Below are 72,089 nucleotides of genomic sequence, written 5' to 3'. Positions count from 1 at the left end.
TTTAGCTGAAAATATGACTTTACTCCATTTCCATGTTAATTTTCTGCCTGTATGATTTATCCATTGCTGAAAGTGGGGTATTGAATCCCCCCCTACTATTTTTGTGTTACTATTTCTACTTTCATATCAGTCAGTATTTAGGTGCTTTTTTTGTATAGTGCTTATATAATTATGTTTCCTTGATGAATCCACTCTTTTATCATTATATAATGAACTTCTTTGTTTTCCATGAAAATTTCTGTCTTAAAGTCTATTTTATCTGATCTAAGTATATATACACCCATTGTCTTTTGCACTGTATTTGCATGGAGTATATTTTGCCATCCCCTCGCTTTCAGTTCATGTGTGTCTTTAAAACTGAAGTTTTAAGGCAAAATATTGTTGGGTCTTATTTTTTTGTTTGTTTTTATTTTTAATTGGAGGATAATTGCTTTACAATATTGTATTGATTTCTGTTATACAACATGAATCAGCTCTAAGTATGCATATAACAACTTCCTCTTGAGCTGAAATGAGGTGGATTGTTGGGAGCCGCCGGGACGAGAAAGGAACCTGCAAGGCAGCTCTTTCCCTCGAGGTTGTCCCAGGGGCCCGGTATGTCCCTTTCTTCCTTCTGTCTTACTGTTGTTGGGCTTTCTATTAATTTTTGGAAATTATAATATATAGTAATAAGGCCTCGCTGGAAAAGTCCAAGTCTTTTTGGAAATGCTTAAGATTGCTCTGTCTCAGGACACGACCATAAACATCAAGTCATAAAAGAAAAGGCCACAGGTATAGTTTGGCTGCTTGCTTAAAAGATTATAATGTTCTAGAATAGAAAAGAGTAGAGGTGTTTAGATTTAGAAGTAGATATACTGCTTTAGTTTACTTTCTCCTTGGTTGAAAGGGTTTTCACTATTGCTATTTCCTTGCTGCTACTTGTTCATTGTTTCCCTTTCTTTAAACAATATGGGATATTATGGGTATTTTTGTAAAGTTAGAAAATGGGGTCTATAAGATTTTAATAGAGGATTTATATTAACCAGCTTTACTGCAATTATTTTACTATTAATAGAGGTGTTTTGCTGCTTTAGAGGTATTTTTGCTGTTTAATATTTAATTGTAAATTGAGATTTTGTGGTTTCAGGTAAAGAAAAATATCAGGTTTTTCTCATGGTACTATTTTCAGAAATGTCAAACATGTTACTGTAACCCTTGCCATGTATTGTTTTATTGTCCAAAGAATTTACACTATACCTGAGATTTATGAAACATTGTTTTTGTTAGAGTGAGAATGTTAGGCCATTGAGGCAAGAAGATTATGTATGGGATATTTAAGTATAAACCCTGTAATCGGAAACGTTCTAGATGAATGCTTAGGGGAAAAACATGGGGAAAAAATATTGACGGAAGCACAAACCAATATCTGATGTAATATGTGGTGACTTAAGGGGGAGGTAACATTCATTCTATAAAAACTGAGCTATCCTAAAAATAGAAAAAAGCTACCTCTTCTACTCAACGTCTGTGTGTGTCTGTCTGTCTGTCTTCTCTTGCCGACGCTGTTCATCCTGAGGGTTCCCCTGGATCCTGCTGGGGCTGGACCCCGGCAGTGGATGACCCTAGATCCTGTTATGCATAGTGAAATAAGCCAAAAAGAGAAAAAATATATAATATATTAATACATATATATAGAGTCTAGAAAAATGTTACTAATGAACCTATTTGCAGGGCAGAAATAGAGTTGTAGATGTAGAAAATGGACTTGTGTACATAGTGGAGGAAGGAGAATGTGGGAAGAATTGAGAGAGTAGCATTGATATGTACACTACCATGGTTAAAAAAGATAGCTAAAAGGAAAAAGCTATATAGCATAGGGTACTCTGCTCAGTGCTCAGTGATGACCTAGAGGGCTGGGATGGAGGCAGAGGCTTGAGGGTCCTTTTTTCTTTTCTAAATTCATCTAGCCACTTGGATCTTTTGATTGAAGATTTCAATCCATTTACATTTAGAATAATTTTTGATATGTAGTGACTTGCTAATACCATCTTATTAATTACATTATGGCTTTTACATATTTCCATTGTTCCTTTTTCCCTCTTGCTGCCTACTTTTATGGATGCTGATTTTCCCTGTGATATGCTGATTCTCTTCTCTTTATCTTTTGTGAATTTATGATGGTTTAAATTTATAGTTACCATATAGCTTACATAAAACATACAATAGTCTATTTTATGCTGAAAGAAACTTAATTTCAGTTTCAGACAAAAACTCTGCCCTTTGAATCCTCCATTTTATGTTTTTAACAGGACATTTTGCCTATTTTTGTAGTCTATATTTAAAACAGTAATTTTTAATGCCCCTTTCCTTTAGTCTTTATACTATATTTAAATGGCTAATATAACATACTATTATGGAATTAGAATTTTATTAAACTGACTGTATCAATGTGCTGAATATTTTTACATGTTTTCATGTTACTAATTCAGTTCAGTTGAGTTGCTCAGTCATGTCCAATTCTGCAGCCCCATAGACTGCAGCACACCATGCTTCCCTGTCCATCACCAACTCCGGGATCTTACTCAAACTCATGTCCATCAAGTCGGTGATGCCATCCAACCATCTCATCCTCTGTTGTCCCTCTCCTCCTGCCTTCAGTCTTTCCTAGCATCAGGGTCTTTTCCAATGAGTTGGTTCTTTGCTTAAGTTCGCCAAAGTATTGGAGCTTCAGCTTCAGCCTCAGTCATTCCATGAATATTCAGGACTGATTTTCCTTAGGATGGACTGGTTGTGTCTCCTTGCTGTCCAAGGGATTCCTGAACCATAGTTCAAAAGCATCAATTATTTGGCACTCAGCTTTCTTTATGGTCCAACTCTCACATCCATACATGATTACTGGAAATACCGTAGCTTAGATTATATGGACCTTTGTCGGCAAAATAATGTCTCTGCTTTTTAATATGCTGTCTAGGTTTATCATAGCTTTCCTTCCAAGGAGCAAGTGTCTTTTAATTTCATGGATTCAGTCACCATCTTTAGTGATTTTGGAGTTGAAGAAAATAAAGTCTCTCACTATTTCCATTGTTTCCCCATCTGTTTGCCCAGAAATGATGGGACCAGATGCCATGATCTTAGTTTTTTGGATGTTGAGTCTTAAGCTAACCTTTTCACTCTCCTCTTTCACTTTCATCAAGAGGCTCTTTAGTTCTTCACTTTTTGACATAAGTGTGGTGTCATCTGAATATCTGAGCTTATTGATATTTCTCCGGGCAGTCTTGATTCCAGCTTGTGCTTCATCCAATCCAGCATTTCTCATAATGTACTCTGCATATAAGTTAAATAATCAGGGTGACGATATACAGCCTTGATGTACTCCTTTCCCAATTTGGAATCAATCTGTTGTTCCATGTCTGGTTCTAACTGTTGCTTCTTGACCTGCATTCAGTAACTCAGGAGGCAGGTCAGGTGGTCTGGTATTCCCATCTCTTGAAGAATTTTCCAGCTTGTTGTGATCCATATAGTCAAAGACTTTATGCATAGTCAGTGAAGCAGAAGTATATGATTTTTCTGGAATTCTCTTACTTTTTCAATGATCCAATGGATGTTTGCAATTTGATCTCTGGTTCCTCTGCCTTTTCTAAATCCAACTTGAACATCTGGAAGTTCTCGGTTCACATACTGTTGAAGCCTCGCTTGGAGAATTTTGAGCATTACTTTCCTAGCGTGTGAGATGAGTGCAATTGTGTGGTAGTTTGAACATTCTTTGACCTTTCTTTGGGCTTGGAATGAAAACTGACCTTTTCCAGTCCTGTGGCCAGTGCTGAGTTTTCCAAATATTCCAGCATGTGAGTGCCACACTTTCACAGCATCATCTTTAAGGATTTTAAATAGCTCAGCTGAAATTCCATCACCTCCACTACTTTTGTTCATAGTGATGCTTCCTAATTAGTGTTCTGTCATTTCCTCTTGAAGAACTCCTTTTAGCATTTTTGGTAAAGTGAGTCATGGTGCTAAATTCCTTCAGCTTTGTTTGTGTGGGAAAGTCGTTATGTCTTCTTTATTTCTGAAGAGTAACTTTGCCAAAGGTTGGTATTATCTACAGTGTAATTCAATAAACTTTCCTAAAACATTTAATTCAGTAATAAATTGTTTATCTACCTGAATTCATACCTTTAACTGCCCATTCTGTACTTCTTCCCCTCTTCCTCCTCTCTCTCCTGCTTTTCCTCTTCCTCCTACTCTTTTTCTTCTTTACTTTTGTGGCCTTAAACATATGGATTCCCTTTTGTGCTGGGAATTTATTTTATTGCTTTTCAGTATCTTTTTTCATTACCAAAATTGTGATGCCATCCTGCACAAAATCGACCTATCTAAAACAATGAATATAAAAAAGCAAAAACATTAAATTTGTCATTGAATTCACAGTGAATTGAATTGATCAATTGAATTGATTACTTTTCAATTCAAACATTTCATTTTGATAATTTTCATTTGAATTAATAAGTTCTTACTTTGAATTAACATTATTTTGGTAATAATTTGAACTAAAAAGCTCTCATTTCATGAAATTACTTTGGTGAACATTTGCTCCTGTTTTCAAATGTTACATGGGTAGGAGAATGTCATTTCAGTTTGGAGTTTTAGTTCAGACACAGTTTGTTCCCAACACCACTCTTAACTGTGTCTGTGGGACAATGTCCCTAATGCACCAAAAGTTTCCCATTCCACTGATCTCTCATTCCAACTTTATTTTTTTTTTTTTTATTTTTTTTAAATTTTTTTATTAGTTGGAGGCTAATTACTTCACAACATTTCAGTGGGTTTTGTCATACATTGATATGAATCAGCCATAGATTTACACTTATTCCCCATCCCGATCCCCCCTCCCACCTCCCTCTTCACCCGACTCCTCTGGGTCTTCCCAGTGCACCAGGCCCGAGCACTTGTCTCATGCATCCCACCTGGGCTGGTGATCTGTTTCACCATAGATAGTATACATGCTGTTCTTTTGAAACATCCCACCCTCACATTCTCCCACAGAGTTCAACTTTAAATTGCTTTGGGAACAGGGGAACAATTACAACTGTTGCATAACAAATACTTATTCTTCCACATCTGAGGAATCAAGCATTGTTTGTTGAACCTGATCTTAATTCAGAATGCTGACAGTAAGTACTGACAAGAAAAGTAACAAGTTCTTTTAGGAGGTAGAAATAATTTATCAATAATAATGGTAAATCTTGATTATCATGGCACTGTATCTTTTCAGTCTATAGTTTAAGCTATCGTTTAGTAGTAATTTGTAATGTGAATAGCCTGATGAAACACAGGTATCAGTTTATCACTAAAATACAGCTGTGAATCATTATGACTATCACTATTTCATTATTATTTGTATACTCTGTTAATCCTTAATTTCCATATGCTATCTCATTATTTCCTAAAAACATTCCTCTAAGGAAAGTAAGGCAAATATTTTTATCATTTTACAAGTGAGAAGACAGCTAATAATTAGAGTCAGAGAACCTCAAATCAAAGACTTTGATTCTAATCTGAGATGCTTTTCCACTGTAAAAACCCATGTCATATGTATTTTTTTAAATATTAAATGATCCTCTGTACTTACAATGGGTAAATGGTAATAGTTTATGTAAGATGGCTGTTTGTTAGTATTGAGTGAAAAATAGTTTAAAAAGCTAAAACCTGATGTTGATGAACAAATGTGACATGTTAAAGTTTTCCTGATCATTAATTCACAAATACTGCACGGGAAAATTGCTTGAGTCTAGAAAATAAGCCATTACCAATTCAGTCAGAACCCATCTATTGTGTGCTGCCACTGTATTAGACTTAGGTGTAGAAGGATGAACAAGACAAATAAGCTCCTTCCCCCATGTCTCTCGTTACCTCACAATATAACAACATAAACAGTTTAAAGTGCTGGGAGCAGAAGTAAACCAAAGGTAGCATAACAAGCCTAGTTCAAGGTGTATTTGACTTAGTGAGAGATTTCTGCCTAGGATGGAAAGGTTTGCAACAGTTGGCTGGAAGAAGCAGTTTAGATAGCCTCAGATGCATTGTCATCGCAATTGTCTGGAAGAGGAAGACAACAGTCGCTGCAGTCCTGGATTCAAAGAGCCTGGTTAAAACATCTTCATGTATCCTGATAAATCTTGCTGTCATTTCTATAGTGATTGGTCTGATCAGGGTGCTTATGTCCCTTATCCAGTGCATCCTCTCACCAATTTCTGAGCCTCATTGGGGAGAATTTTGACTTGTCATGTGAAGTAGTATAGGATAAGTGTTGGATCTTTGCCTCCTTGTTCTTGGCACTATTGAATGAAGGTCAATTTGACTTTGTGACCTTGACTATTCTAAGGTTCTCACTAACAATAGCCTGCTGTTGACACATGATTTTATACAAATTTTAATGCTACCAGTTAGGCAAAATTGTAATGTAAAGATAATGAACTATGAATATTGCTTGTTCCTGATTTTAGTCATGTGACATTAGCCAAGTGAACTAATTTCAAGCCTAAAATATGACACACAAGATCCTGAAGTAAAAAATTGTTGCATAAATGAAATGAAGGTTTTTCCCTCCTCTTTCTCTTCTTTAAGGAAAATTCTTTCCTTAAGCTTCACAATGTCATTTGGGCTAAAGTTTTCATCTCCAAAATTGAGATTTTTATATTCCCTTATTGTCTTTCTCTTCAAAGTTGTGATATTTCTGTTGTGTATTCTTAATTAAATTGTTCCTTAGTATGACTCCCTCTGTTGAGTTGGATTTCTGATTCTAAGTAAGATCTGCTATTTAGTGATTTCCCCAGCTCCCCTCACATGGCAAACTGTGACAGACTGGGCGACAGCGGCCACGCTGAAATCCTCGCATCTGTCACCATGTGAGGACTAAGCTGGAGATTCTGACCAATGTCAAATATGGTGGTGGTTATGGAAAGATCAGTTTTCACATCCAGTCAGTATTGTGACAAACACACTAATCTAAGTGTCTTAATGCCTTTTATTATGTTTCTGCTAAAAGTCTCATAAAACCCTACCGTGTGATGACCCATGTGTATACTAAAAGTAGTGGTGCTGTGAACTACACTCGATCTGAGCTTTGAGCTCCACTTTACTATTTACTATGTGGTCAACCTTGGAAAAATTCCATTTTTTAATATTTGAAAAATGGGGATAGTATAAACAATGATTATATTCTGTTAAACATAAAATAGTACATATGCCCATGTATACCTATTTATAAAAAATATTTAAACCTTTTTGCTGTGTTTTCTTAGGTTGACTTAAGTGAGTAAATTATGAAGATACACTCTGAAGCCACAGAGTAAAAATAAGTGAAGAGACTACGTAATGTTCTCCAAAGGTTGTCTGTAACATTCGTGTGGAGTTGGTGTATGCAGTGGTCTTGTCATAGGAACAGTCATACAAGAAACTAAGAGGAGCTGGAATATGAAATCAACAGATATCTGTGTTTAAACAGATGTTAAATTTCAGTTTATGCTATTCAATTTATTATTACTAATTATCTATAAAACAATTAAGGTGACTAATATATACTATGCAGTGTCAGGCATAGAAAGATGTATGCCCCCCCAAATCAGAGTCTCTGTGAATTTTGACCATTGTGAATTGCAATTTAAAATTTCCAGTCCTATTGAGTGCTTTTTTGCCATTTCCACTCTTTACTTTCTAGGACAGATGAAGTCAGGCTTATAATTATTAATTAGTCGGGAATTTTAGAAACCTCAACCCAGGAACATGTCCTCAACAGGAAAAGTTACTTCTATATGTTTCTTTGATCATAGGTAGATCTTCCCATAGTGGCAATGGCATAGATACTTTAATCATTTCCAGTTTTATTGTATTTTGTTGATAAACATTGTTGAAGATAACTGGATGTCAGGGCTTCAAGCAAACACTCCTTGTAACACATTCTTTAAAAATTAATTGTTCAGGTAATGTGTAACATGTAACAGTTGTTTCCTGGCAGTGAATATATCTTATATGAGATCTTCTTTTGACATCCTGAAAGCAGAGGACATGGAGAAAATTAACCAGACATTTGTGCTAGGATTTATTCTTCTGGGTCTTTCTGAATACCCAAAGATTGAGATTGTTTACTTTGTTGTAATTCTAAGTATGTACCTAGTCATTCTAATTGGCAATGGTGTTCTGATCACAGCAAGCATTTTTGATTCCCATCTTCACTCCCCCATGTACTTCTTCCTGGGAAACCTCTCTTTTCTGGATATCTGCTATACATCTTCCTCTGTTCCTTCAACTTTGGTGAGCTTAATCTCAAAGAAAAGGAGCATTTCCTTCTCTGGATGTGCAGTGCAGATGTTCTTAGGATTTGCAATGGGGTCAACAGAGTGTTTGCTCCTTGGCATGATGGCTTTTGACCGCTATGTGGCCATCTGTAACCCTCTGAGATACCCTGTCATCATGAGCAGGGTGGTGTGTGTCCTGATGGCTTCTGTGTCATGGCTCTCTGGCGGAATCAACTCAATTGTGCAAACATCTCTTGCCATGCGATTGCCTTTCTGTGAGAAAAATGTAATCAATCATTTCACATGTGAAATATTAGCTGTTCTCAAGCTAGCTTGTACTGATATATCTCTCAATATTGTCACCATGATGGTATCAAATATAGCATTTCTAGTTCTTCCACTGCTGGTCATTTTCTTCTCCTACATGTTCATCCTCTATACCATCTTGAGAATGAACTCAGCTACAGGGAGACATAAGGCCGTTTCTACCTGCTCAGCACATCTGACTGTGGTAATTATATTTTATGGTACCATCTTCTTTATGTATGCCAAACCCAAGTCTCAAGAACTGCATGGAGAAAACAAGTTGCAAGCTTCTGACAAGCTCATTTCTCTGTTTTATGGTGTAGTGACTCCCATGCTAAATCCTATAATCTACAGCTTGAGGAATAAGGATGTAAAAGCTGCTGTAATATATTTGTTAAACAAAAAACCTATCCAATAAGTATTTCAAAAAATGTAGATCTTTGTGTAATAGACACAAAGATGGACTTTTAGGTAAATAAATATGAACTTTTTGGGGGAAACCATGGTTTAAGAGATATTTTTGTTCTTCCTTTCACTGATCTTGCTGCTAAGTCTGCTAAGTCACTTCAGTCGTGTCCGACTCTGTGCTACCCCATAGATGGCAGCACACTAGGCTCCCCAGGCCCTGGGATACTCCAGACAAGAACACTGGAATGGGTTGCCATTTCCTTCTTCAGCGCATGAAAGGGAAAAGTGAAAGTGAAGTACAGTTCTTCTGTGTATTCTTGCCACCTTTTCTTAATGTCTTCTTGCTTCAGTTAGGTCCATACCATTTGTGTCGTTTATTGAGCCCATCTTTGCATGAAATGTTTCCATGGTATCTCTTATTTTCTTGAAAAAAATCTCTAGTCTTTCTCTTTCTATTGATTTCTTCTATTTCTTTGCATTGATTGCTGAGGAAGGCTTTCTTATCTCTCCTTGCTATTCTTTGAAACTCTGCATTCAGATGCTTACATCTTTCCTTTTCTCCTTTGCTTTTCACTTCTCTTCTTTTCACAGCTATTTGTAAGGCCTTCTCAGACAGCCATTTTGTCCTTTTGCATTTCTTTTCCATGGGGATGGTCTTGATCCCTGTGTCCTGTACAATGTCACGAACCTCCGTCCATAGTTCATCAGGCACTCTGTCTATCAGATCTAGTTCCTTAAATCTATCTCTCACTTCCACTGTATAATCATAAGGGATTTGATTTAGGTTGTACCTGAATGCTCTAGTGGTTTTCCCCACTTTCTTCAATTTGTCTGAATTTGGCAAGAAGACACAGAAGAACTGTACAGAAAAGATCTTCACGACCCGGATAATCATGATGGTGTGATCACTCACCTAGAGCCAGGCATCCTGGAATGTGAAGTCAAGTGGGCCTTAGGAAGCATCACTACGAACAAAGCTTGTGGAGGTGATGGAATTCCAGTTGAGCTATTTCAATTCCTGAAAGATGATGCTGTGAAAGTGATGCACTCAATATGCCAGCAAATTTGGAAAACTCAGCAGTGGCCACAGGGCTGGAAAAGGTCAGTTTTCATTCCATTCCCAAAGAAAGTCAATGCCAAGAAAGCTCAAACTACCACACAGTTGCACTCATCTTACATGCTAGTAAAGAAATGCTCAAAATTCTCCAAGCCAGTCTTCAGCAATACATGAACTGTGTACTTTCAGATGTTCAAGCTGGTTTAGAAAAGGCAGAGGAACCAGAGATGAAATTGCCAACATCTGCTGGATCATGGAAAAAGCAAGAGAGTTCCAGAAAAACATCTATTTCTGCTTTATTGACTATTCCAAAGCCTTTGACTATGTGGATCACAATAAACTGTGGGAAATTCTGAAAGAGATGGGCATACCAGACCACATGACGTGCCTCTTGAGAAACCTGTATGCAGGTCAGGAAGCAACAATTAGAACTGGACATGGAACAACAGACTGGTTCCAAATAGGAAAAGGAGTATGTCAAGGCTGTATATTGTCACGCTGCTTATTTAACCTCTATGCAGAGTACATCATGAGAAATGCTGGGCTGGAGGAAGCACAAGCTGGAGTCAAGACTGGCGGGAGAAACATCAATAACCTCAGATATGCAGACGACACCACCCTTATGGCAGAAAGTGAAGAGGAACTAAAAAGCCTCTTGATGAAAGTGAAAGAGGAGAGTGAAAAACTTGGCTTAAAGTCCAGCATTCAGAAAACTTAAGATCATTACATCCGGTCCCATCATTTCTGGCAGATAGATGGGGAAACAGTGGAAACAGTGGCTGACTATTTTTCTGGGCTCTGAAATCACTGCAGATGGTGACTGCAGCCATGAAATTAAAAGATGCTTGCTCCTTGGAAAGAAAGTTATGACCAACGTCGACAGCATATTAAAAAGCAGGGACATTACTTTGCCACCAAAGATCCGTCTAGTCAAGGCTATGGTTTTTCCAGTCGTCATGTATGGGTGTGAGAGTTGGACTGTGAAGAAAGCTGAGCACCAAAGAATTGATGCTTTTGGACTGTGGTGTTGGAGAGGACTCTTGAGAGTCCCTTGGACTGCAAGGAGATCCAACCAGTCCATCCTAAAGGAGATCAGTCCTGGATGTTCATTGAAAGGAGTGCTGTTGATGCTGAAACTCCAATACTTTGGCCACCTGATTGGAAGAGTGACTCAATGGAAAAGACCCTGATGCTGGGAAGGATTGAGGGCAGGAGAAGGGGATGACAGAGAATGGGATGGTTGGATGGCATCATTGACTTGATGGACATGGGTTTGGGTGGACTCCGGGCGTTGGTGATGGACAGGGAGTCCTGGCACGCTGTGGTTCATGGGGTCGCCAAGTTTGGACATGACTGAGCCACTGAAATGAACTGAACTGAGCAGATATATTTATAATTGTTACATTTTCCTGACAAATTGACCCTTTTATCATTATACAATGACTTTCTTTGTCTTTTATGATAATTTTTGACTTTAAGTCTATTTTTCTATGGGAGGGGGGATCGGGAAGGGGAATACATGTAAATCCATGGCTGATTCATGTCAATGTATGACAAAAACCACTACAATATTGTAAAGAAATTAGCCTCCAACTAATAAAAGTAAATGAAAAAAAAAGTCTATTTTTCTAGTATAAATATAGCCACCTCTCTCTTTGGTTTTCATTTACTTGGAATGCCTTTCTTCACCCCTTCACTTTCAGCCTTTGTGTGTCCTTAAATCTAAAGTGAATCTCTTGTAGGTGACACATAGTTGAGTCTTATTTTTTTAATTCATTCAGCTACTCTGATTTTTGAATATGAAGTTTAGTCCATTTACCTTCAAAGTAATTATTGATAGCATGGTGAGGAGTTACCATTGTCGTTTTTTTAAAAAAATTATTTTCTGTCTGTTTTGTAGCTCTCTTATTTATCTCTTGGCGGTTTTTTTTTTTTTTTTTTTTTTTTGGTTTTATGAAATTTTTTTGGTGATATTCTTTGATTCTTTTATGGTTCTCTTTTGTGTATCTACTATATGTTTTATCTTTTCCATAGGATTTGTATCAACATTTAAAAATTATAGCAGTCCCTTTTAAATTGTAAGAACTTAATACAATTGTGTGCAGAAATTTTACATGTTACTTCCCACTTATAATTGATGTCAGATTTTACTTATATTTATATTGTGCTTTAATTTAAAAAAAAATATATATATATATACTGTATATATTTATTCTTAGCAGTAAGATTCTTGTAACCATTCTTCTTGAATGTTTTCTCTTTCTGTACTGAATTTCTCATTTTGTTCATGTGTCGTTTTCCTGATTTCGCTTGGTTGTCTACAGCTCACTGAGCTCTTTTAAGATATTTTTTGGACTTCATTGTCAAATAGTTCTTGGATCTCTGTTATTTTTTAGGATTGGTTTCTGAAGCTTTATTGCTTCCCTTGGATGTATCATTTTTGCCTGATTCTTCATTATTCTTGTAGACTTGCATTTGTCTTTGTGCAGTTGAAGGAGCATGTCCCCTCTTCCAGTCTTTACAGATGGTTTTGGCAGGTGGTGACTCTCTCCTGTTGGATTCTTAGTCAACCAGTACTACCTCCAGGGTTGCAGTCAGGTGAGCCTGGAGCTGGGTCATAGGGCTGCATCTCTGTCTGTAGTAGGGTTTATGGTTGATATCAGGTCCGATACCCTTGTTAATAGGGGTATCAGTGGGCGTAGTTCATCCTGGATAGATGTTACTGTTTCCAGGACCATGATCAAGTTGAGCTGGTGCTTGATCGTGGCACTGCTTCGAAGTTTTCAGTCAGGACTATGGCTTGGGAACCTATTACTGGGGTTGGTTTAAGTGTGGCTCCTGCTAAATTCATATAAGTTCAGAGCTGGTAGCAAAACCAAGGATAAGCAGGACTACAGCCAGGTCTGCAGGAGGATAGTGCAGCGTCTGTGTCTGCAATTAGGTCGACAGTAGGTGGGCCTGCTACTGAGGTGTTGGCCTGCTTTCTCAAACTTTGTTCCTTAGTCTTTGTCTCCACTGGTGTGTAGTACCGTTACAATTAGATCCTGCAGCTCCCACACAGGCACTTTTATCTATAGACGATTGTCAAATCTGTGATTGTCTTGCAGAACTAGGGCTGGGTGTTTATAATTATGCCATCTTACTGGCATAATGTCACGTTCTCGTTTTAAGAATTTTGGAAATTATTTCAGTATCTAGGAAAAACTCCTGAAGAGGGAACATGGAAAAACAGGACGGAGACAGTATGATATAAATTAACATGCTAAGTCAAAGACATGTGTTTCACTTATTCGATTTCAGTAAGATACTGATGTAAAACACACAGAAGAGAAATCTGGGATGTGACTATAGATTTGGATTCATTGGTTTATGGGTGATTCATTGAAACAATGAGAAAGGATAAATTTGCCAAATGAGATAATACTGGAATTTCAGGTGGTGATGATTTTGTGGAGGGATATTCATGTCAGGTCAATATGTTTTCATTTTAGATGGAAGTCCAAAGTAATTTTTGAATTGTTGTTCAGTTCGTCAGCTGTGTCTAACTCTTTTTGAAACCATGGACTGCAGCATGCCAACCTTTCCTGTCCTTCACCAATTCCCAGAGTTTGTTCAAACTCATGTCCACTGAGTCAGTGATGGCATCCAACCATCTCATCATATTACCCACTTCTCCTGCCTTCAATCTTTCCAAGCATCAGGTTCTTTCCCTGATGAAAGAGTCAGTCGACTCTTTACACAAAGTGGCCAAAGCATTGGAGCTTCAGCTTTGGCATCAGTCCTTCCAATGAATATTCAAGACTGATTTCCTTTAGGATTGACTGATTTCATCTACTTGCAGTCCGAGGGACTCTTAAGTGTCTTCTCAAACACCACAGCTCAAAAGCATCAGTTCTTCGGTACTCAGCTTTCTTTTCTTCCAACTCTCAAATCCATACATGACCACTGAAAAATGGTAGCTTTGACTAGATGGACTTTTGTCAGCAAAGTGATGTCTCTGCTTTTTAATACTCTGTGTAGGTTTGTCATAGCTTTTCTTCCAAGGAGCAATAGTCTTTCAGTTTCATTGCTGCCGTTACCATCTACAGTGATTTTGGACCCCCCATCCCCACCCCCGCCAAGAGTATTTAATTGTTTCCATATTTTCCCCATCTATTTGCCATGAAGTAATGGGACCGAATGCCATTTTCTTCATTTTTTGAATGTTGAGTTTTAAGCCAGATTTTTCACTCTCCTCTTTCACTTTCATCAAGAGGCTCTTTAGAACCTTTTTATTTTCTGCCATTAGAGTGGTATCTTCTGCATATCTCAGTTTATTGATATTTCTCCCACCAATCTTGATTCCAGCTTATGATTCATCCAGCCTGGCATTTCACATGATTTACTCTGCGTGTAAGTTAAATAAGCAGGATGACAATATATAGTCTTGTTGTACTCCTTTCCCAATTTTGAACCAGTCAGTTGTTTCATGTCTAACTGTTGCTTCTTGACTCATATACAGGTTTCTCAGGAGACAGGTAAGGTGGTCTTTTACTCCCATATCTTTAAGAATTTTCCATAGTTTGGTGTGAACTATGCAATCAAAGGCTTCAGTATAGTCAATGAAGTGGAGGTAGATGTTTTTCTGGAACTCCCTTTCTTAGTCTATGATGCAAAAAAAAAAAAAAAAAAATGTTGGCAGTTTGATCTCTGGTTCTTCTGCTTTTTCTCAATTCAGCTTGTACATCTAGAAGTTCTCAGTCCATGTACCACTGTGAAGTCTAGCTTGAAGGATTTTGAGCATTACCTTAACATATGAAATGAGGATGATTGTGCGGTAGTTTGAACGTTCTTTGGCATTGCCCTTATTTGGGATTGGGATGAAAACTGACCTTTTCCTGTCTTGTGACCACTGATGAGATTTCCAAATTTGCTGGCATATTTGAAACCCATTAATTAGACAGTAGATACACTGTATAGAATTAGGAACAATGCAGAGACTGTGAAACCACTTAGAATGTTTTTGTACCATCCAAGCTAAAAGGTTGTAAGAGCTACTAAGATCAGGACAGTAGCAGAGAACAAATGGTATTATATGGCCTTTAGGATAAAACACATCTGTGTTCAAACCCCATATCAGACACTAACGTTCATGATTGCTATTATTTGGAAGGCACTCATACATATGTTGAAATAACTGAACTATTTCTATAAATTCTAAGAACTAATAACCTACTCTAAAATATAAACTCCAATTCTAATTCTAGTTCTAAAAATAAACTCAAGTTATACTATTCCAAGAAATACAATAAGAATGAAAAGTAGAAACTATAGAAGAACATTTTTTGGCTTCAGATAAAAAAAAGTGTTTCTAACAGTTAACAACTAGATTCCCTGAGGAGCTGATGAACTCCCCATAACTAGAAGTGTGTAAGGAAGAATGGATAAAAGCCCATTATGTATCTTTGAGAGGATATTTAAGCATAAAATGTAGAGATAGATGCTTTTAATTCTGTGAGATCTGATTGTTGTGCTGACTGCCTTTGAACATTATTTGGTAGGTTAAAAACACCTTTCCTTTGAGGAAGATAGGATAAATTGCATATGATATTGGTATCAAGAAACTACATGTGAAATCATACAAATAATTTGAGCCAAGTTCTTTTTGTGATAACGGGAAAATAACATGATTTGGTTGATAATATGTCTTAGAGGTTTGCCTGAAGAGATCTTGTACCTTAAAATTCTTCGTTTCTTTGGATAGGTGAAGATGATGTAGATATATTTTTATTATTTCATGCTTGTTATTCTTGAAGTTAATGATATATATGTGTGATAAGGTTCTGCTCTCCAGTATTTCTAAATCTCTGGTGTGATATTGAGGTCTCATAATTTTGAAAAATTGCCTGAATTTCTTTTCTGTAGTGATAAGAGTAGAAACTGTCATCTGTTTTGAGAGTAGACTCATTCTTTCTTTGGGGAAGGACCACAATAAGAAGTGGTCCTTATTGCGCTGAATGAAGCACAAGCTGGAATCAAGATTTCCGGGAGAAATATCAATAAGCTCAGATATACAGATGGTACCACCCTTAAGGCAGAAAGTGAAGAGAAACTAAAGAGCCTCTTGATCAAAGTGAAAGGAGAGAGTGAAGAAGCTGGCTTAAAACTCAGCATTCAAGAAACGAAGATCATGGCATCTGGACCCATCACTTCATGGCAAATAGATGGGGAAACAATGGAAGCAGTGACAGACTTTATTTTGTGGGGCTCCAAAATCGCTGTAGATGGTGACATGAAATTAAAAGATGCTTGCTCCTTGGACGAAGAGGTATAACCAACCTAGACAGCATATTAAAAAGCAGAGACATTACTTTGCTGACAAAGGTCTGTCTTGTTAAAGCTATGATTTTTCCAGTAGCCATGTATAGATGTGAGATTTGGACTATAAAGCAAGCTGAGTGCCGCAGAATTGATGCTTTTGATCTATGGTGTTGGAGAAGACTCTTTGAATCCTTTGGACTGCAAGGAGATGAAACAAGTCAATCCTAAAGGAAATCAGTCCTGAATATTCATTGGAAGGACTGGTGCTGAAACTGAAACTCCAATACTTTGGCCACCTGATGGGAAGAACTGACTCATTGGAAAACACCCTGATGCTGGGAAAGATTGAAGGCGAGAAGAGATGGGGACGACAGAGGATAAGATGGTTGGATGGCATCACCGACTCGATGGACATGAGTTTGAGCAAGCTCTGAAGTTCGTGATGGAATTGGAAGACTGGCGTGCTCCAGTCCATGGGGTCACAAAGAGTTGGACACGACTGAGTGACTGAATTGAACTGAACAATAAGAAGTGCTTTTAGTCATACTACTACTGCTGCTAAGTCATATACCCCGATTTTTTTGAGTTAAGCCTAATGCTTGTAGAAAAAGGAAGTGAACAGATCTCAGAACAAGGAATTAAAGAGAAAAATGGTTTAAAGATTCTACTTTGAGGAAGAATGTCTAGTAGCATGTCTGTTACTTCCACTATAAGCTCTTTTGCCATAGATATCTCTGCTAAAAGAATTTCAACCCAAATATATTTTGCTGCCTAACTGATTGGCCATAAGGCAGTGTTACTATGAAAGACAAAGTGACTTATTCCCACTTTTTTATTTGAAAGTTTGATTTCAATTAGTTGAAATGGATTAACATTTCTTTCCAGTTAGTGATGTTATTGAGGGCTTTATTGAGCTGACAAATGATGATTATTTGCTTTTGCTTCAAGAATTGGTTCCTTAGTTTGAAAAATGTTACACTAGGTAGAAAGAGGCTGAGGGTCTCAATGACACAGGTTTGAACCCATATTTCCCATAGAACTTTGGAACATCTATCAACAGCTGTGAAAATGTTAAAAAAAAAAAACCAAGCAGTGTAGAGGTTTTCACAAAACAATACAAAGTACAGTTACAAATATGCATACTAGTATTTGGAAACTGATACCTCTGTCAATGAAGTTAAAAAGGGGGGGGTGGGGAATGCAATGCTGAATAAGGAAATATATCAGGCAAAAAAGTGCATAAAATACTATGAATGAATGATTCAGAAGACAAATACTCAGGTACATGTCACAGAATAAAATATTTTATTTCCATAGTATTGCCATGACCATGCACACATTTTAAATTTATTAAAATATTGCAAAATACTTGCAGTAAAGTCCTTTAAACTTGTCATTCATCTTTATGTGGTATGTTTGTGTACTTTTTTGATGTTCCTCTTTTTTTGTTCTTTTACCTTTTATGGCAAAGCTGCCTTATGGCCAATTAGCCTTGCAGCAAAAATGCTTGTGGCAAAAATGTCTATGACAAAGATGGTTATAACGAAAGTATCTAGAACCATCTAGAAGATTTGAGAAGCAGTTATATTCTATATTAAATACTTTTTTTTTTTATCTGCGTCACTTTCTTTTGTTCTCAAGTTCAGTTGTTTATAAAACATGACAGCTTCTTGAACATGTATGTGTTTTATTCACTCTTTGGGGGCAAAATGGACTGTGGAGAGCTTAAATACAATGGAGAAATAGTTATAAGATTATCATAGAAAATGTTAGAGAAGTACAATAGAACATTCTGGGGAAAAATAATCAAGAAGTAGCAGAATGTGTGCATTTATGCAATATAAAGATTATATTATTGAAATTCGGTAACTAAAAACAGAGGTGACTTCTGAATGCTAGAGAAACTGGGACTCCCAGTGAGTCCTAAAAATGAAAAATTTCTGTGGCAAAGAAGGAATGAGAGAGCAAGACTGAGAAAGAGATGGAAACAGAGAATCAAAAATAACAGAAGGAGGGAGGAGCACATGTGGATCGTATTAGAAAAAAAATTAGGGACAATTAGAGCTGGGGACTAGTGAGGGAGAGAGAGTGGATGAGTTAAGGTAAAAGAATGTATTAATCAGAATACACATGATTTTAAGGAATTAAAAAATCTATTGAAACTATTTATTAAAGGAGGTATATTAGATCAAGCAACTGAGTAGTCTACATGTGTAAATTGTAGACCCAACTTTCCAGGAGTTAATGATGCCATCAAGCACAGTCTATTTCCTTCCCTCAGCTTACTTTCCTCTTGGGTGATTTGATTCTCAGTCTGAATCTCACATACTGACAAAAATGCATAGGAGAAAATCCAGACTTACCTTGAGAAAAGAGTGACTCTTTTATGATACTCAGACAACATTCAGCAATGAAGACTGATGAGCATGGCTTTGGTCACATGTTACCCTGGATAAATCACGGTGGCTAGGGAGGATGTTCATTTTTCATTGACCCAAACTGTGTTTCATGATTATCATTCAATCCAGATAGTGTGGTCTGGCCTACCCAGCAAAATATGCACTGAGATTGGGAGACAGTTGATTCCTTAACATGAAAAGAAGCATTCTTTGACAAGATGATGGGATGCTTGACAGACAAAAAGAGCAACTACTTCCAGGAACTAAGAAAGATGATAAGGAAGAGAGAGACGAAAGAGAAGGGTAAGAAAAGGAAGAAGGAGGTGGGAAGGGGACAGAGAGAGAGAGTGTTAGAGAGAGTGAAATATAGAGTGAGATAAGAGAGAGATAGGTTTCCCAGGTGTCAAAGTGGTAAAGAATCCAGCTGCCAATGTAGGAGATGCATGAGATGTGGGTTTGATCCCTGGGCCGGGAAGATCTCCTGGAATAGGAAATGGCAACCCAATCCAGTATTCTTGCCTGTTAAGTTCCATGGGCAGTGAAACCTGGTGGGCTACAGTTCATAGAGTTGGACACAACTGAGTCCCTCCTCCAACACACAGAAAGAGAGAGGGAGACAAACAGAGAGAATGATATTCATCATTCTGTCATGGCCTGTGTGGAACCAAGAGCTATTGATGCCTATAACTAGAAAGACTGCCGAAAAGATATTATATGGAAAGGTTTACAGGGATATATCAGTCAGTTCAGTTGCTCAGTTGTGTCCCACTCTTTGTGACCCCTTGAAATGCTGCATGCTAGACTTCCCTGTCTGTCACCAATTCCCAGAATTTGGTCAAAGTTACGTCCAAACTTACAGTAATGCCATCCAACCATCTCATTCTCTGTCGTTCCCTTCTCCTCCTGCCTTCAATCTTTCCCAGCATCAGGGTGTTTTCCAAGGAGTCAGTTCTTCCCATCAGGTGGCCATAGTATTGGAGCTTCACCTTCGGCACCAGTCCTTCCAATGAACACTCAGGACCTATTTCCTTTAGGATGGACTGGTTTGATCTCCTTACAGTCCAGGGGACTCTCAAGACCCTTCTCCAACACCACAGTTCAAAAGCATCAATTCTTCAGCACCTTATGGATCAACTCTCACATCCATACATGACTACTGGAAAACCATAGCTTTGACTAGATGGACCTTTGTTGGCAAAGTACTGTCTCTACATTTTAATGTGATGTCTAGGATGGTCATAGCTTTTCTTCCAAGGAGCAAGCGTCTTTTAATTTCATGGAGTCAGTCACCATCTGCAGTGATTTTGGAGCCCAAGAAAATAAAGTCTCTCACTGTTTCCATTGTTACCCCATCTATTTGCCATGAAGTGATGGGATTGGATGCCTGAAATGCAGTAGTTGGGTGCAGTGTCAAAAATGACAGAGTGATTTCTGTTCGTTTCTAAAGCAAATCTTTCAGTATCACAGTAATCCAAATCTATGCCCCAACCACTAATACCAAAGAATGTGGAGTTGAATGGTCCTCTGAAGGCAAGGATGTATACTGTTATGAAAACGAGAACTCCACATTTAGCTTTATATTAACAGTACTCTTATTTTACTAAGTTCTGTAGGTTCATCTCTGAATACCAAAGTATATCTTTTCTGCAAACAATTCTTAAGCTCTTTAATATTTTCCATGAGTGCAAGTCAAGTGTCTACTCAAGATTTTATGCACAGCTTCTTTCACATCCTTATTTCCGGATGTGGATGATGGGGTTCATCATTGGGGTTACCACCCTGTAAGACAGCCCAATGATCTCATCAGAGGTCTTTGTGTCCTTTGACTTGGATTTCATGTACATAAAAAAAGCCCAACAATAGAATCAAATGACCACAGTTAGGTGGGCTGAACAGGTAGAAAAGGCCTTTTATCTCCCTTCTGCAGATTTAATTATCAGGATGGAAGAGAGGAAGAAAACATAGGAGATAAAAATTAACACCAGGAAGACGATGGTGAAGGAATAGGTGGACATGGAATACATCTCTCTCCATGGATACATCAGGAATAGAGAGAAGTGAATGCAAAACACCAGCTAAGAGCAGACAAAGAGTACCTGACCAGCGGAAAATAATGTATAGGCCCACAGAAAACTCGGTAGGATAAAGGAACTAGGGGGGATAATGGGAGTGTTATTAGGATCGGACCTGCCTTCAGTGGGTGGGGAAACTGAAGCAGGGGTCCGATCCCCACACCGGGGCAATTGTCTGAGTCAGAGGAGAAACATTTAAGGCTAAGAGAGAAACAGCTGATCTGTGGCAGCCTAAATGGAATGAGAATCAGACAGTCCTTGCTGCAGCCATACGTACCCTGGATGGTGCAGTGGCTGGGAGCTGGAGTTTAGGGATTGTGGAGCAGTCCCAGGTCGAGGGTTGCTGTTGACTGCAGAGAGGCAGATAGAGGGGATGTGAGGGAGAAGATTGTGGTGGGGAATGCCTGTGGAGGAAAGTCAAGCAGCCATGGAATCAAGGCGATTATGCTGAGTCATGCGTGGGGGTGGAGCCATCACCATAGCCTCTCTCTCCTGACACGCCAGCATTGGCAGCTGACAAATAGAGAGGCTGGCCCATATAATAGAGAGTTTGCACTGAACTACTGAGTAGGACCCCATCCAGGGTGCTCTTTTAAGTGACTGATGCACTGATCTACAGTGTAGGACCCCAGGCAGGGGGTCCCTCTATGTGCCTGACATGTCAAACAACAAAGAAGGACCTCAGGCAAGGAAGTCCTCTAAGTGCCTGAACAGGTGGAGCCACAAAGAAAGACTGGCCAAAGAGGCCTTCTGATCACCAGCTACAAGAGGCTTGAAAAAAGACCCTGATGCAATCTCAAAAATGGCAGAATGGTCTCTGATTGTTTCCAAGGAAAACCATTCACTATCACAGTAATCCAAGTCTATGCCCCAACCAGTAATGCTCAAGAAGTTGAAGTTGAATGGTTCTAAGACTGACAAGACCTTTTAGAATTCACTCCCCAAAAGATGTCCTTTTCATTATAGGGGACTGGAATGCAAAAGTAGAAAGTCAAGAAATACCTGGAGTAACAGGCAAATTTGGCCTTGGAGTACAGAATGAAGCAGGGCAAAGGCTAATAGAGTTCTGCCAAGAGAATGCACTGGTCATAGAAAACACCCTCTTCCAACAACACAAGAGAAGACTCTACACACATGGACATCACCAGATGGTCAATACCAAATTCAGATTGATTATATTCTTTGAAGCCAAAAATGGAGAAGCTCTATACAGTCAGCAAAAACAAGACCAGGAGCTGACTGTGTGGCTCAGATCACGAACACTTTATTGCCAAATTCAAACTTAAATTGAAGAAAGTAGGGAAAACCACTAGACCATTCAGGTATGACCTAAATAAAATCCTTTATGATTAGACCGTAGAAGTGAGAAATAGATTCAGGGAATTAGATATGATAGAGAGAATGCCTGAAGAACTGTGGACCGAGCTTCCTGACACTGTATAGGAGGCAGGGATCAAGACCATTTCCAAGAAAAAGAAATGCAAAAAGGCAAAGTGGTTGTCTGAAGAGGCCTTACAAATAGCTGTGAAAAGAAGGCAAGTGAAAAACAAAGGAGAAAGGAAAGTTATAAGGTACTGAATGCAGAGTTTCAAAGAATAGCAAGGAGAGATAAGAAAGCCTTCCTCAGCAATCAATGCAAAGAAATAGAGGAAAACAATAAAATGGGAAGGACTAGAGATCTCTTGGAGAAAATCAGAGATACCAAGGGAACATTTCATGCAAAGATGGACTCAACAAAGGACAGAAATGGTAGGGACCTAACAGAAGCAGAACATTAAGAAGAAGTGGAAAGAATACACAAAAGAACTATACAAAAAAGATCTTCACAACCCAGATAATCACAATGGTGAGATCACTCACCTAGAGCCAGACATCCGGAATGTGAAGTCAAGTGGACCTTAGGAAGCATCACTACGAACAAAGCTTGTGGAGGTGATGGAATCCCAGTTGAGCTATTTCACCTTAAAAGATGATGCTGTGAAAGTGCTGCACTCAATATGCTAGAAAATTTGGAAAACTCAGTAATGGCCACATGACTGGAAAAGGTCAGTTTTCATTCCAATCCCAAAGAAAGTCAATGCCAAAGAATGCTCAAACTACCGCACAGTTGCACCCATCTCACATTCTAGTAAAGTAATGCTCAAAATTCTCTAAGTCAAGCTTCAGCAATACGTGAACTGTGAACTTCCAGATGTTCAAGCTTGTTTCAGAAAAGGCAGAGGAACCAGAGATGAAATTGCCAATATGCGCTGGATCATGGAAAAAGCAAGATAGTTCCAGAAGAACATCTATTTCTGCTTTATTGACTACGCCAAAGCCTTTGACTGTGTGGGTCAGAATAAACTGTGGGAAATTCTGAAAGAGCTGGGCATACCAGACCACCTGACCTGCCTCTTGAGAAATCTGTATGCAGGTCAGGAAACAAGAGTTAGAACTGGACATGGAACAACAGACCGGTTCCGCATAGGGAAAGGAATACATCAAGGCTATATATTGTCACCCTGCTTATTTAACTTCTATGCAGAGTACATCATGAGAAATGCTGGGCTGGAGGAAGCACAAGCTGGAATCAAGATTGGCGGGAGAAATATCAATAACCTCAGATAAGAGATGACACCACCCTATGGCAGAAAGTGAAGAAGAATTAAAGAGCCTCTTGATGAAGGTGGAAGAGGAGAGTGAAAAACTTAGCTTAAAGCTCAACATTCAGGAAAGTAAGATCATGGCACCGGTCCCATCACTTCATGGCAAATATGTGGGGAAACAATGGAAACAGTGACAGACTTTATTTTTCTGGGCTCCAAAATCACTGCATATGGTGACTGATTCCATGAAATTAAAAAACGCTTTTCCTTGGAAGGAAAGTTCTGACAAACCTAGACAGCATATTAAAAAGCAGAGACATTACTTTGTCAACAAAGGTCTGTCTAGTGAAGGCTATGGTTTTTCCAGTGGTCATGCATGGATGTGAGAGTGCTACTATAAAGAAAGCTTAAGCACCGAAGAATTCATGCTTTTGAATTGTAGTGTTGGAGAAGACTCTTGAGAATCCCTTGGACTGTTAGGAGATACAATCAGTCCATCCTAAAGGAGATCAGTCCTGGGTGTTAATTGGAAGGACTTTGTTGTAGCTGAAACTCCAACTCTTTGGTCACCTGTTGTGAGAAGCTGACTCATTTGAAAAAACCCTGATGCTTAGAAAGATTGAGGGCAAGAGGAGAAGTGGACAACAGAGGTTGAGATGGTTGGATGGCATCACCGAGTCAATGGACATGGGTTTGGGTAGACTTCGGCTGTTGGTGATGTACAGAGTAGCCTGGCGTGCTGCGGTTCATGGGGTTGCTGAGTCGGACGCAACTGACCAACTGATCTGAACTGAACTTCACAGACCAATATCACTGATGAACATAGATGCAAAAATCCTCAACAAAATTCTAGCAAACATAATGCAGCAACATATTAAAAAAATCATGCATCCTGACCAAGTAACTTTATCCCAGAGATGCAAGGATTCTTAAATATTCAGAAATCAACCAATGTGATACACCACATTAACAAATTGAAAGATAAAAACCATGTGGTTATCACAATAGATGTAGAGAAAGCCTGTGACAGAATTCAGCAAGCATTTATGATGAAAACTTTTGTTAATGCGGGCATGGAAGGAACATACCTCAACATAATAAAAGGCATATACAATAGACCCACAGCAAACATTAACCTCAATGGCGAGAAATTGAAAGCAGTTCTCCTAAAGTTAGGAACAAGACAAGGGTGCCCACTGTCACCACTACTTTTCAACATAGTTTTGGGAGTTTTAGCCATAGCAATCAGAGAAGAAAAAGAAATAAAAGGAATCCAGATTGGAAAAGAAGTAAAGCTGTCACTGTTTGCAAATGACATGATCCTCTACATAGAAAACCCTAAAGACACCACCAGAAAATTACTCGAGCTAATCAAAGAATAGAGCAAAGTTGTAGGATATAAAATTAATACACAGAAATCCCTTGCATTCCTATACACTAACAATGAGAAGACAGAATAATTAAGGAAACAATCCCATTCATCACTGAGATGAAAAGAATAAAATATTTAGGAAACAATCTACCTAAAGAAACAAAAGACCTATATACAGAAAACTATAAAACACTGATGAAAGAAATCAAGTTGACAGAAATACATGGAAGGAGAAATATAATATGTTCATGGATCAGAAAAATCAATACAAAGAAAATGAGTATTCTACTCAAAGCAATCTATAGATTTGATACAAGCCCTTCCAAGCTACCAATGGTATTCTTCACAGAACTAGAACAAATAATTTCACAGTTTCTATGGAAAAACAAAAAACCTCTTATAGCCAAAGCAATCTTGAGAAAGAAGAATGGAACTGGAGGAATCAACCTGCCTGACTTCAGACTATACTACAAAGCTACAGTCATCAAGACAGTATGGTACTGGCACAGAGACAGAAATATAAATGAGTGGAACAAAATAGGAAGCCCAGAGATAAATCCACGAACCTATGGACACCTTATCTTTGACAAAGGAGGCAAGGATATACAATGGAAAAAAGACAACCTCTTTAACAAGTGGTGCTGGGAAAACTGGTCAACCACTTGTAAAAGAATGAAACTAGAACACTTTCTAACACCATACACAAAAATAAACTCAAAATGGATTAAAGATCTAAATGTAAGACCAGAAACTATAAAACTCCTAGAGGAGAACATAGGCAAAACACTCTCCGACATAAATCACAGCAGGATCCTCTATGACCCACCTCCCAGAATATTGGAAATAAAAGCAAAAATAAACAAATAGGACCTAATTAAACTTCAAAGCTTTTGCACAACAAAGGAAACTATAAGCAAGGTGAAAAGACAGCCCTCAGATTGGGAGAAAAGAATAGCAAAGGAAGCAACAGACAAAGGATTAATCTCAAAAATATACAAGCAACTCCTGAAGCTCAATTCCAGAAAAATAAATGACCCAATCAAAAAATGGGCCAAAGAACTAAACAGACATTTCTCCAAAGAAGACATACAGATGGCTAACAAACACATGAAAAGATGCTCAACATCACTCATCATCAGAGAAATGCAAATCAAAACCACAATGAGGTACCATTACACGCCAGTCAGGGTGGCTGCTATCCAAAGGTCTACAAGCAATAAATGCTGGAGAGGGTGTGGAGAAAAGGGAACCCTCTTACACTGTTGGTGGGAATGCAAACTAGTACAGCCACTATGGAGAACAGTGTGGAGATTCCTTGAAAAAATGGAAATAGAACTTCCATATGACCCAGCAATCACACTCCTGGGCATACACACCGAGGAAAACAGATCTGAAAGAGACACATGCACCCCAATGTTCATTGCAGCACTGTTTCTAATTGCCAGGACATGGAAGCAACCTAGATGCCCATCAGGAGACAAATGGATCAGAAAGCTGTGGTACATATACACAATGGAATATTACTTAGCCTTTAAAAAGAATTCATTTGAATCAGTTCTAATGAGATGGATGAAACTGGAGCCCACTATACAGAGTGAAGTAAGCCAGAAAGATCAAGACCAAATCAGTATACTAATGCATATATATGGAATTTAGAAAGATGGTATTGATAACCCTATATGCAAAACAGAAAAAGAGACACAGATGTACAGAACAGACTTTTGGACTCTGTGGGAGAAGGCGAGGGTGGTATGTTCTGAGAGAATAGCATCGAAACAAGTATACTATCAAGGGTGAAACAGATCACCAGCCCAGGTTGGATGCATGAGACAAGTGCTCAGGCCTGTGCACTGGGAAGACCCAGAGGGATGGGATGGAGAGGGAGGTGGGAGGGGGGATTGGGATGGGGAACACATGTAAATCCATGGCTGATTCATGTCAATGTATGGCAAAAATCACTACAATATTGTAATTAGCCTCCAACTAATAAAAATAAGTGGAGAAAAAAAAAAAAATGAACCAGACATGGAACAATGGACTTGTTCAAAATTGGGAAAGGAGAACAAGGCTGTATATTGTAGCCTTGCTTATTTAAATGTTATACAGAGTACATCATGTGAAATGCTGGGGTGGGTGAATCACAAGCTGGAATTAAAATTGCCAGGAGGAATCTCATCAACCTCAGATATGCAGATGATACCAATCCAATGGCAGAAAATGAAAAAGAACTAAAGAGCCTCTATATGAGGGTCAAAGAGGAGAGTGAAAAAACTGGCTTGAAACTCAACATTCAAAAAATGAAGCTCATGGCATCTGGTCTCATCACTTCACGGCAAATAGAAGGGTAAAAAGTGGAAGCTGTTATAGATTTTATATTCTTGGGCTCCAAAACTGCAGTCATGAAATTTAAAAAATGCTTTCTCCTGGAAAGGAAAGCTATGACAAACTAGACAGCATATTAAAATCACTTGGTCAACAAAAATCTGTATAGTCAAAGCTGTGATTTTTCCAGTAGTCATGTCCAGATGTCAGAGTTGGACGATAAAGAAGGCTGAGTGTTGAAGAACTGATGCCTTCAAATTGTGGTGCTGGAGAAGACTCTTGAGAGCTCCTTAGACTGCAAGGAGATCAAACCCTAAAGGAAGTCAACCCTGAATATTCATTGAAAGGACTGATATTGATGCTGAAGCTCCAGTACTTTGACCACCTAATGCAAAGAGCCAACTCATTGGAAAAGATTCTGATGGTGGGAAATATTGAGGGCAGGAGGAGAAAAGGGGTCAGAAGATGGATGATTGGATGGCATCACCAACTAATTGGAAATGAATCTGACCAAACTTTTGAGATAGTAAATGACAGGCAGGCCTGGTGTGCTACAGTTCATGGGGTGGGAAAGAGACAGGCACTGCTTAGCAACTAGAATATCCAAGCTCTTTGTTTTAGTGTATATCTGACTTTATGTCTTATCTCTATTACTAACTAGGGTAGTGATCTTTGGAAGCAGAGAATTGGGAGAAATTATCTTGATTTTCCTTGGCTTTCTCTTCAAATTTTCACTCTATCTAAAGAGAACACTTCTAATTTACAGTCTAAAATGAATGGTAGGTTTGTTCAAGAATGAGGCACATCCTAGGAAATTCATTTGGTTGGACACATTTTATATTGATAAATCTGTAAATTCATAGAATGTTGAGCATAAACATTTTTTACATAGACAAATAAGAAAAAATGTTTGTGGTATTTGAGATATATTTATTTTATTATTCCAAGATTACTTTTTAATTTTAGTAGAAGGAGTATTAAATAGTCATGAACTATATTGAATTACCTCTAGCTTTCATCATCATCATTCACAGATTAAATCTGATGGCAAAAGTTGAGACCGTTGATGTATCAGATTCATACTGTGACAAAATAAGTTATGAGTTCCTATTACTTTCCATATACCAGCTCATAGAATTCCATCCACCTCAACTAAGAGTTCCAAGTAAGTGGAAAACTTCTGAAGTTAGGCATGTTATCTTTGACCCACAGGATATCCTGCATGTTAATTTTGTCTTTTCTAAGAACTTGAGTCCAGCTGCTTCCAGAAACTCTCTGAGATGACTGATCTAGGTCCGAGTCTTTTAACAATTTATAAATTTCCTCTAGAAAATGTATTAAAGCAAATAGAAATTTTAATGTGTGTATTTCTCCTCAGAGTAGAACACCAGAAGGGGTTCCCCTTCAAAGGATTGTGGAATCAAGATGTGGAGGAAAGAAAGTCAAGTCACCTGTTTTGATGTTGCCATGTATTCAAGTTTGCTTGGCAAATACATTCTCATTATGTTAAATACACTATCATTATAATACAGATATACTTGTTTACTACTTGAGCCTCTAAAGGATTCTTCATTCAGAAAATTTATTATGAAAGTCTTCTATATTTTAAAAGTTTTCTCAGGATTTGTGATTTGAAAAAAAAAAAGTTTTGAGAAGGAATGATAACACCCCCACACTATCATCTAATGATAAAATTAAATGAAATAATTTCATTCTGGTTAAATCATCCAGAGTATATTCTGTCATTTGTAACTAAGCCATGATTGACACTTATGGCAAATGAGGCCCTCTTTGCTTTGGTTTGTTTAGTTTCCTCCATCTTCCCCTAACCCCCATCTGCCTCTTTATTTAGGTTTCTTTGATGCTGAGTTTTTCTTTCCCTGAATTCATGATGCCATGTCTTGTCTTTCACGCTTGTTGTTATTGGTTCTGTTTCTTGACATTTTCTTCCCATATTCCTTCTTTCTCAAGTTTTTACTCACAAATTAAGGATCAGTTCACCTATCACCTCTCTTGGAAATTACTTCTTGATTCTGAATTGCCTTCATTTTTACCTCCATAGCACACTAAGTCACCATTTTTATTGCAGCATTAGGTAAGTGTAAGCTTCCTAATGGGAGGGACTGGCAATGGGAAAAACTGGGTCTTGCCCTGATGAGCAGGGCCTTATTCAGTGCAACTTTAATCCAGTTATTTGCTGATAAGTGTGCATTGCATTCCCTTCCTGGTAGTTTTTTGGCCTAAGGCCAACTTCAAGGCCAGATTCCCTGGGGATTCCTGAGATGGGAATCCAAGTTCTTATTTCTGGAGCTGAACTTCCAAACAGAACATGCAAACACTCACAGTTGCATGCAAGCGAGTAGGATTTATATTAAAGAGAAAAAAGTACAAAGCTCTCAGCACAGATACTCAGTCAGTTCAGTTGAGTCAGTCAGTCATGTCCGACTCTTTGCAACCTCATAGAATGCAATACACTTGGCTTCCCTGTCCATCACCACCTTTTGGAGCTTGCTCAAACTCATATCCCTTGAGTCAGTGACACCATCCAACCATCTCATCCTCTGCCATCCCCTTTTCCTCCTGCCCTCAATCTTTCCCAGCATTAGGGTCTTTTCCAAGGAATCAGTTCTTCACATCAGGTGGCCAAAGTGTTGGAGTTTCAGCTTCAGCATCCATCCTTCCAATGAATATTCATGACTGATTTGCTTTAGGATTGACAGGTTTGATCTCCTTACATAGACAGCATAAACACTGAGAGGGAGTAAATATTCCCCCGGAAATACAGGACTTACAGCAGTTTATGTCCTTACTAGTATTGATCTGTGCATTTTTGGTTAGCTCCTTTCCTTAAAATATGTACTTTCTAACCAATAAGTTTAAAGTTCGCATTTTACCGTAACATCTTTATGGCCCTTGGATAGCAAGAAGATCAAACCAATCTATCCTAAAGGAAATCAGTCCTGAATATTCATTGAAAGGATGGATGCTGAAGCTGAAGCTCCAATACTTTGGTCACCTAATGTGAAGAATTGACTCATTAGAAAATACCCTGATGCTGGGAAAGATTGAAGGCAGTAGGAGAAGGGGATGACAGAGGATTAGATGGTTGGGTGGCATCACCAACTCAGTAGAGTTTGAGCAAGGTCCAGGAGTTGGTGATGGACAGGGAAGCCTGGCATACTGCAGTCCATGGGGTTGCAAAGAGTCACTACTGAGCAACTGAACTGAATGGTTTATATTGATTCTTAGATTAAGTTCCCACCCTTTATCGTGCCCCCTGGCCATTTAAACTGGACCAGATGTAAGGGCTAAAGATTAATGGATCACCAGTTGTTTTTCCCTCAGGCATATGGAAGAGATGTTAATTACTGACCTTTCCTGGATCTGAGTGCTGATAATTTATCAGACCAAGGACACATTTCAGGAAATCGGGACAAAAGGTATAGTTTTAGGTTAATGGAGTGAGATGTTTATTGAAAACAGGAATGAGGTCTCAGAGTCCTACACTGACTGCCTAGCAATTTCTACCTCATTCCCAGTCCCTTTGTTGGATCCTCAGGAGGGGAAGCCTGATGTGGGTTTCAGAACTTTCACAACAGTAGGAGAACTTAGTGGGTATTATTCTCCAGTTTGTGGGTCACCCACCTGGCAGGTATGGGATTTGATTTTTATCATGCTGCTACCATCTCGCTGCAGCTTTGTCTTTGTGCAGCTTCTTCTTTGTCCTAGGATATAGTATATCTTTTTTGGTGGGTTTCAGAGTCCCCTTTGATGGTTGTTGAACAACTAGTTTAATTTTGGTTCCTCTCAGGAGCTCATCTCAGGAGGAGATGAGTGCATGTCCTTCTATTCTGCCGTCTTGAACCAGAATTCTCAATTTATTTTCATCTTTGTTCTTTACACCTGTGTGTGTGTATTACTTAAGGATACGCTTTCTTTCCTTGCCTTACTTTCTCTTCCTTTCTTTTTTCTTTCTTTATATATTAAAAAAAATTTTCTTTTATAGTATGTATCAGTTTTATAAATTTATAATATGTTTATTCAAAAACTCAGCATTTGTATAAGCTAAATATATAAAGTGAATGTCTATAAAATCTATAGTTTCTAAAAAATCTATAAAGAAATTTTGCCCTGTAAGTAACCATTTATACTTCAAAAATGGTGTAAGTGTGTTTGTGTGTTAGTATGAGTAGTGTAAGAGAGAGCCAGGGGGAGAGATAGACAGAGATAGAGAGAGAGAGAGACAGAGAGAGAATTCAACTGGGGAAACTTTGATAACATTGCACAAGGCTCCTCCTGATTCTGTGAAGCAGAGTAATAGTCTTCTTGTAATTAGGTCTTTAGGGCCTTATATCTGGAGTCTCATAAGTTTTATACATATTTCATCTATGAAGCAATTTAAAATTTTACACAGAGGTTTAGAAACATCCTTTAGAACATTTAAATTGTGTCCCAAAGCCTGAAGCAGGTTCTTTAGGTATTTGTGGGTCTCCACAATGGGGTCGTATTTCAGTCTGGGCTTCAGGGGCAAGTTGTCCTATTCCTAAAATTTATTGCTAAATATTAATTTTCTTTCTATTTTGAACTAGAGGAATCTAACAATGCTTTATTTGAACTCGAGGAATTTATCCTAGTTATCATACCTGCAACCTGCATATTTCTATAGATGTCAACAAATCAATGAATTTCTATGGCAAAATGATTACTCTTCAGTAGCTACCTCTTTAGAGGTTCAGCTACTAATGAGGAGTCATGAAAATTGGCTACAGGTAAAAAAGAAGGATAAAAATATCTATTGTTGCTCCAACCTAGAAAGAGAGTTAGTACCTGGTTTGAAGGTAAGTTATTGTAAAGACAAGAACCAAATCTTATCAACTACAAGCAAGAGTTGGACCGATGGGTTAAATGTGTCAAGTTTGAAATTAAGATGTTTTTCTCACTGAAGAGAGACTAAATATTGGAAATGGAATTTAAGGGTCTAGTCAGTGAGAGATAGTAGGGAGACATAAAGACTTTTGAGGTCACAAGAGCAGTTTAACATGCAAAGGCATTGAGCAAGGAACAGAAAGGAATTTGCCCAGTAGTTATGAATTACTTTGTGTCAATGTGTAGCTTTTTAGAGTAGCACACAGTATTTGAACACTCTTATCATGTTTAGCTAATTAAGACTCACTGCATAGTAGCCAGGGAACTCTGTGTTCTGCAGCATGAATTCATAACAAACAGGTCTTTCCTGGTCCTCTGGCAGCAGCTCTGATTCATTTGGCTCGGTCAACTGAGAACAAGGTGAACTCCATGCCAGATTCTGTGCTAGGGACTCTTTATGCAGAGAACACATGTGAGGAGGAAAACTATGACCAACTTGCCTTAAAGAAACCTCATATCTGAAATAGATGATTTACCAAAGCAGTGAATAGCCAGAAAGAGACCTGATTGAGCATTATCTTCGTGTATTTGCATACACTATTGGTGACTATTTTGAATATTTGCTTTTCTATCATTAGGTTATAATTGTAGAAATGAGTGACTTTTTCATTTATTTTTTTATGTCATAGACTTTCTAAAAATGTTAACACAGTCTCAGTTAAAAAAAATTCAGCCATCTTTTTAAGACAAGGAACATACTACTGCCTCCCTAAAGTGCTATTTTTTTATGGAGTGAATTGAACCTTATGAGTGTTTTTTCCTTTTTGCCACTCAGTTTGCTGACATTCAAAGGGTCAGAGTGTGATAAAGGATTGGAGTGTTATATACTGTGATAAAGTATATTAGGATCTGATGGTAAGATGAGCATAATACTATCTGTCAGAACACTGTGTGTGATGTGAGTAAACTTTTCAGCTGTATATACCTGTCCATATGAAAAGATGATGACTGGTTCAAAGATGAAACAGACTAACAGAAGGAAGAACCATGATAGAGAGGCATAAAGGAAACTACTAATAGTGGAAACCATTATTGTGGTAATTGTATAATATATACTATCTCATTTAATCTTAACAAATATATGGTACAGGTGCTATCTTTATCTTCATGCTATAGCTGGGGAAGGTGGTGATCAGAAATATGCCCATGCCACCCTGGTTAGTAAGGGGCAGAGTTACCATTTAAACTAAGCCTACCTCCAAGGCTTGTGTTCCTAACAGTTTTATGGAGTATGTTTGATAGAATATCATGTAGCATGGAGGCAGCTCATGGAACAAGGATTTTTGTAGAGATGATTTTTACAGGTGTAGGTATAACCTCCATTATTCAGTGAACTTCACATGAATCTACTGCCCTTTGGGGTCTCAAGTCGTTTACACAGTAACCCAGAAAATCTGAAAAATGCTAACAAAATGCAAATTTTATAAAAAGCTACAAAATGTTAAAAGCTGGGGATAGGAGATGAGTTTAGAATGGGGAAATGAAGTTGAGCTTGGAGTGATTCTAGGGTGACTAGTTATGCCCAGAAATTGGGAAGATAGACCTGAGATTCAGAGCAAAGTAACATTTAAAGATAGGCAGACAAAGAATTCTGAAGAGGGAAGGGTTTTTGTACTTGTGAGTGAAAGAAACAAGAATAGCAACTAACATTTATTGAGCTGTAATTTTATTCCAGAAATTTTACTAGCTCCTAAAGTTAGTAAAACATTTAATGGAAAGGAAATGACTGGGGTAGAAGTACAGATTCTAAACCAGATCAGAGGATAGCTTACAGTTTGATGGAGGGACAGGAGATCCATATGGGCCTGCAAATCCTAATGATACTACTGAAAGTATCTTGAATATTAAACGTGACTATATTTAAAGGACTTGTTAGTCTTTGTAGCAGTTCCCATTTAAGGTGTGATACCGAATAAGAACAATTTTTAACCCTATGTTGTTGTGTCCCATGGCAGTGGATGGTTTGATGTAGTATGCCATCAAAAAAGTGAAAGGAGAAAGGTTATACATCTCAAAGACAAGAATTCTTTAGCTTAAATGTAATTTATTTTATGATAGGTATTATAGTCACAAGATTCAAAAATTTTAAAAGGTACTGAATAACATACAGTGAACAGCCTCCCTTCCATTTCTGTTAACAAACTATTCATTTCCTTTCCTAGAGATAACAAACTATTCCTGTTTATTTTTCTATAGGTATCCTACATAGGAACAAAAAAATGTTGGTATATATGTGTGCGTGTGTGTGTGTGTGTGTGTGTGTGTGTGTGTACAGACACATATAGTGACTCAGATGGTAAAGAGTCTGACTGCAGTGCAGGAGACCTGGGTTCAATCCCTGGGTCAAGAAGATCCTCTGGATAAGGGAATGGCAACCCACTCCAGTATTCTGGACAGAGGAGTCTGGCAGGCCCCAATCCATGGGGTCGCATAAGAGTCAGACACGACTGAGCTACTAACACACACATATATGCAAAATATTTATACACAAATATTACTGTGCCTTATATACTGTTCTGAACATTTGTATTGCTGTCTAGTCATTAAACCACATCCTACTCTTTAGCAACTCTGTGGACCGTAGCCCACCAGGCTCCTCGGTCCTTGGGATTTCCCAGGCAAGAATACTGGAATGGGTTGCCATTTCCTTCTCCAGCAGTTCTTGTCAACTACCACTGAGCCACCAGGGAAGTCAGTTCTGAATATTACTTTCCCACTTAATAGTTCTTGACGATCTTTCCCTATCAATGCACAAAAAGTCTCTTAATCTTTTTGACAGCACCAGTATTTCATTATTTCTATGTCCCCTTCTCATAGAAATTTAAATTGCTTCCACATCTGCTATAACAAATGGTACTTTAATGAATCAGTTTTTAAATAAATTACTTTACACATGCACAGGCATAATTTTGTGGTAATTACCTAGCGGTAAATTCTGTAGTCAAAGTTGCATGCATGCCTTTATGATTCTGTTTAACACTGCCAATTTGTCCTCCACAGAGGATGCACCAATTTATGTGTTCATTGAGAATGTGTGAGAGTGCCTGTCTCCTTACCTTTAGAAGGCAAGGTCATTAGAGATGAAATCATGGCTCATCCCTGTAAGACATCAGTGCAGTGATACCCAAGGATAAGTCACCGTGAGTGATATTAGGAAATTTTTCTGAGCAGAAGTTCTTTAGGAATTTGGTCACTACGTTTCTTAAACATTCCTTTCAATATATATATATATGTATATATGTATGTGTGTGTATATTATATATGTATATAAACATATAAAGTCCCAAATAGAGTAACAAGGTGTCAATTAGCAATAATAGTCTCAATTCATGTATCCATTTGTGTGTTTCTAGCTAATATATATTTTTGATCTTCAAATTAATCTAAATTTGATTCTCCTAATTTATCTTGGTAGCATCTTGGAATTGTGGGGTAGGGATAGAAATGGAGGAATATAACTATTCTTGTAGTTCTATCTTCATTTTGTGTTTGAGGGATAATTTAGGAGATTAGAAGCAGTCTAGTTGAAAAAGTTCATTTGGATTTATCTGTAAGCTGGTGTAGAAACACCTGGATGAACTTTTTGGCCAACACAATAGTTATTTTTTACAAGCAAATGTTTGGTCTGTATGTCAGATTTTCAAAGTAGAGAAAGAAGGTGACTCACCACTCATGGAATGGAAAAAATGAACAAAGTGTTCAAGTTAAGGCAAACAATTGGTGTATGACAATTTAATCAGCCAGCAGAAATAAGAAAGTGGGAAATATAAGTAATGCAAATAAGTATGTAATAAAAATAAAGTATATGGAAGGAAAGAAATGAAGTACATTTGTAATTGTATTCTAAAGTGATTGGAGTGAATATGCTCATAAAAAAGCAATGACTATAAAAAGAATTAACAACTTACACCCACATATATGTTACACATAGTTAGTGATCAGATATTTTTATACAATTATTATTATATTTAATTTATTTTATTATAATAAAAATGTGACATGTAAGTCTAAAGTTATATATTTTTGGCAACAAGTTACTTGATCCATGTTGAAAATGCAACAAAAAATATGAATTCTCTTTGGGCGAGACATTATGGTTTATATATATATACACACAATACATGTGTACACATAATCAGGGCATTTATTGAATGCCCTATTCAAATGTTTGAGAGAATTTTCTGTTGTCTATATTTAATCAATTCTATATAAATATTTAAAATCAAGTTTTACTTGTGTATCTAGGATTATTTTTATATGCTTACTTTCTGTGTTGCTTAGTGCACACCTGTTTATGGCTGAAAACCTTCTTCATAAATTGTGAATGTTATAATTAATTGACCTATTTTTATCACATTCTGTACTTCCCTGGGTCAGGAAGATCCCCTGGAGTAGGAAATGGCAACCCACTCCAATATTTTTGCCTAGAAAAATCCCACGGACAGTGGAGCCTGGTGTTCTGCAGTGCATAGGGTCACAAAGAACTGGACAGGACTGAGTGCACACACAGAGAGCTGAAGTGGAGCCTCCCAGGCGGCACTGGTGGTAAAGCTCCTGCCTGCCAACCAGGAGATGTGAGAGATGTGGGTCAGTCCCGGGGTCAGAAGGATCTCCGGGAGAGGGAAGTAGCAACCCACTCCAGTATTCTTGCCTGGATGTCAGTATCATAAAAGTGGAATTTAAATTTAAAGGACAAAATGTGATAAAAATTAATTGTAACATTCACAATGTATGAAGAAGTTTATCAGCCATAGACAAATACACACCAAACAACACAGAAACGAAGCATATAAAGATAATTGTAGATATACAAGTAAAACTTGATTCAGTTCAGTTCAGTAACTCAGTTGTGTCTGACTCTTTGCAACTCAATGGACTGCAGCATGCCAGGATTCCCTGTCCACCACCAACTTCCGGAGCTTGCTCAAACTCATGTCTGTCGAGTCAATGATATCATCTCACCATCATTAAATAGAGTTAATTAAATATAGATAACAGAAAATAATCTCAAATATTTGAATAGGGCATTTAATAAACCTGATTATGTGTATACATGTATTATTTTATATATATATATATATATATATAAATAATATATTTCCCCCAAAGGGAATTCATATTTTTATTTGTTGTTGGCATTTACAACATGGATCAAGTAAATGGAACCAAAAATATATAACTTTAGAATTACAGGTCACATTTTTTATCATAATGAAATGAATTAGATGTAATAAAATGGAATAAAAATATCTGATCACTAGGTATGCATATCTAGATAACACTTGGATTAAAGACAGAAGGAGAAAAAAATTATCTGGAAACCAGTAACAAGAACATTTCATATCGAAATGTAAGTCTATAGTAAAACAAAGTATTTTAAATGACTCAGAACTAGAAAGAGGATAAAGATAAAATATTAAGAAATATTTTTTTCTTATTTCTTGAAATTAGAAAATGCCAAATAAGCCTAAAGAAATTTACAAACACAAAAACCTACATTAATGTAACAAAGTGGAAAGGACAAATCTCTCCAAAAGCATTAAAAAAATTTTTCTTGGAGAAAACTTGTAATAGGGGAAAACCTCTTGTGAAACTATTGGAACGATAAATCAATTAAGAATAGCAGTGAAAAAGTAGATAGAACTACTCATAAGGGGAGACTACAGAATTATGAAGAATTATACACTAATAGATATATTTTTGTCACAGAAATGAATAATTTCCTTCAAAATATAAAGAATTAAAGTGCGCTTAAATCACCATATTGAAATCTCTCTGACTAATCCCCTGTTTTAGTCTGATATTTCTTTTGAAATGTTAATATTGTCTATTAGATTACAAGATATTCTAGACTGTGAGTCAAGTTCTCTGCAAAATGAACAATTAAGTTTGAACTCCACAGCCATATGGCTTGGATTCAAGTTCTGGCTCAACCACTTGTTTAGCTATGACCTTGACCTTGACCTTAAGCAAATTACTTATTTTCTTGCTTTTTTATTGGCAAAGGAAATGGCAACCCACTCCAGTATTCTTGCCTGGAGAATCCTGTGGACAGAGCAGCCTGGTGGGCTGCTGTCCTTGGGATCGTATAGAGTCGGACACGACTGAAGCGACTTAGCATGCATTCCCTTTTTATAATGAAAATGACAATGCTAATAATAGCAATAATTGCCTAATAGGGGTGATTCTCAGACTAAATTAGGTAATGTACAAATAAAACAATTAGTTGAGTAAGAAATATTAGTCCTTTGGTCCTTGACTGTATTCATTTATTCAACAAATATTTCTGAACCTCTTATCTCTGTATATGTTATATTGTAGAGACTGGTATTGTAGAAGTAAACAAGAAAACGTCCCTGCCTTGATAAATTTTTCATGCTAATGGACAAGTTAGATAATAAGCATAACAGTATAACATGGAAAGTGATCAGATCATTAATCTATTGTGTGGTGGTTTGTTGGTATTGTTTAGTCACTAGGTTATGTCCAACTCTTTGTGACCCCATGGACTGTAGCCCCCCAGGCTCTTCTGTCCATGAGATTTCCCAGGCAAGAACACTGGAGTGAGTTGCCCTTTGCTTTTCCAGTGGTGGTTTGTAGCCAATAAAAATAGTTTATTTTTCAGTTACACATAATGCAATACTCATATTTATTTTAAACTCTAGTTAACTTGTGGTGACAAATATGAGCAAAAGCTCAGGCTTCAGCAAGGAAGACTTGGGTTTGAATCTTCCCTCTGCTCTAAATTTACCTTTAATTGAGTTTACTTAATATTTTTGCTTTGATTTATTTACTGTAAAATGTGGATGATGATACCTCTCTCCCAGAACATTGATGAGATTCAATAAATTACATGGCATATTGCTTGTAGTTTGAAATATGTTTGTTTCTCTTCCCTTCCCCCTCTCTATTCTATTTGTTCCACTTTCTTTTCTTCTTTCTTTGATCTATTCCTTTTTATATTTTCTTTTCTTCCTATGAGTATATGGTACTTCTACATTGGTACATAGTTGAATATAATCATAGTAGAATACATATTTTATCTTAACATATTCTAATGTATTACAGGTGAAGAAGAAAGCATAGAATGGAATGGGAAAACCAAACCATTCTGGTGGAATTTTTTCTGAAGGGGCTTTCTGGTTACCCAAGGCTTGAACTACTCTTTTATATGCTAGTCTTAATAATGTATGTGGTCATCCTTCTGGGAAATGGCACCCTTATTCTCATCAGTATCTTAGACTCCCACCTTCACACCCCTATGTACTTCTTCCTGGGGAACCTCTCCTTCCTGGACATCTGCTTCACCACTGTCTCCATTCCCCCCATGCTGGTGAGCTTCCTCTCAGAAAAAAAGACCATCTCCTTCTCTGGCTGTGCCGTGCAGATGTTCCTTGGCTTGGCCATGGGGACAACAGAGTGTGTGCTCCTGGGCATGATGGCCTTTGACCGGTATGTGGCTATTTGCAACCCTCTGAGATATTCTGTCATCATGAGCAAGGGTTCCAATGTGCCCATGGCAGCTGGCTCCTGGATCATAGGAGTTGTCAACTCTACAGTACAAACTGGGTGTGTAGTACAATTGCCTTTCTGCAGGAATAATGTCATCAACCATTTCACCTGTGAAATTCTGGCTGTCATGAAATTGGCCTGTGCTGATATCTCACGTAATGAGTTCATCATGCTAGTGGCCACAACCTTATTCATAATGACACCATTATTGCTAATCATTATCTCTTACACATTAATTATTATCAGCATCCTCAGAATTCGCTCTTCTGAGGGGAGAAGCAAAGTCTTCTCTACCTGCTCAGCCCACTTGACTGTGGTGATAATATTCTATGGAACCATTCTCTTCATGTACATGAAGCCCAAGTCTAAAGAGACATTTAATTCAGATGACATGGATGCTACTGACAAACTTGTATCTGTGTTCTATGGAGTGATGACTCCTATGATTAATCCTTTAATCTATAGTCTCAGAAACAGGGATGTGAAGGAAGCAGTAAAACATTTACTGAGAAGAAAAAATTTTAATAAGTAAATGGAAAAGAGGTGACTTTTATAATCACAGTGTAGAAATCAGTTAAGGAAATCAAAGTGTCACATAGGTTCTTAATGCTGCATCAAATTTATCTCTCTAAGCTCTCAAGCTCTAAAATATTATTTTTGGTCCAGAACATAAGGAAAGTAAGTTAAGAAATTTCAGTATTTTAAGAGTCAATGATTATAGTTTGTTGTTGCTGAAGAACTTGATTATGAGGCTAGTAGAGGGATAGTGTAGTAGGAAGAGAGATTTTAAGACAGGAAAAAGATATACTAGTATCAAAACCTTAAAAATCTTTTGGCCAATTTCATACTTCCTTACTTTGCTTACAAGACAGAATGATACCTACTTTCAGATTTTTAACACTAAGTTAAAATTATTAATTTGCAATACTAAAACTGCTAAAATAATTCAGTTTACTTGGAGTTTGTTCAGATATGTAATGCTGATTGTTCTCTGTCTAGGTCTCTGTATACTGTTATACTTTTAGATTCTAGAGCAATATTATAACTATTATTAAAAAATATTTATTTTTGGTCACTTCTGTCTTAGTTGCGGCACATGGGATCCTCCTAGCTGTGAGGCAGGCAGCAGGTAGGATCTTAATTCCCTGACCAGGGATCAGTCTGGCCTCCCCTGCACTGACAAGTGGATTCTTAACCACTGGACCACCAGGAAAATCCCTAGGGTAGTATTACTTTTGTTAAGTTTTGTTCATCTCCAATTGTTGTTTTTGTTGGTTAGTCACTGAGTCTTCTCCAACTCTTTTGAAGCCCAGTGGACTGTGCCCACAAAGCTCCTCCCTCTACGGGATTTCCTAGGCAAGAATATGAATGGGTTGCCATTTTCTTCTCCAGGGCATCTTCCTGATCCAGGGATCAAACCCTCATCTCTTGCATTGGCAGATGGATTCTTCACCAGTGAGCCACCTGGGTAGCCCCTCATATCCAACTAGGAGGCATTAAATTATTCTTTTCTACTTTCAACATATCTACTTTGACATTTTTTTTTTAATATGCCTTCTGATACATGGGATCTAACTGCTTCAGTCTTACAACCAAATACCTGATATTTAAAGCTGTAAATATAAATAACTTCTGAGTCAAATTATCCACTGATAAAATTAGAGCTATATCTTTTTCTCTGTTCCATTGGCTCTCTATCCATGAAGTATTTAATGTATTACCAATCCAAGAGGAATCTGTTATTAAGAAATGTGAATCTGTCTTTTAGATGTGTCTACATTTGATTTTTATCTGGGATTTATATTTCTTTCCTCTGTTTGTAACCTTCATCCTTTAAAAAAATTAACTTTGTCATTTTATTTAAAATATTTCTTTCTTTGGCTCTGTTGGATCTTAGTTGCAGCGTGTGGGATATTGCAGCACATGAGCTTTCTAGTTATGGCACGTGGACTCCAGAGCTCACGGTCTCAGTAGCTCCAGCACTCAGGCTTACTGTGCTTGTTTGTCCCAGGTGTGTGGGATTTTAGTTCCCCAGACAGAGATCAAACACATGTCCCTTTCATTGCAAGGCAGATTCCCAGCCACTGGACCACAAAAGAAGTCCCTATTTCTTCTTGATCTGAGTGCACACTTCAGATTTTCATCTTAGACTTTAATGTTTATTTTAATATTACATCTCTTTTCTCTGTAACTGCTATCATATTAGCCTCTGAATTTTAAATTTTATTTAGTTTTGATTATGTTTATTTTAGAATTTAAAAAAAAACTTTGAGGAACTAAGTTACTTGGTTTTATTTCTCTTTGATTGCTTTAGCTTTTTAATGCTAACAAAAATCCCATAATACTTAATTGTTCATTTTTATTTAGATTTTATAATATTCTTGGTTTTCTATCTTAATTTTTTTTAAATCTTATATTTACTTTCACTATAAGGAAGGCATACATTTCTCCCCTTATATTTCATAAATGAGGCAGTGAGGAACATTATACAGACTACCATAACACAAAGAGAGAAATTGAGTCTATTTCTATTGAGTACTTTCTATTTCTATCTCTATCTCCTTGAAACATTGTTTTAACTCTATTAGTAATTTTCTGAAAATGTTCTCTGAGAAATTTGAGATAACCATCAGTTAATCATTCCCAGATCCTACATATAACTAAAAAAAAGAAAAAAAAAAAAAGACCTAACTGACTTCCTCTTGGAATGTTATGCTTTCTGAAACTGTACAGGGAATAAAATGAGTTCTTGGGAGTTTCTTTCTGAAAAGTTTATATATATATTATTTTTTGTGTTAATCTTTTACATTTACTTCTTTCATCATGATGGTCAATGAGAAGATGCCCCTAAAGATTTTTTTTTTTTTTTTGAAAAATGAGATCAGAGTTTTTTCACTGGTTTTCAGGTTTTCTCAATAGTTGGATTCAATGTTGGTCATTATGCACCCTCCCAGAAAGTGGAAACACCATATGGAAGATTGGTCTTTCTTTGGGAACAAAGACTAGCAGTTTTTGAACTTTATTTGACTTTATTAGGACAGAAAAATGTGCCATTCAGAGGGAGATAGAATACAGAAGTGTGAGGGAATAGTTATTTTTAGAAACTTCTGGTTGTGGCTAATCATTTCTTACTTCTGATCACTACTTAGGCTTCATTGTTAGTCATTTGTGCCAGTTCTTCAGTGTCATCAATATTGATGTGGTTCTTTTTCCAGTTTGTTTTATGCCATGTGTGGATTATTTCCCCTTTGTTCCCTGAGCTATAGCTGGCTCTGGACTTCTTTTTACTAACTGAAGATTTGACAAAGCTATACGCAAATTACAATGCAGAAAAGGAAAAAAGAAAAATTTAATTAAACATCACTTCTCTTTCTTCCTAACCTCCACCATAAGGAAGACTCTTTATCATATGACTCTCTTCTTATCTCTGGTCTCCTATTATATTAATAGGGTTCACTGTGCCTCAGATTAGAATGATATCTTAAATGCATTATCACCCTGAATTCCAAGGATGTATGATATTGTCAGAGATTGTTTGTTTTCCTAGCTTGACTCCATGGACTTAGATCTGGTCCTTGGAAGTGATCAGGTGTAGACCAAAGTTTAAGTAGTTTCCATCAGCCATGGCACAAATAGTACTGTTTTAGGTGCTGGTAACAAAATATGATGCCAATATTTTGTGTGTGAAACATCCTGTGGTCTTGGAGTGTGATGACCCTAATGGAAACAAGCTTGGAATGGTGAGCATATGTTTCCATTTGCTCAGAACTGGTTTAATTAATACCAGCTGCTACAGTGTAGTTAGTAATTACTCATTTCATGTCAAAAGTGTCCTAGTTTGGATCATCTAATTTGTGGTCACACTAAACAGTAGGGCCTATTTGAGACAATGTGAGAATCAGATCCCAGGAGAGTGATAGGAATAGCAGATCATAACTGTGTGAGAGCAGTATCCTGAGGGGGGAAAGGTGGACATATATTCAGCACATGTAAGATACTCCCAGGGATTCTTCAAGTTAATTGGGAAGGTCGTTCATCAAATTTGGAGATAGTCCACTAGGAAAACATGCTACAAATTAGATTTTGAATTATCACTGAAAATTATGTAATGCCTATCCATAATAATAACTTTGTATGGCTCTATGAACATTCAGGCAGTAATTCACTAAAATAGTCATTATTTCTGGTAGCTCCTCATTAGGATACTAATACTGTATTATCTGTTTATTTAAAAAGTGTTATTTTCTTTGTTATAGAGGGACTGATAATCAACTGATTTAAATGATATGTAAGCATTAAGTAACAAATAAAAAATATGAGTCCAAAACAAAGAAACTTTGTTTTCCACTGCATATGGTAATTTTTCATCAGAAAACCACTTTAAAAATAATTAAACTATTTTAAAATGTAATTTAAAAGGTTATATAATGTTATTACTAAATAGTGGCTATATTTTCCATGTTGTAAATACGTATTTCTAGCCTATGTTATACTCACTAGTATCTATCTCCCACTTGCCTGCCCATATATCCTGCCCCACTCAGTACCGCTGGTAAGCCCTCATTTGTTCTGCTTGTTATTGTTCCATTGAAAAGTCACATCCAACTCTTTGTGACCCCTTGAGCTGCAGCATGTCGGGCTTCCCTGTCCTTCACTCTCTCCTGGAGTTTGATCAAACTCAAGTCCACTGAGCTGGTGATTTCATCCAACCGTCTCATCATCTGTCGCCCCATTTTCCTTCTGTCCTCAATATACCCCAGCATCAGGGTAGAGGGGAGGTCTAGATCTGTAAGTCTGCTTCCTTTCTGTCACATTCACTAGTTTGTTGTATTTTTTAGGTTCCATACATATCCATGTATAAGTGATATCACATCATTTTTCTTTCTTTGTCTGACTTGTTTCACTTAGCATAATGCCCTCTGAGTCCATCTGTATTGCTACAAAAGGCAAATCTTTTACCTAAGTGTAAGGCCAGATACTACACAAATCCTAGAGGAAAACATAGGCAGAACACTCTTTGACATAAATTGCAGCAATGATTTTTTTGGATATGTATCTTAAAGTAAAGGAAATAAAAGTAGAAATAAAAAAAATGGGGCCTACTTAAAGGCTTTTCCATAGTAAAGGAAACCATCAACAAAATGAAAAGACCACTTAGTGTGTAGGGGAAGATATTTGTAAATCATATGACTGATAAAGGATTAATATTCAATATATATAAATGAATCATACAGCTCAAAGTCAAAAAAGCAAACAGCCTGATTTAAAAATGAACAGAAGAAGTAAAGGAAATAAAAGTAGAAATAAAAAAAATGGGGCCTACTTAAAGGCTTTTCCATAGTAAAGGAAACCATCAACAAAATGAAAAGACCACTTAGTGTGTAGGGGAAGATATTTGTAAATCATATGACTGATAAAGGATTAATATTCAATATATATAAATGAATCATACAGCTCAAAGTCAAAAAAGCAAACAGCCTGATTTAAAAATGAGCAGAAGAACTCTTGAAGAATAGATATTCTTCAAGAGAGGAAATGCAGATGGCCAACAGGTACATGAAGAGATGCTCAGCATAGCTAATTATCAGGGAAATTCAAATCAAAATCATAATGAGATATCACCTCACACATGTCAGAATGGCTACCATCAAAAAGAACACAAATAACAATTGTTGGTGAGAACGTAGAGAAAAGGGAGCCCTTGTACACTGTTGGTGGGAATGTAAATTTGTGCAGCCACTATGGAAGACAATATGGAAATTTCTCAAAAAACTAAAAATAGAACTACCACATGACCGAGCAATTCCACTCCTGGATATACATCCAGAAAACACAAAAACACTAATTCAAAAAGATATGTGCACCCCAATGTACATAGTGGCACTATTTGCAATGGCCAAGACTGTAGATTGTCATTCTGCTTACTTATATGCAGAATACATCATGTGAAATGCTGGCTGGATGAATCAAACGCTGGAACCAAGATTGCTGGTAGAAATATCAACAACCTTAGATATGCAGATGTAACCACTTTAATGGCAGAAAGTAAAGAGAAACTAAAGAGCTTCATGATGAAGGTGAACGAGGAGAGTGAAAAGGCTGGCTTAAAACTCAGTATTCAAAAAATGAAGATCATGGCATCTGGTCCCATCACTTCATGGCAAATAGATGGGAAAAAAGTAGAAACAGTAATAGACTTTATTTTCTTGGGGTCCAAAATCATTGCAGATAGTGACTGCAGCCATGAAATGAAAAAGATACTCTCACCTTGGAAGACAAGTTATGACAAACCTAGACAAGTATGATTTTTTTTTTAATAAACAAATTAGATTCCTTCTGAATGAGTCAGGATATGAGGAGCTAAGGTTCTAGAGAGAGTTAAACCTACCAAGACATTCTATTCTGAACTGAAGGGAGGCCAAGTATCTGAATTAAGGAAGTTAAATGATCTGAAACGGTATAATTCATTTACCGCATGAAGCACTAGCGAATTTTTAGGCTGCCCAGAGTAAGAGTGCTGGAAATTGAGCAAAAGGGGGTTAAATATGTTAGGTTAGGTTTTATCAGTCCCACAGTGGATATGAGATAAAAATTGAAGTCCGTTGACTCTTGAAAGGAAAATCTCCCTTATACAAACTTCAGGTTCTCAGTTTGGAACCTATAGGGATAAATCTAAAATAGGAGATGAAACACATTTTTGGCCAAGTTCTTCAAAACCTGAAATCCATCTTTAACTTGTCTCAATGACTCTTTGGATTAAAGCAATCTTTCCCAATCTAGGCTTGTATCAAAGGATAAAGGAAATTCTCTTTGTATAAATAAAACATCATCCAGAGATTATATGTTTTTTATGTATGATAACTGGTAAGATATAAGACCAAAAGATGAAGACAGATGATTGAAAGTCTCTCAGGATGATCCAAATATAGAAGTTACCAGACCTATTTGACAATAACCAGTGTTAACATGTACCTCAACATACAGTACAAGATGATGAGTTCACTAGAGCATTTGATGTTATATTAAAACGTCAAGTAGATGTTATGGAGCTGAAAAATGCAGCGAGAATGAAGAACTAAAGAGATGGATTTTCCACAACTTAGATAAAGTTGAAGAAAGGCTTAGCAAATTGAAAGGTTAATCAGTAGAAAATATCCAGACTGATGCATGGAGAGAAAAAGAATGGAAAATACAGAAAGGACTGTAAGAGCTACATGGGTCATGTTGGAAAAGTCTAGTATGTATAACTGAACACTCAGAGGGAGAGGAAAAAGAGGAAATGGGGTAGAAGAGAAACTGTCTAATACTGTATGATTTTCTCAAACTTGTGAAAGACATCAAGCCTTAAACTCAAGGAGATCTATAATGTCAAGAAGGGTAAATAAAAAGAAAGCCACATTTAAGAATCTCTTCGTAAAATTTTAGAAAACCAATAATAAAAATAAATATAAAATCTTATTAAGTGAATGTAAATAACAGACATATTTCCTCAAAGAAGTAGCAAGAAAACAACTTAGAGCCCAAATCTCACTTTGTGGCCATTTAAAAGCTGAATAAGAATGTTTTATCTTCTATTACTCTGATAACTGAGATAACTGTAGAGATTGCTGAAAAGAAATGGGTCACATTACAAGCTCAGAGGCTATTTGGGATGGCATCTCTACAGTTCTATTAATTGGAATGTTTGCTATATAGTTCAAGGGCCATCTGCAGAGGAATGGAATAGGCAAATAGTCTCCTCTAGTTCTACCACAGAAGTTTTTCAAGAATCAGGCCTTTTGCTTAGCCAAGTGACTTGAAATAATTACAAAAATTTTACTGTTGTTTTTTTGCCCTGAATTTCTTAATTGAACTTGGAGAATTACACCCAGGAGAAATGGAAACTTTTTAAACTTCTTTAGGTTTCAGAATAACAATGTTAAATTGTTAAGGGAGTTGGAAGGTCCCTAAAAGCAGTAGGAGACTAGAGTAGTGAAGTTCCAGGGATTGCCCTTTGGAAGATTTTTGGAGAAAATCATAGTGGTGATTTGGGCAGAACAAATCTTTATATCATTATTTCTCTTAAATTATTAAATAGTTTTTAATTAATGTGAACTATGCATGTTGACACTGTGAGTCAGGCAAGATTTGGGTTGATATTTTGCAAACTAGGAATATCCATGTCCTTTTTCATTACAATCTTCTGAGTCAAATATGTGCACAACCCACTTTAATACAGTTTTCAGAGAGTACTATAAAAATTGCAAAATTTAGAATCTTTTACTCTTTTGAGCACTACAGTAGACTCTCAAGACAGACTTTGCTGAAGATCACCTTTAAATATTGAAGCACACTTTAACCAAAAGTGAAGATGCACATTCCATGTGCTGAGGTAAATGGGAACAGACATTAGCCATCTCTTTCTGTAATCTCAGATTTACAAAATTTATTAATAGGTCTCAGCTAGGCCAGGAAACCAGAATAAAGATATTTACTTTAAAAAGAAGTGCTAGTTGGTATGGAAAATATTGAGATGAAGAAATGAGTTTTGACGGTGGGATAAACTTTTGACTATGTGTTCCAGGTGAGACCCTGATAAAGTTCTAAGATAAGAATGAAGGAATGAGTGGGACTCAATCTGGATGAGAAAGGAGAAGACTTCATTGTTGTATTTCTTAAAGTAGACAAAAGAGCAGGTGATGGGAGGGAGGACATGAGGGCCCAGAACCAGGAACGGAAAACTGAGTGCTGGGTGGGGAAAACCCCATAGAGAAACCCTCAGTGGAGGGGACGTATATGCTGACCAAAGTGGATGTTAGAGACCAGACATGTCTCACTGTTGCCTTTCTGGAAATAATCGGTAAAGTGTTTCATTTTTGATTTTCATACATGGATTGGAGGTTGAAATTTAAATAGATTATGAAAAAGTTGCTATGTTTTAAAAATCTGAGTCAGTGTGGGCCAGCACTGTAGCAGCATAGAGGCAATTATGCTTCAGGAAAGCGGGGAGAACATGAAATCATAAACCACTATTGTGATTCTGTGAAACATGAACGCGATCATGGAATTGGGGCTATTGAGGGAGAATTTGAAGCAAGTTAATCTAGATCTTGCAAATCTGCACAAGATAGAAATTATTACCCTTCAGTTGGGTCCAACTCCTTGTGACCCCATGGATCGTAGCCAGTGAGGATGCTCTGTCCATGGAATTTTCTTGACAAGCATACTGGAGGGGGTTGCCATGCACTCCTCCAGGCTTTCTTCTTGACCCACAAATCGAACCTGTTTCTCTTGCATCGCTTGCAGATTCTTTACTGCTGAGCCACCAGAGAGCCCTTACAATCAAGTTTCAAAGAGGTCAAGTGATTTGCTAAATTTTGCATGCCAGTAAATAGCATGGTTGGGTTCAGAGCCTAAAATCTCACACTCTGAGGACAGTGCTCTAATTCCTTACAGAAGATGACCTTTTGGAAAGTATTTCTTCCTCTTCTAAGAGCACAAGTGATCATTGTCTTTTTCACGTATGACTGTATATCAAATACTTAAAACTAAGAGCTAATCGTTTTGTTTCTTAATTCAACTAGTTTCTTTAAGATCAGAGAAATGATCAGAGAAATTTGCAGATGTGTATAACAAGCTCAGAGGTCTTCAGGCTTTTATGTTGACACAGAGAACCACAGTGAAAATGCACTTATCTTAACACGTATCAAAAGCTTGCCATGTTCAAAGCAGCCACATGTAATTAAAAATCTTAAATATGACTTATTACTTTGCTAGTATTGGCAGGAACAATCTCTTCACAAGCTCAGCGTCCACTGCAACGGCAATAGGGATGTGCATATCTGGGTATAGTCAGTGGGATATACTTGAACAACGTAACTGTGTACAAAGAATGCAGCTGTACTTATGATTTATGACATATAGTTTTGATAACTAATTGAAGTATTCAAGAAAATTAAGATTGGGGCCGGGAAGGAAAAGTGCTTCAGATAGATAATTGTAGATTAAAATATATAAAAATAAATTGGCATGCTAAGAATGTGGAACCACAGAGTGGTTGTTGTTTTAGACCAGAAGGTAGAAGTAGAGTACTGGAAGATGAGATCAGAGAAGTAGGCAATGATGAGAATGTGAGGCTTGTGTAATTTGTGACTGAATTTGTTTGAACTCTATCTTGAAAGACAGTGGTTTCAAACTTTCTTCCATATTTGATCAGTTGTGAGATATATTGTAAATAATTTGCTTTACATTATGAATTACTTAACGTTGTAATAAAGGATGGGTTCAAGATTGTTCCATAGTCAAAAATGCGTTCTTGAAGATAAATATCACATAGCGTTAGAGTGAGTGGATTCTTGCTGATCTCCTGTTTATATTCTTGAGTGTGGCATTTCAATCTGTTTTGTTTTTTTTTTTTACCACATAATTTGAAACTTTTTGGAATGCAACCAAAACCTTTCCTGTTGCAAATTTTACAGCAACAAAAAAATGTTTCTTTGCCCAGAAACGTCTTCTGATCTTTACCTTGACTGAGGCCAGTTCATATTTTGATTAAAACAAATCTCAAAATATCTTACTAAGCAATACCCCTGACGTAGGTTAGCATTTGTCTCTATGTTCGCCTCGTATCTTGGGGCATATGTATATCATGTTCTTGTAACTTTTAATTTATTTGAGTGAGTCTTTTATTTGATTTTGATTTGCTTGAGAGAAGAACTTGTATAACTTCACTGTAGATTCTCAGTGCCTTAGAGTGTATTCAGTAAATGTTGGATGAATGAATGAATATTGCTAGTAATATTGGAAGGCAATGCTCCCTTTAAAGTTCCTCTACCAAAAACTCCTTGAAAGTTGGTAGAGTGTAAATTTTAAACATAGGCCATGTATACTTTTATTCACTATTACAGTTGAACAAAGAAGAATAAAATGGACAAGACAAATGCAACAGTCGTTTCTAATTTTATTTTTCTGGGATTTACTCACTATCCCCAAATTGAAGTCATCATATTTGTGCTGTGCTTGCTGATGTACTTGATCACCTTACTGGGCAATATTATTCTGATCTTAGTTAGTGTCCTGGATTCTCACCTACACACACCCATGTACTTCTTCCTCAGCAACCTGTCATGTCTGGACATCTGGTATACTTCTTCTGCCCTGACTCCAATGCTGGCAAACTTTATTTCAGGGAAAAACACCATCTCATTCTCAGGGTGTGCTGCTCAGATGTACTCCTCTCTGGCCATGGGCTCCACTGAGTGTGTGCTCCTGTCTGTGATGGCGTATGACCGATATGTAGCCATCTGCAACCCCCTGAGATACCCCATCATCATGAACAAGAAGATTTGTGTTCAGATTGCAGCTGGCTCGTGGGTGACAGGCTCCTTCACTGCCCTGGTGGAAACTGTGTCTGTGTTGCAGCTGTCACTGTGTGGAAGGAGTGTCATCAATCATTTCACTTGTGAGATTCTGGCCATCCTGAAACTGGTTTGTGTAGACACTTCCAAGGTGCAGTTAATCATGCTGGTGATCAGTGTACTTCTTCTTCCTATGCCAATGCTCTTCATTTGTATTTCTTATGCATTCATCCTCTCTAGCATCCTAAGAATCAGCTCACTGGATGGTCGGAGCAAAGCTTTTTCAACATGTGCAGCCCACCTGAGTGTAGTGGTTTTATTCTATGGGACAGCTCTCTCCATGTACCTGAAGCTATCAACTATAGATTCACAGGAAGTAGATAAGTTTATAGCTTTGGTATATGCTGGCTTAACTCCCATGTTGAATCCTATCATTTATAGTTTACGGAACAGAGAAGTGAAAGTGGCTGTGAAAAAGTTGCTGGTAGGAACTCTGTTTGTGCTCTTTCAGTCTCTAGTAGCAAATGATATCTATAAATATTAAGGGATATTTCGTGCTCTCTCTATATATCAGGAGATAGTTGGGGTAGACACTCGTTTTAAAATGTGATGTGCAATATTCTAAGTCTCATCTTTGACTAATCACTGAGAGTCTAAGTAATATCAATGTATCATACATAAGTTTATCTGATCTTAAACAAATAGTCTCATGATGACAAATTTTAATTTTTATTTGGGGTTATAGGGTTAAATATAACTATTTTTGTTGGTTTAGTGTTATTTTGATTTCTTTCTAAAATTTTTTTCCCCATTATTTTTATTAGTTGGAGGCTAATTACTTTACAATATTGTAGTGGTTTTTGTCATACATTGACATGAATCAGCCAAGGAATCAGGTGGAGAGGGAGGTGGGGGTGGGGATCGGGATGGTGAATACATGTAAAATTTTTAAAAATTGAAGTATAGTTGATTAATATTGTTTCAAGTATATAACAAAATAATTCAGTTATGTGTGTGTATGTATTTTTTTCAGAATCTTTTCCAGATTCTTTTCCAAAGTAGGTGGTGATAAGATATTGAATATATTTCCCCATGTGTATAGTAGGTCCTAGTTATTTAAATGTTTTGTGTGTAGTATTAAGTAATTGGGTATCTATTAACTTCAGGCTTCTCTGGTGGCTCAGTGGTGAAGAATTTGCCTGACAATGCAGGAGGCACAGATTCTATCACTGGGTCGAGAAGATCCCCTAGAAAAGGAAATGGCAACTTACTCCAGTATTGTTGCCAGGGAATCCTATAGACAGAGGAGCCTGGTGGGCTGTATAGTCTATGGGGTTGCAAAAGAGTCAGACACAACATAGTAACTAAACAACAACAGCAATCAATTAATCTCAAATTCTCAATTTATCCATCGTCCTCCTTTCTTTTCTTGGTCATAATAAGCTTGTTTTCTGTGTCTGTGAGTTTATTTTGTAAATAAATTCATTTTTATCATTTTTTTGTAGACTCCACAAATTGGTGGTATCATCTATTTGTCTTTCTCTAGTTTACTTCAGTTAGTATAATTATTTCTAGGTCCAGCCATATTGCTGCAAATGACATTGCATTATCCTTTGTAGAGTTGAGTCACATTACACCGTATATGTATTCCACATCTTCCTTATTCATTCTTCTGTCAATGGGCACTTAGGTTGCTTCCATGTCTTGGCTATTGCAAATATTGCTGTTATGAACATTGGGGTGCATGTATCTTTTTGAATTAGCATTTTCTCTGTATATATACCCAGGAGTAGATTGCAATGTTCTATGGCAACTCTATTTTTAGTTTTTTGTAGAACTTCCATACTGGTCTCCATTGTGGCTGTACCAATCTGCATCCTCACAAACAGTGTAGGAGGGTTCACTTTTCCCCACAGCTTCTCCAGCATTTATTATTTGTAGACATATTGATGATGGCCATTCTCATCAGTGTGAGGTGGTACTTCATTGTAAATATAACTTTGTAATATATATGTACAATGTAAATTTACAATGTAATTATAACATTGTAAATATAACATTAAGTTCGTATGTTGGTGAGTGTTCAAAGTTGTGTACATGTAATATACAAGTGGATGTGAAGAGCTGGATCATAAAGAAGGCTGAGCACTGAAGACTTGATGCTTTTGAACTGTGGCGTTAGAGGAGACTCTTGAGAGTCCCTTGAACTGCAAGGAGATCAAACCAGTCAATCCTAAAGGAAATTAATCCTGAATATTCATTGGAAGGACTGATGCTGAAGCTGAAGCTCCAAAACTTGGGCCACCTAATGCGAAGAGCCGACTCATTCGGAAAGACGCTGACGCTGGGAAAGATTGAAGGCAATAGGAGAAGGGGATGACAGTGGATGAGATGGTTGGATGGCAACACCGATTCAATGGATAGCATTACTCAATGGTGTGCTGCAGTCCATGGGGTCGCAAAGAGTTGAACATGACTGAGCAACTGAACAACAACTGATACAACAACAACAATATGCAAATGTAATTACTTTACTAGATTTTTGGCTTATTTATTATTAGCCTCTGTTTAATGCTGAATTATGTCCCTTCAAAATTCTAATGTTGAAGGCCTAGCCCCCCATCCCCCACTCCCACACACACCCAGTACCTCAGAATGCATTTATATTTGAAGATACGACCTTTAAAAAGGTGGTTAAATTGAAACGAGGCTGTTATTGTAGGCCCTTATACAATCTGATTTGTGTCATTATAAGAAAAGAAAATTTGAATGCACATAGTGAGAAGGTGACCCTCTAGAAGCCAAGCAGAGGCCTCAGAAGACTTTAAACCTGCTAACATCCTAATCTTGGACTTTTAGCTTCCAAATCTAAGACCTGATAAATTTCTGTTGTTTAAGCCACCCAGTCTCTGATGTTTTGTTATGACAGAATTAGCAAACTAGTATGAACTCTTTTTTAACATAACTGAATGGAATAGAAATAATTACATATTCTCTAAATGTGTGGCTGTGTTTTAAATGTGTGGATATGTTTCTGTATGCATATATGTGTGTGTGTGATGTGAGCATCTATACACAGATATAAAATATCTGCAGAAATATATCCTGAATAGAAGTAGAGTGGATGAGTGCCAGTCAAGGGAAAAAAAATATCAGAAAATTTAATGGCATTTTGTTAGCCTTCAGATGTTGACTTTTTTTTTTTTTTGGTAAATTCACAAGAAGATAAAAGGTGTTTCAGTGAAACTACTAGTTGCTGGTTTTGTTCAGTTGCTCAGTAGTGTCTGACTCTTGTGACCCCATGGACTGCTGCACACCAGGCTCCCCTGTCCTTCACTATCTCCTGGAGCTTGCTCAAACTCATGTCCACTGAGTCAGTGATGCCATCCAGCCATCTCATCCTCTGCCATCCCCTTCTCCTCCTGCCTTCAATCTTTCCCAGCATCAGGGTCTTTTCTAATGAGTCTACTCTTCTCATTAGGTGGCCAAACTATTGAGCCTCAGCTTCAGCATCAGTCCTTCCAATGAATATTCAGAAACTATTAGTACTCTGTTTAATCCTGTTATTCCAGACACCTGGTTCCTTAAATCCAATGGTATTGATGAACTCATTAACACTTAGGGAAAAAAAAAAGACATGAAACCTGTGTTATAGATGTTACAATAATGAAAGCCTATTAAATGGGCATAAAATATTGAAATATGTGAATCTTATTATATAAACCACAATATACAAAGGATTAAAATGTATACTTAGAAACTTTCATAGCATATTTAATCCCTGTCTGGGCCAGATGACTAAATGTACAAAACTTATTTGTTTTTTTATCATGGAGTCATTAATAATATCTGTAGAATTATTTTAATGACTTGGACTCAAGTTGAGGACTGCCCATTTGTATAGAAGAAAGAGATAGAAGATGTACTGGGATTAATTTTAGAACATGTTAACAAATTGTAACAAATATTTATCTAGTTTGTTCAAAGAGCAACAACCTCAGGTAATTAAATTGCAGTCAATGAACTGATCAATAATTATCTGATAATAATACTTGAAAGCAATGATTTATGGCCAATGGAGCAATAATAGAAAGGTGAAAGAATGGAGGTATCATAAGTATATATAAATAAAAGCTAACACAGTGATGAGGCTTAAGATAATTATTAATTCCAACTTGTCATATTCACTCATCTGCCTTCCTTCAAAGATTAGACTTTCACTGTCTTCATAAGGTCAGAGAGAATCTGATGTATGAATGAGGAAGTAGAACTTAACCAAGCCCCCAAAACTCTATTTCTATATGCAGCCTTCCTAAAGTAAAATTTGCATTCCTTTAAAACTTTTCTGTTATCTGGCCTTGGGTTTATTATCTCCAAGTAGGTACTTTTCTGAAACTGACTTCACCAAGTATCTATAACCTATGATTATAACTTCACTTTGTGAAGACCTCTTAAGTCTTCTGATACCTTTATAGGTGTTAGTATTGTGGTTTGGTCTGCCTGATTTTAATAAACTTCCATAGTCCACATAATAGATAATGGTGGATTGCTCATTATTTTTATTGCCTATGACTTGTTCAGTTGCTAAGTCATATCTGACTCTTTGAGACCCCCTAGGCTGCAGCACACCATGCTTCCCTGTCCTTCACTATATTCTGAAATTTGCTCAAACTCATCCACTGAGTCAGTGACGCCATCCAACCATCTCATCCTCTGATGTCCCCTTCTCCTTCTGCCCTCAATATTTCCCAACATTAGGGTTTTTCCATTGAGCTGGCTCTTCAGATCAGGTGGTGAAAGTATTAGAGCTTCAGCTTCAGCATCCGTCCTTCCAACGAATATTCAGGATTAATTTCCTTTAGGATTGACTGGTTTGATCTCCGTGCTGTCCAAGGGACTCTCAAGAATCTGCTCCAGCATCTCAATTTGAAAGCATCAATTTTTTGATGTGTACCGTTCTTTATGGTCCAACTCTTACATCTGTACATGATTACTGGGAAAAAAAACACAAGTTTGACCATATGGACCGCTGTTGGCAAATAATGTCTCTGTTTTTTAATATACTGTCTAGGTTTCTCATAACTTTTCTTCCAAGAAGTAAGCATCTTTTAATTTCGTGGCTGCAGTCACCATCCATTGTGATTTTGGAGCCCAAGAAAATAAAATCTGTCACAGTTTCCACTTTTTCCCCCATCTACTTGCCATGAATTGATGGGACCAAATGCTGTGATCTTAGTTTTTTGAATGTTGAATTTTAAGTTAACTTTTTCCTATGACTAGTATTTCATAATTGGTTATTTTATTACATTTAATACATTATTTTAACACATTTAATACATGTTTAATACATTTTAATACATTTAGTATTAGGGTGGTGTTACCATTATTTATTTCTTTTTACATACAATAAAAAGGGGAAAGTGGAAGTCAAGGCTAGTGGCTTCTTCCATATGAGAACTTGGCCTGTGCTTTGGAAGATGGACGCTGCAATGCCTACATTGTGAAGCTGTGACAATCAGATGAGAAAACAAATTAAAAACCAGCAACCAATTACTAGTACTTTTTATTATCAAAGGCGAGGGAAGGGAGAGATCCCCTCAGGACTTTGATGAGCATTCGTTTAAGAGATGCAGTTGAAATGGTTTGATGAAGCCTATTTGTCAAAAATCCTATCATACTGGGCTTTTTTCTGTAGAAAGAGCAGGTCAGTGAATATTTTCTCATACTCTTGTGATGTGATCAGGCTAAGATGTTAGGTTTAGAAAGACTGGTCTTTCGACAGTATAGAGGTACAATTGAGAATGGGAGAAATGAATTAGAGGACCATGGAGACAATGTACATAGAGGCAGTGAAGACTTAGAAAGCAATGAGATGAAAAGATAGGATGAATATGGCAACTTCATGGTTACAGTATTGGATTTGAGGATCATTCACATATGGATAGTCATCAACAATGATTCTACTAGTATAAGTGAAGAACTCTGATGCAACCATTGATTGAAATAGAGGAGAAGCTTAAGGATGATGACTTCATAAAAGTATTGATGTAAGTTTGATGACTGGTTGAGTGTGTGGATGGTTAGACTTTCAGGTGAAGACAGATTAGTGAAGTCCAGGAGAGAAATCAGGACTCAAGCTGTATATTAAAAAGTCCTTTGCTCAGTGATGGAAATTGAGCCCTAGGTGTGGATGATATTGTCTATGCAGAAGTTTGGGACAAATATCTATGAAATGATTGGCTTCCTTTTCCTATAATTGGTCAGAGTTGAAGTGAAGGGGAAAATAAAAAGAACAGAACACTTGTGATTTGGAATAAAGAATTCCAATTTGACTTTTGTCTGCACAAGCTGAGTGATCTTAGGCTATTTTTTAAGCATGCTAGCTTGATTTTTTCTATGAAATACAGATAACTTATCTATTATACTTATAATAAAATTCTTTCTTGCTACTTCTGAAAGATCACCTGTCAGTCAACTTATTTTATTTTAGAGTGTAATTGATAAAAATGTTGTGTTAGTCTTAAGTTTACAGCAAAGTGATTCAGTAATATGTTTATGTATCTATTAATCTTCAAATTCTTCTCCCATTTAAGTTGTTAGTAATACTGAGCAGAGTTCCCTTTGCTATACAGCATATCCTTGCTAGTTATTCATTTCATATACAGCAGTGTGTACATGTCAGTCACAAACTCCCTATCTATTCTTCCTGTTCCCTCCTCCTCCCCTGGTAATAGTAAGTTCATTCTCTAAGACTGTAAGTCTGTTTTTGTTTTATAAGTTCATGTCTGTCTTCTTTTAGATTCTGCATAAAAGTGATATCATACAGTATTTGTCTTTCTCTGTGTGACTTACTTCACTTAGTATGACAATCTATATGTCCATCCATGTTGCTGCACATGACCTTATTCCATTCTTTTTAATAGTTGAGTAATATTCCTTTCTGTATATATATCACCTCTTTATCCACTCACCTGTCAATGACCACTCAGGTTGCTTCCATGTCTTGGCTACACAGTCAGTTATTGATCTTTATTCTGGCTAGATTGTAAGTTTAGTTTGTTTGAATTTACTTGTGATTTCAATTATATTGAGCAGCATCTGTTCCTTTATTTTGTGTCTAGTCCTATCACTGTGGCAGCTCTTAGGAATATTAGCATAAAATACCCCCAAATCTCTCCTCCTCTCTTTGCTGTCTGTCTCTCTGTCTCTCTCTATTTACTTTCTTTCTCAGTTTTACTCCATTGCCACCCATTCTGGAATATACTGAAATATTTGTTTAATATGGTTGGATGGCACCACTGACTTGATCGACATGAGTTTAAGCAAGCTCTGGGAGTTGGTGCTGGAGACGGAAGCGTGGTGTGCTGCAGTCCATGGGGTTGCAAAGAGTCGGACACAACTGAGTGACTGAACTGAACTGATTTGTTTTCTGATGGGGAAAACAGAAAAGTAGGGAGTATTAGATTTCTGCTTCCGACTAAGAAGGAGAAACAGGGACGGTGTTTTGCCCTTCTACCTGAAGCAATAAAAATAAAACAGAAATAAGTGTGAAAAATCAATTTTAAGATATTGAACATCAAACAGCATAGGACAGTGATCCCTGAGAGATGAGGATCAAATGAAGTGAACCCTTTAATTTTCCCAACTTACTTCTCTGAGTGATGAATTTCTAGGTAATAAGACAGGGAGAGGGAACTGATCGGGAAAGGATTTGAAGATGGAATTGAGAGGACAGGGAGAACAAGGCAGCTAGTTTTCCAGTCCAAATCCAGAGAGGAGGAAGCTACAGAAAAAAGAGCTAGAGCTCTAAAGGGACACCCCTCTGCTTTCAGCTGAGTACTGATCAGTGCAGGTGTATGAGGAATTAAGCGAGGTCTGGGAAAGGATTATCTGGGAGAACTGAAGGGAATTATTTTCAGAGCTCACACAAGGCTGAGAATAAAATCAACACATTGCACACCTATATAATTCCCCTTGTATAACCTAAATAGATACACCTTTTAGTTGTTAATAATATTTTAATAAAATATTAAAAATGAAATTTAAAAAACGAAAGTAGATTTTTAAAGCAGCAAACAAGACACTGATAGAATTACTGGACATGACATTAAGAAGTTATTTTGACTGTATTTAATATAGTCAAGAAGGTTGAGAAAAAATCATGTTATTTTAGGTATAGAAAATTATATTTAGAGAGATATATTTATAAATAAATACATTTATTTATAAATATAAAATTATATTTAGTGATGTTTGAAAAAGACAAATTCTAAGATCTAGTAATGAAGTGTATCTAATATGAATCTATCCAGTATACCTTGGATGGAATTAAAGTAATTGGACCTTGCAGAAGGAAAGATTAGTGAACAAGGAATCAGAGAAATAGTAACACTTTAAAATAAAACAAAGAGAAAAGAGAATGAAAAAAAGTGAACAGACCATTAATTGTGTGAGACATCTTTAAGTGATATGGTATACATATAATTGGAGTCCAAAAAAGAAAAAGCATTAGCAAAATAATATTTAAATAAATACAAAATGCAAAACAAAAATAATGTTTAAATAATGGATAGAAACTTTCTAAACTTGATGAAAACAATAAACACATAGACAAAAGAATCCGAGTGGCCAAAATAATGAGAAATAGAAAGAAAACCACATCAAGGTTCATCATAAACAAGCTGCTTAAAAATCAGATGAGGTACATTATGTTCTTAAGAGAGAGGTTTGTTCTCACTGCAAGCCTGAGATAATGAAGAAACCACATTAAAGTGCTGAAAGAAAAGAGTCACTATAGTATTCTATAATCCTGTAGAAAGAAAAGCAAAGGCAAAGAATGTTCAAATACCATAGAATTGCACTCATTTCACATGCTAGCAAAGTAATACTCAACATTCTCCAAGCTAGGCTTCAACAGTCCGTGAACTGAGAACTTCCAGATGATCAAGTTGGATTTAGAAAAGGCAGAGGAACCAGAGATCAAATTGCCAACAATCCGTTGGATCATAGAAAAAGCAAGAGAATTCCATAAAAACAAACAAACAAACAAACAAAAAACATCTACTTCTGCTTTATTGACTATGCCAAAGCCTTTGACTGTGTGGATCACAACAAACTGTGAAAATTCTTAATGAGTTGGAAATACCAGACCACCTTACCTGCCTCCTTAGAAATCTGTATGCAGGTCAAGAAGGAACAGTTAGAACCAGACATGGAACTACAGACTGGTTCCAAATTGGGAAACGAGTACATCAAGGCTGTATATTGTCACCCTGCTTATTAAACTTATATGCAGAGTACATCATGAGAAATACTGGGCTGGATGAAGCAAAGGCTGGAATCAAGATTGCTGGGAGAAATATGAATAACCTCAGATATGCAGATGACACCACCCTTATGGCATAAAATGAAGAGGAACTAAAGAACATCTTGCTGAAAGTGAAAGAGGAGAGTGAAAGCCTGGCTTAAAACTCAACATTCAAAAAACTAAGATCATGACAAGTAATCCCTTCACTTCATGACAAATAGATGGGGAAACAATGGAAACAGTGACAGACTTTACATTCTTGGGCTCCAAAATCACTGCAGTTGGTGACTATAGCCATGAAATTAAATATACTTGCTCCTTGGAAGAAAAGCAATGACCAACCTAGACAGAATATTAAAAAGCAGAGACATTACCAACAATGGTCTGTCTAGTCAAAGCTTATGGGTTTTCCGATAGTCATGTATGGATGTGAGAGTTGGACCATAAAAAAAGATGAGTGCCAAAGAATTGATGCTTTTGAACTGCGGTGTTGGAGAAGACTCTTGAGAGTTCCTTGGACAGCAGGGAGAACCAACCAATCAATCCTAAAGGAAATCAGTCCTGAATTTTCATTGGATGGACTGATGCTGAAGCTGAAGCTCCAATACATCGGGCACCTGATTTGGCACCTTTTTCTTTGGAAAAGACCATGATGCTGGGAAAGATTGAAGGCAGGAGGAGAAGGGGACAACAGAGGATGAAATAGTTGGATGGCATCACTGACTCAATGGACATGAGTTTGAGCAAGCTCTGGGAGTTGGTGATGGACAGAAACCTGGTGTGCTGCAGCCCATGGGGTTGCAAAGAGTCGGACACTAACTGACTGAACTGAACTGATAGTATTCTATACCATATGTACATATATTTCAAAGCTAACATTTTTTCATTTATCATTCTTAGAATTAGCACTGGTTCCATTTTAGTGGAAAACTGAACTTAGTAATCAAGGTCTGGCAATGGATTTACAATGTCTATTACCATATCACTGCTCCCAGGTGCTCTCATTGGTCACAAGTGGGGAATAAGTGTGCTTTTATGTGCACCTATGTACTGTAAATATACACACTTTTACAAATACTTGCATCCATACTTTGTTGTTGTTCAGTCGCTCAGTCACGTCTGACTCTTTGTGACCACACGGACTGTGGCCCACCAGGCTTCCTTGTGTTTCACTAACTCCTGGAGTTTGCTCAAACTCATGTCCTTTGAGTTGATGATGCCATCCAATCACCTCATCCTCTGCCACCCTCTTCTTCTCCTGCTCCGAATATTTCCCAGCATCAGGGTCTTTTCCAGTGAGTCAGTTCTTTGCATCAGGTGTCCATAGTATTTGAGCTTCGGCTTCAGTATCAGTCCTTCCAATGAATAGTCAGGGTTGGTTTCCTTTAGGATTGACTGATTTGATCTCCTTGCTGTCTAAGGAACTCTCAAGAGTCTTCTTCAGCACCACAATTTGAAATCATCAATTCTCTGGTACTCAGCCTTTTTTATGCTCCAACTTTCACATCTGTATGTGACTACTGGAAAAACCATAGTTTGACTATATCGCCTTTCTTGACAAAGTGATGTCTCTGCTTTTTAATATGCTGTCTATGTTTGTCATAGCTTTTCTTCCAAGGAACAATCGTCATTTAATTTCATGGCTGCAGTCATCATCCACAGTGATTTTGGAGCCCAAGAAAATAAAGTTTCTCACTGTTTCCATTTTTTCCCCCATCTATTTGCCATGAAGTGATGGGGCTGAATGCCATGATCTTAGTTTTTCGAATGTTGTGTTTTCAGCTAGTTTTTTCACTCTACTGTTTCATCCTCATCAAGGGGATCTTTAGTTTCTCTTTGCTTTCTGTCATTAGGCTGGTGTCATTTGCTTATCTGAGGCTATTGATATTTTCCCTGGCAATCTTGATTCCAGCTTGTGCTTCATCCAGCTCAGCATTTCTCATGATGTACTCTGCATAGTAATTCAATAAGCAGGGTGAAAGTATACAACCTGATATACATCTTTCCCAATTTGGAACCAGTTCATTGTTCCATGTCCAGTTCTAACTGTTCCTTCTTGACCTGCATAAAGGTTCTCAAGAGGCAGGTAAGGTAGTCTGGTATTCCCACCTCTTTTAAGAATTTTCTACAATTTTCTGTTATCCACAAGGTCAAAGGCTTTAGCATAGTCAATAAAGCAGAAGTAGATGTTTTTTTCTGAAATTTCCTTGCTTTTTACTATGATCCAATAGATGTTGGCAATTTGATCTCTGGTTCCTCTGATTTTTCTAAATCAAGCTTTTACATCTAGAAGGTCTTGGTTCATGTACTGTTGAAGCCTAGCTTGAAGGATTTTGAGCATTATCTTTCTAGTTAATATTATCTTGTTGACATATGAAATGAGTGCAATTGTGTGGTAGTTTGAACATTTGTGTAATCCATATTAATTTCTATATGTATGCATAGCCATGTCTATATCTCTATTTTTCTGTATGCATATTGCTCTATGTATATACTGAAAGCAGTGATTTCACACTATCTTCTTACCCAGTAACTCATGGTTTATTCTAGTTTTTCCTCTTTCTGTGTAACTCTTCTGTCAGTGGCAAGCAGGCTCTCACTACACCTCATCTGTTTGCTTATCTCTTGTGTCATCTCCTGTGTATAGTTGAGCTCCCATTCCTTTTGATTCACTTTACCTTCTATCTCTCCACAGTTCCCACACTAACATCCTTTTCTCCTTATAATGTGATAATGATCACAAGTGGAATTTTAATTTTAATATTTGTCCTCACAGTCAGTAGATTTTAATATACAGAACTGCAAACAAAATGTATGTGGTAAGTTTTCTGAAAATACATTTTAAAAAAGTTATAGGTCTTAAAAAAGAGATTAATTGTAAAAACATTGTCTTTAATAACTCCCACCTCTCAGAATACATGTGCCTGAAAATTCTTATGTTACATGGATGAAGGATGCATCCTTATTTCCTTATTTTTAATTTTTACTTCTTTTTTATTGAAATATAGTTGATTTACAATATTGTATTTGTTTCAGTTATACAGCATGGCGATTCACTATTTTTATAGATTGTACTCCATTTAAAGTATTAATAGACAATAATGGATATATTTCCTCTTGTAGAAAGGAAATCTTGTTGCTTATTTATACATAATAGTTTGTGTCTCTTCATTCCATACCCTTGGCTCATTCCTCCCCATTTCCCTCTCCTCACTGATGACCGCTAGCTTGTTCTCTATATCTGTGAGTCTGTTACTGTTTGTTAACATAAATTCATTTGTTCTAATTTTTAGATTTCACATAAAAGTAATAGCAGAGTATTTGTCATTCTCTGACTCATTTCACTAAGTATAATATATTCTAAATATATCTATGTTGTTTTAGGTGGCAGAATTTTATCCTTTCTTTGTGGCTGAGTAATATTCCATTGGGGCTTCCATGATGGTTCCATGGTAAAGTACCCCCCTGCCAATGCAGGACACACAGATTCGATCTCTGGGTCAGGACAATCCCCAGGAGAAGAAAATGACAACCCACTCCAGTATTCTTGCCTGAGAAATCTCTTAGACAGAGAAGCCAGCAGGGGGTAGTCTATGGGCTCCCAAAAGTTTTGGACTTAGCAAGTAAACAACAGCAATATTCACACACATATATATACATGCACACATTACATGTTCTTTATCCATTCATTGGTTGATGGACACTTAGGTTGCTTCTGTACAATTGCTTGGCAATTGTAAACAGTGCTTTCATTGTGGGTAAATTTGGAAGGATTTTTCAGAAGATAAAACATTTAAATTTTCTTTAATTAGATGCCTGTGTTGTCACCATAGGAGAGATATGATAATGGAGATGAAGTGACATATACTATTGTCCTTAAGTGTGAAAGAACATGATATTTTTGGATAACTACATAGTGCATGCAGCATAGTTTAGCAGACTGGGTAGAAGAAACACAGCAAGGGAAAGAAGAAGGAACATATATATATATATATTAGAAAATTGAGCTTGGGGCCGATCAAGTCCCTGAGTAAAACAAAAATGAGTAATAAACAGAAAAAACATGAACTCAAGCAGTTCCCTCAAAAGGAGGAATGAAAAAATACATATTTTAATTGTTAAGTAGACCTGTACCCTGGATATTTCTGGAAAAATTTAATTTCAATTTTTTTCTTGTTTCTAAAAATTTGCTCTCACTTCATGGACTAGTTGTCCCTACATTTTTTTTTTTTTTTTACTCAAAAAATATGGAACGCTTCACGAATTTGCGTGTCATCCTTGCACAGGGGCCATGCTAATCTTCTCTGTATCGTTCCAATTTTAGTATATGTGCTGCCGAAGCGAGCACTGTCCCTACATTTTTATGCTATTTTCATAAATGATGAAGTTAGATTATTACCCTGAAATTTCTTCCCAACTCTTAAATTCTGTGATTTTACATATAGCCTTTATTTCCTTTGTTCTGCTTCTACTGAAAACCTTGCATCCAATATATGAGCTTATTTTGTGCATAAACTCAAAAATGCAAATTTCTCATTTTTTCCTCCAGAACCAGTCTAGCTGTGAATTTTCTCATAGCACCATGCACTTCTGTATTCCTCAGGCTATAGATGATAGGATTGAGCATTGGTGTGACTACTCCATAGAACAGGGCAATCAATTTGTCAAAAGCAGCATCTTTGGACTTTGGCTTCATATACATGAAGAGGATTGTCCCATAAAACACAATCACCACCATTATGTGGGCTGAGCAGGTGGAAAAAGTTTTTTTTCTTCCTTCAGCTGAACTGATTCTTAGTACAGTAGAAAGGATGAAAATGTAGGAGATACAAATCAACAGTAATGGAACGAACAAAAATATTATGTTGCCCAACATGATAGTAATCTCATTCAAGGATATATCTGTGCAAGCTAGCTTGACAAAGGCCAATATTTCACAAACAAAATGATTGATGACATTTTTCCCACAGAAGGGCACCCGTACTGCAAGAATTGTCTCTGTCAATGAGTTGAGAAAGCCCAATCCCCAGGAGAGAGCTGCCATCTGAATACAGAGTGCCTTGTTCATGATGACAGGGTATCTCAGAGGGATGCAGATGGCTACGTAACTGTCATATGCCATCACTGCTAGAAGTACACACTCTGTCGACCCCATAGTGTAAGAGACAGACATCTGAACAACACATCTAGTGAAGGAGATAGTTTTTTTCTTTGATAGAAAATGTATCATTGTTGAGGGGATAAAGGAGGATGTGTACGAAATGTCAAGGAAGGAAAGATTGCCGAGGAAGAAGTACATAGGGGTGTGAAGGTGGGAATCCAGGAGAGTGAGGATGATCAGAGTGCTGTTCCCCAGGAGAATCACCAGATACATCAACAAACACATCACAAAAAGGAGTTTTTCTGCTCTTGGATACTCAGAAAGTCCCTGGAGAATGAACTCAATGTCTGTCCAGTTGGTCCTTTCCATTTCACATTTTCATACCTGGAGTAATCCAGAAGAGATGTGGGTTTAAGGAGTCTATACACTATTACAATATGAAGTAAGAGAACATTGGAGGAAGGGCAACAAGTCAGTATTAGCTGGCTGGGTTTACAGTTGTGAGTTTAGATTTTCAAATTTTTCTTTTAGCTCATGTGCCAGGGAGTAGAAGAGAGACAATAATTATGTTGGTACTTTATTAAAAATATAAACTTAATATTCCATTTCTGACATTCTGATGCACAAATTCTGAGCCAAGGGAAAACTATTTAATAAGTTGTTGTTATTCCTGATTTAGACTTACTTTGAATATCATCATTTTGGAGACAACATGCTTAACTTCTTAAAAATATTGATTTATGATTTTATATCATGCCAGTCATTAACAATAACATTGGTTTAAGGTTTTACAATTTATGAAAATGTTCATCATACTTATTTTATCATCACTATAATTCTCTGAGGAAGATAAAGTTCATAATGGTAAGAAGTATTTTAAGACACAGTAGGTAAACAAACTACTATTCAATTCTACATTTTCTGACTTTACATCCCCCTTTTTAAATTACTTGGTTATTGCCCTCAAAATTATACAAGTTGTCTGAGTGGCAGTGTCTAAGGCATCTTTTAGAATAATGCTCTCCAGATGATTCTATTGTGTAGCTGAGGAAGAAAACACCCATCCAAATTTTAGTATACAGATGAATCACATGGGAAATTTTTGTAAAGGACTCTAAATCAGTGAATCTGATATGGGTTTTAAGATCTGTATTCATTAACATGCTTTCAGATATTGTTGATGTTGCTTGTATATAAACACATGACTAGCAAGACCTTTTAAATCATCTCTCTTTGATACCTTTGGAATTTGCCATTGGAGTTTCAGTTCTATGTAGGATTGAAATTGAACAGCAGACAGTACAAAACTAAACATTTTAGTGAGACTTCTGTATAAGTATATTGCAATTTGTTTTGGATTCCTTAGTTTTTAGAAATACAAACAACAAAATCACACATAGAAGAGTTTGCCCTTTATTTCTGTCCATATGAAAGTTGTTACTTTTCCATTTGCTGAATTTGCAATTAAGCTCAATATTTTCCAAGAAAGGAAGTTGAGATTATACCAGACCACCTTACCTGCTTCCTGAGAAATCTGTATGCAGGTCAAGAAGCAACAGTTAGAACCAGACATGGAACAACAGACTGGTTTCAAATTGGGAAAGGAGTACGTGAAGGCTGTATATTGTCACCCTGCTTATTTAACTTATATGCAGAGTACATGATGCGAAATGCCAGACTGGATGAAGCACAAGCTGGAACCAAGATTGCCGGGAGAAATATCAATAACCTCAGATACACAGATGACACCACCCTTATGGCAGAATGAGAAGAAGAACTAAAGAGCCTCTTGATGAAATTCAAAGAGGAGAGTGAAAAAGTTGTTTTAAAACTCAACATTCAGAAAAGTAAGATCATAGCATCCGGACCCATCACCTCATGGCAAATAGGTGGGGAAACAATGGAAACAGTGACAGACTTTTTCTTGGGCTCCAAAATCACTGCAGATGGTGACTGTAGCCATGAAATTAAAAGATGCTTGCTTCTTGGAAGAAAAGCTATTACCAACCTAGACAGTATATTAAAGAGCAGAGATAGTACTTTGCCAACAAAGGTCTGTCTAGTCAAAGCTATGGTTTTTCCAGTAGTCATGTATAGATGTGAAAGTTGGACTATAAAGAAAGCTGAGCACTGAAGAATTGATGCTTTTGAACTGTGGTGTTGGAGAAGACTCTTGAGAGTCCCTTGGACAGCAAGGAGATCCTACCAGTCCATCCTAAAGGAAATCAGTTCTGAATATTCATTGGAAGGACTGATGCTGAAGCTGAAACTCCAATAGTTTGGTCACCTGATGGGAAGAACTGACTCATTTGAAAAGACCCTGATTCTGGGACAGATTGAAGGTAGGAGGAGAATGGGACATCAGAGGATGAGATAGTTGGATGGCATCATGAACTTAATAGGCATGAGTTTGAGCAAACTCTGGGAGATGGTGAAGGACAGGGAAGCCTGGAGTGTTACCGTCCATGGTGCTCCAAAGAGTTGGACATGACTGAGAGACTGAACTGAACTGAACAAGATCAGAGTTGTGTGCTATAGAGTATAGAGGAAATGATTTTAATTTGAAGAAATCTAAAGAGCAGATATTAGTATATGATATTCTTCCCTATAACAACTAAGTATAAGAGTATAATTTTGAAAACACTTCTTCATTCTCAAGATATTCTACCTAGATTAAAAAATATTCCCAGAGAAGAAAAGTTGATTGAATAGATGGGTTTTTACTTAGGGTTTTCAAAAAGTAGTTATGTTTCCGGTATAGGACTAGCTATTTCTGGGATAGTCATTTGCCAATGAGTTATACCACTTTCTATGAAAACTCCAGTTTACCATGGTGAGACAATTCATTCAAAATAATAGAATATTTATGTATCTATTGACTATAGAAAGGAGAGTGTTGTTGTTTAGTCTCCAAGTCTGACTCTTCTGTTACCTCATGGACTATGGCCCAGTCAGCTCCTCTGTCCATAGAAAGGAGTACACTCATTTAATTCAGGCTGCGCCCTACTTTGGAGGCATACATTTCAAAAAGGGTAGCAAGTGTTGGGTAGGCCAGGATATACCTTTACTTGGTATTAAGATTGGAGCTTGATTGACTGTAGGTACACATACCAAATGACTTTCTTTGAGAATAAAATTCTGATAGCAGAACTTAAGTCATTTGAGATCTCAATGTACTGCAGTTTCAGGAGGACAGATGTGAATCAGGTCAAAAACCTTCTCTTTTTAGGAACATCTTATAAAAACTGATTCCTATTTGGAAATTACTTATAGTAAATAAATGTAGTGTACATGAGGTATCCTAACAGCCCTTTGATAATTTCTGCAAAAAAAATTTTACTTGAAGATTTTTTAAAGAGATACCACCAATCTGCTTTAAGGTTTTCAAATGGAGGTGGCGAGGAAGGGTAATAGATAATATGGAGGAGATGATTTTCATTACTCTTGCAATACTAGTGTACCTTTTTAGAAACAGTTAACAAATACTCCATTGAATTGCATTGTGCCTGAAATGCTTTCCCCATTTAACTTTACTTCTCTAAAATGAATTTATAGAATCTGGGAACAAGGAAATGAAGATTTTAAAAAATTCTTGGTAATTTATAACACAATCACTTTCCTTGGTATCTGTATATTAGAAGTGATCTTTTAAAACAGTTTTTCATTCTTGTCTAATGCTAGGAGAATTGTTAAATAATCATTGTGCACTCATTTTGTCTAATGCTAGGAGAATTGTTAAATAATCATTGTGCACTCATTTTGTCTAATGCTAGGAGAATTGTTAAATAATCATTGTGCACTCATCTTTTAATATGACATTTGTGATAAATTTCCACTAACCCCCAAATTACATTTATTTTAGAATGACTAAGTGATAACAAAACAGTTATAGCATTATTTGAAAGATCAAAATCTAAACCAAGATAACCCAGACAGAATTGAAAGACTGCAAAGAAATATCAAAACATTAATGGATATCTTAGATACTTTTTTCCTACTTTTCTGAATTACCGAAATTCTAAAATAAATATTCAAAATGAAAAGTATAATGAAAAAGACACTGAAGTAGGTGTCAAATTATATTAGGAAGATTAACTCAGAGTGAAATATGCTAAAACAATTTAAACATTACAGTGATTGTCTCGTGTGTCTAGATACTAAACATTAAGACTGAGTTGTATTGGTGCGTCTTGTCCAGTTATCCATAGGAAGCTACTATTTATTTCTGGTAGACCTGGAGCTCCTGGTCTTTCAGAGTAATCAGTCTGTGGTTCCATGCTGGGAGGTTTCATTCAGGCACTCTTTTACTGTTGTAACAGACCTAAAGAAAATTCTGTGACTTTTTTTTATTAAAGATAGAAGTTAAGCTCTCTAATTTTCTAGAAAGATCCCTAACTTTCTAGAATTTTTTCCACTTTTATTGACTTGCTTACTTGAAGATCTAATATTTAAAGTTCTAAGATTTTCATTGAAAAGCAGATACCATCTATACTCTAAATTCTCACTAGAGAATATAATTCTGTTATCCTTTCCAGTTCTCCTAAATAGATCAATTAAGACAATTGAAATTGTGAAAAAATAAGTAGAGTTACCAACTTTTATTTTGTAGGTTTTATAAACTCTGATCTTCAATTAACATACCACATGGAAAGGTGTATTATTTTAGCTCACAAAGAGAAGAGTAATTGACAACATGTGAGGTCCTAATCTGTATTTGGCATTTCAAATAATTTTTACCATTTATCTTTCAGAATAATTCAAAATTATTATCCATATTTTAACAGTGAAGAAATTAATTTGATATTTCCAAATTCAAGTACAATTTCAATGTCTTATAGTTGGTAAATACCAGAATTATGATTTTAACCCTTATCTTTATTTTTTAAATAGGTATTTAATTTACTTTATATGAAAAAATTTTCAGACTACTATTTTTGTGCTGTTTTTCAATGTAGAAAGTGTTCCAAAGAAAAAGAAAAGAAAAGGAAAAAAAAAAGAAAGTGTTCCAGTTATGCAGTTTTTTCCATACAAAATGAACCAGGAACCCAACATCAAAATTCAGTTTGAATTAATTTTAAACCCGTAGCTTTGTGGTCCCCAAACCCCTATTTTTATTGCTATATCAAAATGCTTACATAAGTATGAATTTTTAAATAAAAGCACAATCTAAAATGATGCACTCAAGTTTTTTCTAGGACCCGTATGATAAATACACACATAAAATGTATATTTGCCTCTGAAAACATTGAAGATATTCATCATCTTCCACTTAGGAAGACATTGTTCTAATAATGAATTCATATGAAAAGATGCTGAAAATTTCTCTCAGGTTTAGTGTAGGGAATTAAGGTCTCAGTAGTGGAATTTGATTATATAAACGAAAATTCAAAAACTTTTAATACTTTTTTTTTTGCTTTGGCCTTCTGGGGATCAGACTAACCCTCATGATTATTTCTTCCCTTTGTTACTTTTTTTTTTTTTTTGGTTTCTAATCCTATTTTTATTACAAACATCTTTAATTACATGTATCCTCAAGCTCTTATTGAACATAGTTTATGTGTGAATAATATATAAGTCACCAGGCATTCTTTCTCCAGATACTTTTTATTTAAAATTTTAGTGAACTCAATACTTCTCAATACTCAAATGCATAGCCACTGAAAGCGAAAGTGTTAGTTGCTCAGTCCTATCTGACTTTGCAGCCCCATGAACTATAGCCCACCAAGCTGCTCTGTTCACGGGGTTCTCTAAGCAAAAATACTGCAGTGACCATTTCCTTCTCTAAGAGAGCTTCCCAACCTAGGGGTCGAACCTGGGTCTCCTGAATTGCAGGCAGATTCTTTACCACCTGAACCATCAGGGAAGCCTAAGCCTATTATTTATGAGGGTCTTTTGCATTGCAAACTACTTTCTTTTCCTCACAGTCTCTCCAATGGAAAAATTTGAGATAAAAAAAATTTAGCTGTATCCTGGTCTTGGAGATGATGCCTGGGTTTTAATATTTTTTTTCCTTTCACACAAATAAATATATATGTATTTTCAAAACCTCCCAGCAAGGGTCACCTCAGCTCAATATTTCTATATTTATTGGTGGGATGTTTTTCTTTTGAAAAATTTAAATAAAATTTCTCTCTTTATCTTACCTTCTGACTGAGTTTTAGACATTCATACCATTCCATTCTATTAACTGAAAGAATTCTCATTTTTGAATTTCATTTGCATTTTACTGGTAAGGCCAGAAGATGCTAAACTTCAGTTGGTCATTCCTAAAAAGAAATGGGAGAAAGAGCAGCCATGATCAGGCAATCTGTCTGTGCATGAATATTCTTAAGAGGCATGAAGGAAATAAAACGTTAAAAAAAAGATCAGTGATGCAACTCTAGTTTCCCATGAGTTGTCTTAAAGTTGACACTTACTCAAGAGACTCAGCTTCTTTTGGAAGCTAATTTAGCACTCATTTTTATAAACTTCTTTAGTCCCTAAGGTTGTGAGTCAGAAACTTAGAATTCTCTAGAGAAGTCCCCTCTTCTGTTCATTCCAAAAACCCAACTAACCTGACTTAACAAAAACCTTCCCTAGCCATACATTTCTTAGAATATTCCTTGAACACATATATTTGATGACCTCAGCAAAGTTCTCAAAACACTTAAACTTTCCCTAAGAAATTGTTTTTCTTTTGCTTCCACAAATAATGCTAGATCAATGCTAATAAAATCCTGGTAAAACAGGAAGTCATTCTACTTCTTTAAATTATTTTTATCATCCATATCCTTGTTAACTCAAAACTACATAGAAATACTTTTTCTTTATACCAGT

At 36.8% G+C, this 72,089-nt stretch overlaps 4 protein-coding genes and 1 non-coding gene across 5 annotated transcripts; 3 read left to right on the top strand and 2 right to left on the bottom strand.

The window, feature by feature from the left end:
* Nucleotides 1–7,899: 7,899 nt before the first annotated feature.
* LOC122431908 (olfactory receptor 13C3) lies at nucleotides 7,900–8,994 on the top strand. The gene has a single exon (XM_043453548.1). The coding sequence runs from the start codon at nucleotides 8,005–8,007 to the stop codon at nucleotides 8,992–8,994; it is 990 nt and encodes a 329-aa protein (XP_043309483.1). The 5' UTR covers nucleotides 7,900–8,004.
* A 30,068-nt stretch (nucleotides 8,995–39,062) lies between these two features.
* LOC122431902 (olfactory receptor 13C2) lies at nucleotides 39,063–40,063 on the top strand. The gene has a single exon (XM_043453542.1). It carries the CDS (start codon nucleotides 39,105–39,107, stop codon nucleotides 40,059–40,061), a length of 957 nt encoding a protein of 318 aa, XP_043309477.1. The 5' UTR covers nucleotides 39,063–39,104; the 3' UTR covers nucleotides 40,062–40,063.
* Nucleotides 40,064–50,434: 10,371 nt separating this feature from the next.
* On the top strand, nucleotides 50,435–51,409 carry LOC122431794 (olfactory receptor 13F1-like). Its single transcript, XM_043453269.1, has one exon. The coding sequence runs from the start codon at nucleotides 50,435–50,437 to the stop codon at nucleotides 51,407–51,409; it is 975 nt and encodes a 324-aa protein (XP_043309204.1).
* Nucleotides 51,410–64,413: 13,004 nt separating this feature from the next.
* Nucleotides 64,414–64,520, bottom strand: LOC122432171. Its single transcript, XR_006266775.1, has one exon. It is a non-coding gene; the product is annotated as a U6 spliceosomal RNA (small nuclear RNA).
* A 168-nt stretch (nucleotides 64,521–64,688) lies between these two features.
* Nucleotides 64,689–65,642, bottom strand: LOC122431919 (olfactory receptor 13C7-like). Its single transcript, XM_043453575.1, has one exon. It carries the CDS (start codon nucleotides 65,640–65,642, stop codon nucleotides 64,689–64,691), a length of 954 nt encoding a protein of 317 aa, XP_043309510.1.
* Nucleotides 65,643–72,089: the final 6,447 nt, after the last annotated feature.

Source organism: Cervus canadensis, chromosome 30, assembly GCF_019320065.1.
Source record: "Cervus canadensis isolate Bull #8, Minnesota chromosome 30, ASM1932006v1, whole genome shotgun sequence".
In the NCBI taxonomy this organism is placed as follows: domain Eukaryota; kingdom Metazoa; phylum Chordata; class Mammalia; order Artiodactyla; family Cervidae; genus Cervus; species Cervus canadensis.
The sequence above is the reverse complement of the archived record's forward strand: the minus strand, read 5'-3'. Positions and strand labels throughout refer to the sequence as shown.

Coding starts and splice junctions, on each gene's coding strand:
- LOC122431908 (XM_043453548.1), top strand. CDS start 8,005: ATGAGATCTTCTTTTGACATCCTGAAAGCAGAGGACATGGAGAAAATT.
- LOC122431919 (XM_043453575.1), bottom strand. CDS start 65,642: ATGGAAAGGACCAACTGGACAGACATTGAGTTCATTCTCCAGGGACTT.
- LOC122431794 (XM_043453269.1), top strand. CDS start 50,435: ATGGACAAGACAAATGCAACAGTCGTTTCTAATTTTATTTTTCTGGGA.
- LOC122431902 (XM_043453542.1), top strand. CDS start 39,105: ATGGAATGGGAAAACCAAACCATTCTGGTGGAATTTTTTCTGAAGGGG.